The sequence below is a fragment of the Rhinolophus hipposideros genome (assembly GCF_964194185.1).
Source record: "Rhinolophus hipposideros genome assembly, chromosome: 17".
NCBI lineage: Eukaryota > Metazoa > Chordata > Mammalia > Chiroptera > Rhinolophidae > Rhinolophus > Rhinolophus hipposideros.
The window spans coordinates 31,012,186-31,062,890 of NC_138063.1; the positions used below are offsets into that span (position 1 = coordinate 31,012,186).

General features: G+C 44.0%; 1 protein-coding gene across 2 annotated transcripts; it reads left to right on the forward strand.

Moving 5' to 3' along the window:
* Positions 1–27,895: 27,895 nt before the first annotated feature.
* On the forward strand, positions 27,896–50,077 carry INO80C (INO80 complex subunit C). 2 transcript variants are annotated; one of them, XM_081078396.1, is made up of 5 exons: positions 27,896–28,276; positions 38,479–38,589; positions 39,520–39,631; positions 40,539–40,606; positions 45,822–50,077. In XM_081078396.1, exons 1-5 carry the CDS (start codon positions 28,121–28,123, stop codon positions 45,951–45,953), a joined length of 579 nt encoding a protein of 192 aa, XP_080934522.1. In that variant the 5' UTR covers positions 27,896–28,120; the 3' UTR covers positions 45,954–50,077. The 2 variants fall into 2 exon arrangements, 1 of the variants encoding a protein (XP_080934522.1); XR_013995262.1 differs by having other exon boundaries at positions 28,030–28,276; positions 39,520–40,115; positions 45,822–46,308.
* Positions 50,078–50,705: the final 628 nt, after the last annotated feature.

Sequence of the window (50,705 nt, forward strand, 5' to 3'; positions counted from 1 at the left end):
TTTAGCTCATGTTTGCATGTTGTATCTTTCTCTGTTTAAGCACACTTAATGTGATTATTGATATGCTATGATTGGGTTAAATTCTATCACCTTGCTGGCTGATCTCTTTTTACCTGTTCTTTGATTCCTTTTTCTTCCCCCCACCCTTCCTTCTCCTGGGTAATTTGAACACTTTTTATGATTCTATTTTATCTCCTCTGTGGAATTATTATGTATACCTCTTTAAAAGTTTTAGTGGTTGCTCTAGTGTTTATATACCTCGAATATATATATGAACTGCTTCTTATTAACCACAAGTCTTTGGGCAAACTCCTTTTTCTCTCTGATCCTGTTTGTGCGTTTATAAATGCTAAGAGCATTGGCTTCCTTGCAGGATGGTTGTGGGTTTTAAATGAGATAAAGCGTGTATATAAATTGCCTGGCCCACAGTTAGCTTCCAATAACTGGGAGCTTTTAAAAAATATTGCAGTAATCATTTCTCTATCTCAATATATATATATATATATATATATATATATATATATATATATATATATATATACATCACAATCTACCTTGAAATAATAATCTAGCACTTCATGTTTAGTATAATGACTTTACAACCACATGTTTTCATTTTTTTCCTCCCATCCTTTGTGCTATTTTTGTTACATCTTATACTTTTACATATACTCTAAACATGTAATACATTACAAATATTTTGCTTTAGGGAGTAAGTTGTGTCTTAGGATAATTAAAAATAAGGAAAACAATTTTATTTTACTTTAATTTAGTCCATTTCTAGTTCTTATTTGTGTAGATTCAGGATTCAGTCTGATGTGGGGGTATTTTTTTGTGTTTTTTTTTTTGTGTGTTTTTTTCTTTTGCTTAAAGAACTTCCTTTAGTATTTCCTGTGAAATAGATTGGTTGGCAATGAATTTCTGCAATGTGTGTTGTCTAAGAAAGTATTCATTTCTCCTTTTTTCTTCTAAAAAAAGGTATTTCTGCTGACTATAAGATTCTGTGTTGAAAGCTTTTTCTTTCAGTACTTTAAAGATGTCATTCTATTGTCTTATTTTTTTATGAGAAATCTGCTTTAACTCTTATTTTTGTTCCTTTGTGTGTAATGTTGCTTTTTCTCTCTGGCTAACTTTAAGATTTCTTCTTTGGTTTTGCTTTCAGTAATTTGCATATGATATGCATAAGTGTGTGTGTGTATTGTTTGTTTTGGTATTTATCCAGTTTGGTGTTCTCTGAGCTTCTTGGATCTATGATCTAGTGTTTGTCATTAACTTTGGAAAATTCTCAGCCATTATTTCTTCATATATTTCTTCTGGCCCATTCGTTCTCTCTTTTCATTCAGAAAGTCCAATTATGCTTATGTTAGAGTATTTCACATTGTCCCACAGCTCCTCAAATGTTCTGGCTCCCCGTCCCACATGCACACACACTCTTTTTTTTTTCTTTGCATTTCAGTTTGGGGAATTTATATTAACCTATCTTCAAGTGTACTGATTATTTCCTCAGTGCTGTTGAGTCTACCAATGAGCCAGTTGGTACTGTGCTTTTCCTTTCTAGCACTTCCATCTGATTCTTATAGTTTATATCTCTTTGTTGAAATTACTCATCCAACCTTGCACGTTGTCAATCTTTTCCATTAATCATATATTAATCAGAGTTATTTTAAATGTCCTATCTGTTCCCACTTCTGTGTCAATATCTGACTCTGGTTCTGTTTATTACTCTATCTCTTTAGAGTGTGTTTTTTCACACATTCTTGTATGCTTTACAATTTTTATTGGAAGCTAGATATTTCTTGTAGTACAAAAAGACTGAGGTCATTATTTATATGCCTGGTAATTGACCTGTCTTTCCCTTTTCTAGGCCTTTAGTACAGGTGTTTGAAATACTGTACATAGGCATTGGACTGGGTTTGAGATGAACTGTGGCCATGGTTACTTTGGTGTAACCACAAGCTGCAAATTTCAGTAGGGACACCTTATGTGTGGGATGAACGTTGGTTTATCAGAGCAGTATCTGTTCAGTCCTAAACTTTAGGGCTTCCCTTTGTGATCTCCCTCTAAGAGGGTCTGTTTGAAACTGTTTCTCTCCTGTTCTTCTCCCAGTATTCTGCTACTGATGACTTAAAACTTATTAACTTGGCAGTGGGGGGCATAGAGACAGTATATTCTATGTTGGTCTGATTGAACCTCAGATTTAGGTGTGCACCGTGTCCCTGGTATTGGGGGTGAGGGGAGAGGCTTTCTCAGTTCTCCCCTTCCCAGCTGCAACTGTGGGTTCTGCACAGTGCTGCCCCTTCCACAGCAGAGTTTTCTTTCTCCCCTGCTCCTCGCTGCAATGAATTTTCACCAATGCCCTAAGGAAGCAGTGCTTGTTATTCTCTTCCTGCCCCCACACAGAGATTTCGGCTTTTATTCTACCTGAGAGATTGAGGGCGGGAGAGATCTATGCCAAGTCTTGCCTCTCTTACAAAGGCTGCTATAAAGACCATCATTAGTTCAATGGACAGTTATGATGTGTACTAAAGATCAGATAAAAGCATCGTGTCAATATTAAATATCTTGAAGTTAATAGCTACAATAGAATTATGTAAGAAAATAACCCTATTCTTAGGAAATCTACCCCAAAGTATTAATAGGTAAAAGGGCAGGAGGCAGGCAGCCTACTCCTAAACGATTCAGAATAGATATAGATAGCTAGATAGAAAATAAGAAAACAAATGTGGCAACATGTTAAGAATGGGTGCATTAAAGTATAAAAGAGTTTTCTGCATCATATAATTGCGGTATTTCTAAAAATGTGAAGTTATGTCAGAATAAAAAGTATGTTAGAAGAATCACTTTTTTTCCACCCAGGATATAGAAAGCTGAAAGGAACATCCCTCCTATCCCTAAAACAAGAAGAGGCAGACTAATTTCAAATTCACAACTTTTTTGAAACCCATTGGAGAGGCAAAGTTGCACAATCATCAAATGACCCAGCATCACAGGAGAGACAAGCAGCTGCTGGCAGAGAGGAGACTTGGCCGCTCCCTTGCCTGGGATGGATGTGACCCCTGTAAGAAGAGTTCAGCTGGAATAGTTGGTATATTGGTGAAAGGCCGAGTGTGAGTTGGTGGGACAGTGTTGAAGCTTGCTATCATTTGGGTGATTGGTTCAGTCCAGTCCCAGTTAAATTACAAAGAATGAGTTAGAACTCTGGGGCTGGAAACCGCAGGCACAGTCACTTCACTGAAGGGACAACAGGAGGACTCTGTTGTCAGAACCTGGAGATGAAAGGAGGGGTTACGGCTGGGAGGAGAGAGAGCTCGTGACAGGAACTGACACTTTCTGTCTGGAGATGCAGCCAGCTCAGACAATCCCAGAGCAAAGGAGGAAGAGAGAGGAATTCATTCACTCTCTTCTTCCCTCCCCCTTATCTCCTGCTGGTCCCTCCCCATTGGCTGAACCCCTAGAGCCAGGGAGCTGGTTGACACAAGCCGTCTCCTGGGGCACACAGCATGGGGACAGGGTGGGGTAGGCTGGGAAGTGGAACCAGCAGAAGCAATCTATTGTGCCTACCACATTGGCAGGTGAGGGTAGTCGAAAAGCACGGGAAATAGGTGATGTTTTGAGTCCTGAGCCTGGTTCTTCTTTTTTTTTCCCTGAGTCTGCTTCTTATTAACCACATGTCTTTGGACAAACTCCTTTTTCTCTCTGATCCTGTGTGCATTTATAAATGTGAAGAGCACTGCCTTCCTTGCGGGATAGTTGTGGGTTTTAAATGAGATAAAGCATGTATGTAAAGTGCCTGACCCACAGTTAGCTTCCAATAACTGGGACCTTTTTTAAAAAATGACAGTAATCATTACTCCAAGTATAACTGTCAGTGCATGAAAATATCCATCTCTCCCTGTGGAGACACCAGAAAGATGGGTACTCTACAATATGCGTGAATGGTGAGATTAAAATGGGAGAGGCACTTGGAGCATTTATCAGGAGTATTAACATGGTCGTACTTATCAACCTAGTAAGTTCCACTTCTAGGAATTTATCCTGAAGAAATAATCATTTGAAAAGTAGATAATGAGGTGGTTTATAACCTTGGTTCTGCAGGCAGAAAGATCTAGACTGAAATTTCAGCTTGGTCACTAAATAGTCATGACTTTGGGTAAGTTATACAACTTCTCTTAGCCTCCCTTTATCCTTCTGTGAAATGGGCATGAAAACAGTACCTGCTGGATCGTTCTTATGAGAATATATGTAAAAGTTTAACACTGAGCCACATAAGTACATAATAATAAGTATTAGCATTTTTATTTACAGTAGTGGAAAATAGAAAAACAGTGAATTTGTTAAAAGAAATAGTATGCAGTCATTAAGAATGATGTTTTAGGAGAATATCTTCATGACTTTGTTGTAGATAAAGATTTTTTTAAAACAGGACACAAAAAGCTAAAACCAGAAAGGAAAAGATGGGTATATTGACCTTCATTAAATTAAGAACTCTCATTCATCAAAAGACACCATTAAGAGAGTGAAAAGGCAAACTACAGAGTGGGAGACTTGTATCCAGGATGTAACATTAAGAACTCTTACAAATAAATAAGAAAAAGGTAGATAGCACAATAAAAAAAAAAACAGTCAAAAGACATGAACAGGTACTTCACAAAAAGGATATCTAGGTTGAAAAGGTGCTCAACATCTTTATGACCGGGAAAATACAAATTAAAACCACAATGAAAAACCACTACACATCCAGGAGAATGATTCCAATGAAAAGAACTGACTATACCAAGTATTGGTGAGAATAGAAATAACTGGAATTCTCATGTGATGCTGGTGAGAGAGTAAATTTGTATACCACTTTACAAAATGGTGTGGTTATATCTACCAGGCTAAGCATACATTTATCATATAATGTAGCAATTCTACTCCTGGATGTATATCCAAGAGAAATGAGTGCTTACGTCTGAAAACAGACAGGTACAAAAATGTTCATAGTAGCTTTACTCACAATAGCTCCAAATTAGAACACACATGTGACTGTCCATAATAAAATATAAAAATAAATGTTGATATGCTCATACAGTGGTATACTGTAACACTTAAAAACATGGATAAGTTTCATAGAGCTAATATTTAGTGAAAGAAGTCACCTATGAAGAAGTACTTGAGATACGGCTCCACTTATATTAAGCTCAAGAATAGGCAAAATTGGGGCGACCGGATGGCTCAGTTGGTTAGAGCGCAAGCTCTTTAACAACAAGGTTACCAGTTCAACTGCTGCATGGGATGGTGGGCTGTACCCCCTACAACTAAAGACTGCAAACGGCGACTGGACTTGGAGCTGAGCTGCGCCCTCCACAACTAGATTGAAAGACAACGACTTGACTTGGAGCTGATGGGCCCTGGAGAAGCACACTGTTCCCCAACATTCCCCACTTGAAAAAAAAATAGGCAAAATTGGAGGGGGCAAAAGGGAGTCTTCTGAAGTGCTGGAAATATTTTATACTGTACACATCTGTATGATGGTTGCGTGGATATATACATATGCCAAAGTTCATCAATCTGTGCACTCAAGATGTGTGTACTTATTGAACCCAAGAAATACCACAATAAAGAAGTAAATATAAAGAAACAAATGATGTTTCCAAGGAATTCTAATGCCACGGGAAAAAGATCTGGTGTGATGCCAAATGGAAATTAAGAGTGTACAGAGAATCATCACAATATTACCTTAAATATTTAAATGAAAGACTGGAAGCAAATACACTGAAAGGTTAACAATGGGTCTCTCTGAGGGTGGGATTAAATGTTTTCTTTATGCTTTTGTGTGTCTTCAAAATTTTCTTCAATGACATATGTCATATAATTAGACAAACAAATCTTATAATTAGAAAAACAAATCTTAAAAAATTGAAATGCCTTTTTAAAATTTGCAAGTCAGAAATTAAAAAGAAAGTGAAGAAATAGCCTGGCAAAACAGCATTTATCCTAAATGCTTAATATTGCTGTCATTGCCTCATTTTGAGCCTTTAAACATAATTTTTAAAAAGGTCATATATTCAATAACTTTAAACTGGTTCATTTTCTCGTATTCTTTTATGTCATGGGCAAAAATCACAGGAATAAATGGATATATAGTTCAGTAGGTAAATGTATTAGAGACTGAAAGGATTTCATTTTGCATTTTTTATTACAGATATGTTCCTGTTTCATTTTGGTCATTAATTTGTGAAGAAAGAGGCCTTCTTTCTTGGCTTTTAAACACTTCAATGGAACTCCCATCTATTAATGATAACTGATGTCTCCCCTCACCTTTGAGAGTCTGGGTTCTGGTCATTCATTAACTTGACGTTAAATGGGCAATTGTGGTTGCAAAAAACACTGGAGTCTGGGGAATACAGGATGCTGTCAGGCCCCACTGGACCCTGCCTCGGACAATGTACTCAGTCTTGTCTGATTGTCTTGCTTCTTACTAAAACCCTGCTCCCAGTAAATCAGGGCATATGACAGAGCCTGTCAGACCTGTGGTAGCTATAAAACCCAACCCTACTCTATCTAGTCTGCCCTGTATTGTTCTCCTGCTAACTATCCCTCCATGGCCATAGGTTAGAGGGAAAGGACCCCCCATCATTTAAACTACAGCAAGAAGACATTAAGGAGAGTGGTAGATTCAGGCAGTACAGTCTCACTTCTATCTTCTAGCAGTTTTTGTTACATTCAACAGTTATTGAGTCTCTCTATTTTCCAGGCACTGTACCAGGTGCTGGGGATAAACATTCATCCTTCTTTACTTCTTAAATTTATATCTAATAAAATTGACTCTGTGTGTGTGTGTGTGTGTGTGTGTGTGTGTGTGTGTGTAGTTCTATGAGTTTTAACACGCATACGGATTCGTGTGACCACAAAAACAATCAGGATATAAACAGATCCAACAGCCCTGAAAACTTGCTGCTCCTTTGTATTCAGATCTTTCCCCCACCCCTGACTTCTTGCAGCCACTTCTTTCTTCTCCTCCTGTGGTTAAGTATAATTCTAACATTGTCCCCATGACTTTCATCGCCTGGTGTTACGCCTTATATAATCTCCTCCATCTTGGGTGTGAACATGACGTGTGACTTTCTTCTAGCCAACAAAACAAGGCCAAGGTTAGAGGCTGTGGTTTTCTTGGCTAGATTGTGTTATATGGCAAAGGTCACTCTCATGGTTACACTATATTACGTACAACTCTATCTTAGCAGACTGGAGCAAGAGCCCCTCTCCTGCTGGCCTTGAAGAAGCAAATAATCGTGTGTAACTGCCTAAGAAGAGGCAATGTGGCAGGAAACTGGGCAACCTGGAGAACCTGAGGCTGGCTTCCAGCCAATAGCCTGTAAGAAGCCAGGGTACTCAGTCACAGAGTTGCAAATGATTCTGCCAACAACCTGAATGAGCTGAGAAGTGGGTTTTTCCCTAGTTGAAGCTTCAGATGAGAACACAGCTTGGCTGATACTTTGATTGTAGCCTTGTGAGACCCTGAGTAAAGAACCCAGTCGAGCTGAGCTCTGACTCCTGACGCATAAAAATTGGGAGATAATAAATGTGTGTTGTTTTGAGCCACTAAGTTTGTGGGAATTTGTTACGAGGCAATAGAAAACTAATATATCTTCTTATAGTGTTGTCTTCTCCAGATCCCATATGAATGGAATCATACAGTATATTAACTTTTGAGATTGGCTTTTTTTACTTAGTATAATACCTTTGTAAGGAAATTACTATATATCAAAAGCCATTAATTACTCTGGTTTCAGTTAAAATGGCATCAGCACACTCTACCCTGCTACTCCCATTGAATGAAATTAAAAATGACAGACAAAACATATGGAGGCACTATTAAGGACTTTGGAGAAAAAAATGATAACAGCAAGATTAGAAAGGAAAACCAAAACTCCAAATAAGATTGATTTAGGGGTGAGTTTCCTGTATTTTTGCCCTCCAATGTCCCCTGCTCTATAATCAAAAGGAGCCTGAAACCCAGACATTTGCACCAGGGAGGGAGAGAAAGAACTCCAAGAGAATCTGTCTCTTTCTGGCCTGAGAATGAGAAGGGGAACCATAAACATCAGAGAGAATGGGGGAAATCCCACCTATTTTTAGTTATTTCCATTACCTCCACCTCACCTTCTAGGCAACCCTATGATGGTGGTAGTGCCAACAATGGCCGCAGCAGCTGAACAGGTACCTAAAACTCTGAGGGAAGGGAACCCTTTTCTTTGATCAAAGAGACTATGGTCCCAAGAGCCTAGGAAGAACTTGCATTGCTTTATTATCTCTGTCTATCCTCCCATTGCTTGGCTTTGGAGATAGACATAGCAATATGCCAAAGTAGGGAAATTACAACTTCAGCTTTTTAGTCAGAAGACCAGAAGAGGTCCCTGGGGCCCAGAAAATGTTACAGTGATCACGGTGGAAAAGAAATTCAAAAGGCAATACCATAAAGCTGTGTATGTACACCTTGATTCATTCCTGAGCTACAAATTCATAGATCTGACCCTAGACAACACACCAAAAGCTTTGAGAATTGAACTATCACCCAGATCCCAAACTACCCACTGAGAGGTAGATACACGAAACATATCTAAATAGCATGGCAAAAAAACTGGAAAACTGAACTGACATTAAAAGCACAGCCCACTGAAGACAGGTCAGAACATGTGGCCTAACCAAGTCCATTGCCTGTCGAAACAAAAAGAACCAACGTTCTCCATAGGTATCAAACAGGACGCAGAGTCTCAAAACAATATTCAAAGTATCCCCGATGAAAATTTCAACAATTCACAAGGATAATCCACAGAAACCAACCCCAAGGTGACACATAAGATTTGTGTCTTTCTCAGCAAGGGCCTGGAGGGGATGCTGAGTGCTGGGGGTCTTTGTGACTGGAGTTTTCACAAGCTCATGCCTGATGCATGTGGGCTGGACAGTTTTCTTGGGGTAGGTTTCTGGTTTGCTCCTGCCTTCCCCCTGAGCCATTCCCCTGATTAGTGTGCACAGTTCAGCTCTTGTCAATCCCTCTGCATAAGGATAAATTCGACTTGTCCACCCCTCACTAAGTCAGGTACACTCCATGGAGAAAATTGTACTACTAACATATTTTGAATTAACTATATCGACAATCTTATATCCAAAATTATTCAAAATACATCAAGATAGTTTAAAAGAGATATGGCTGCTTAAAAACATTTAAAGACATTAGAGAATCTGGAGCTGGTGTTTTGCTTAAATTGTCAGTGCCAAGTGGGGAAGGACAAGATGTAGAATACAGGTTTCCTATTAAAAATACAGGGTAGAAGTGACTTTGCTGAAAAGCCTTAGTAGCCCTGCGTTACCATAGTAACACAGGAAAACTGATCTGAATTGGGAGAAAGTCACTACAGGTTGGACTTTACGGGAGGAAGAAAGGAGATCTTGTGTGTGAAGGGAAAGGGGGAGAGAAGGAGGGAGGGAAGTGTAAGACTGCTAAGGAAAGGAGAAGGAAGGGGCTCCTCATGAAAGGAAAGGGAGAGGAGGGGTTGGAGATCATATGTAGGTAGGGAGAGCTCTCTCCAGGTTTTTTGTTCTTTCCATTCCTCTTCCCTTTCCCCTTCCTTCCCCTCCTCTTTTTTCTCCCCTCCCCCCACCCCTCCCCCTTCTTCTTCTAATTCTAATTCTAATAATTCTAAAACTAAAAGTAGAAAAGACTGGTGTTGGACTGGCAGGTGAAGTTGTTCCCTGTGTCTTGGATTCAGTAACTCACTTACTCAGCCAGCAGTGCCGGCTGTGGTGGCCAGGGCTACTGCCAGGTGCTGGGACAGTAGCAGCTGGTGAGCCTCTCAGATTCTCCCCCAAGTTACTTGCAGCCTGAAACTGGGCTCGTGTCAGCTAATTGCTGGCCCATGGTTCTGGAAGGCTCCCATTCAGAAGCTGCCTGGAGGGAGCAGGTCAGGCTCACTCTTGTTTGTTTTGACCTTTAGAAAAGATAAACCAAACAAGAAGTCTAGACGTGTGTAAAAAGCATGTCCAATCCTCTAAATGCAAAAATAGCATAAGGCCAGTTACTACCCATGTAATTGCCAGGCTGCAGGGACGTTGAAGCTTTGGAATAGAAGGATAGGAAAGGAGACAACGCAGTCTCTTAAGAGACTATTTACAGGCCAGGTCCAAAGTGGTGCAAGCTTTAGAAAAAACGAAAACAAAATCACTTGAGTTCAAACCTCAGATTTGCTACTTGCTAGCTATGTGTGACCTTGGGCAAGTTACTTAACTTCTTAGTTCTTCAGATTTATCATCTGTAAAAAGAAGACACCAGGCATCCCTGCACAGCTTGATGTGTCCATGGGGGAGTAGGTGGCACCCAGAACTGGACTGCATATGGTTTTGTTACCTCTGAAGGGCTTAGATCATTATACCATTAAGGACTATTTATGTTTATTTGTTTTCTTAACAAAAGTTTAATCTAGTTAAGAAAATACAAACTTACAGCGTTGTAAAATTATAAATTCCCAGAAGTGAAAGAGGTCAAATAGTAACTCAGTGAATTTGTCCAGGAAAATGAAATGAGCCCTGGGACATGTGTCTCGGCACCTTGGCCCTCTAACTAAGCTCTCTTCTCATTGAACATAAGCCAGGAGATGGTCAGACATGTTCTGATGTTTGTGCCCCGACCCCCCTCAGACCTAGAGCCCTTGGAGGACCCCGATCGGGCTTTGTTCATTCCGCAACTCCTAGTCCCCCGCATACTCCCAGGCGTGAGGTAGGTGTTCAACAAACACTCGATAAGTGGTTAAGAAATGATCAAGTGTGTGAGTGCTCACCTCTATAGGCTTCTTCTCTCTTCCTAAGGAACCCCTTCTCGCCACCCCCTCAGCTGAAGCTAGCCTGTGTTGGCTAAATTAATGCACAATTAATTTGTTCCATAAGAGAAGGGAATTTCATGGTAGAAAGTCCAGAGAAACAGGACAAGAAGATGTATACATATATCCTATTGACAGTTAAAAACAAACATTTATTTTAGATACATGATAGATAGATAGATAGATAGATAGATAGATAGATAGATAGATAGATAGACAGATAGATAGACAGACAGAGAGACATGTATGTATTATAAGGATATGGCTCCTGAGATTATGGAAGCTGAAAAGTTCCAAGATCTGCAGCCAGTGAGTTGGAGATCCAGAGAGCCGATGGCATAAGTTCCAGGCTGAAAGCCAGCAGGATGGAGACCCAAGAAGAGCCAATGTTTCAGTCTGAGTCCAAAGGCAGAAGAAGACCAATATCCCAGGGTCTTTTTGTTTTTCTCCTTAGCCACAGGAGGGTCAGCCTTTTTGTTTCTTTCAGGCCTTCAACTGATTGGATGATCCCTTGGGGGAAGGGGGGATCAATCTGCTTTCCTCAGTCTCCAGATTCAATTGTTAATTTCATCCAGAAACATGCAGAATGATGTTTGATCAAATATCTGGGCATCACATGGCCCTGTCAAGTTGACACATAAAATCAATCACCACACTGGGGGTTAATGTTGGCTAAAAACCGAAAGAAAGGCCCAGATGCAGCCAGCATGCTGAAGGTGTAGACTAGTGAAAAAGCAGATGTAGAAAAAGGAAGAACCCAGTGTGACCACTGAAGCCATATGTCTGTTGTCTTTGCCCTGGAGCGCTGAGTTCCTATTTTTAAAAGTTCTTGATAGGGGAAGTTTTGTACAGGACCACAGTTAGAGTTAGAATGTAAGTGCTGATTTAAAGCACTGTCTGCTTGGCCAGATAGACATGGGGCCTCAGAAGCAAAGAATGTCACTGAGGCCAGCAACCAGAGGTACCTTTCTTAAGGGCTCTTTGCACCGTTCATACAATGAAAGGAGGCGAAAGGAAGTCACTTGGGAAATCTGGACAGAAATTGGGACATGACCCAGAAATTGGGACGTGACCCAGAAATTGGGACGTGACCCAGGAGGTCCAGTCAGGTTGGTGTCACATTCAGGGCTGGATTCAGTGGACTGTGACGCAGGGTCCATGTACGGGCGCCCAGGGCTTGATTTAATGCTCTGCTGTTATTGTCTTGAGTGCTTAGTAGTTTTGAACAAAGGGCCCCACATTCTCATTTTGTACTGGGCCCACAAATTGTGTAACCTGTCCTGGCCATGTGGTCTGTGGCCCTAAATGGGGAAACTCATGCTAGATGTAGAGAAACAGACAGATTTAGAATGGACGCGCAAGTTCCCTCAGTCCAGACATGGTGCCACCAAAGACCACCTAGCCACTTCACATCAGGCTGGCTTAGAATCTGGCAACTGAAGAACTGCAAGTTTCTTTTTTTGCAATTAAATTATGTTAATAAATTTTAAAATAGAAATGTCAGTCTTTACTTGCCCTGAACGTTAGTATCTTGTGTGTGACTCTCATCTATGCTAGAGTTGGGGGAGGAAGATGGGGTGGCATGGAGCCAGGAAGTGGTCAGTGGACAGAGGTGATGGAGGAAAATGGCTCCGGGAAGTCCTAGAGGAGAAATGTGTGGGTTGTCCTAACTTGCCAAAAATTCCATCATGATTTTCCACATCCTTCCTTGTTATACTTGCTTTATGCCCCGAGTAAGCTTTCAAGATGAAGGAAATAACAGCATTCAAGCATTAGTGGAGAATTTAATAGTACCTGGTAGTGAATGTACTATTACTTGGTCAGTTGTGTGTTTTTTAATAAATTTTATTGGGGAATATTGGGGAACAGTGTGTTTCTCCAGGGCCCATCAGCTGCAAGTCGTAGTCCTTCAATCTAGTTGTGGAGGGCGCAGCTCAGCTCCAAGTCCGGTCACCATTTTCAATCTTTAGTTTCAGGGGGAGTAGTCCACCACCCCATGTAGGAATAGAACGGGCAACTTTGTTGTTGAGAGCTCCCGCTCTAACCAACTGAACCATCCGGCCGCCCCACTTGGTCACTTTTAATATACTATATCTTTTTTCCTCTTTGGCTTCATACTTTGTAACAGCATTTTTTTCTGCTAGTTTGCACATGTATCATGGATTCATTTTAGCATGGTATTTATATGAAACTGGATTCGAAGAGCCAACTAACCAACCTGCAAATCTACTTTTGGCACACAACTTGTTGCTAAACTGTATATGTTTAAAATTAGGAGAATTCTGTTTTGTAAAGTCCCAAAGAGAATTACAAAACAAGAGTGGCCTAAAATATATCCTTAGGAGAATTACAGAATTAACCAGTCTCCATAAGGGCCTCAGTAATTGGCAATGAGGACGACTAGGGAAGTTTTGGGTACAGAGTCCCTTTATGCAGAATTTTCAGAGTTTCTTTTTCATTTCAGGCCATTCAATTGTATTTGACTCCATGCCACTTGTGTGAGGTTGCTGGAACCTGCTATTGGTGTCTATTTTGGCAGTCAGGAAAACCGAGGCCGCAGATAGAGATTTCCTGACTGGTCTGAAGGCCAAGGGCATGAGTGAGCTGAAGGAGCTGTCTGATGCCTGTTCACCTGAGGATCTGAGGAAGCTAAGGATACCTCCTTGCTCCAGCAGCCCTCCTCTTTACCACTCCGATCTCTGGGTTGTTTTTTTTTTCTTTTCGTTTTTGACCTGTGTGTCTGGGTTAATGTTTTGCAAGACTAATCTCTACACATTTTTTTCCTTCCTGTATTTCCCCTTTTTTTCAGTTTCTTATCTTAGCTGTGTCGGCTCTGTTCTCATTTCCCCTCAGGAAGGATGCAGCAAACAGGTGAGTCGAGTAACGTCTAAGTCAGGCTGACTCTACCAAAAAAAAAGTCTATGCTCAGACCCAGATAGTCTGCAATAAACACGAAGTGAGAAGGATTTTCCCTGGGGTAGACAGAGCCTCCTGGAGCTGGAGAAATTTGGTCTGTTGAGTAGGCTGAGCTGCTGGGGTACAAATAGGAAATGGCTTTATTTTACCTTCTTTCTTTGTCTTTAAACATATTTTGTTGAATTGCCATTTCTGACCTCTTGACATCTCAGGCTTACTTTTACTTTGAGGGTTGTAAATGTCCAGTGCCATTTGATTTAAACTGTCAACCCCACCTCCCACCCCCAATCTGATCCTAAGCCCCTCCCCTCCTCTCTGCTCAGGGTGGCATCAGCAGCATCCCAGGGAGGAAGACACCGTATGGGCTGCCTCTTCACCCTCCCTCCTCCTCCACTTCTCAGTCTGCAAGGAAAGGCCACCTCCCTTCCCAGACTCTGGCAACTCTTCTCTTTCAATAAACTCTCCCGTTTAAATGTCTGTCCTCCTTTTCCATCTGGACATGAGGCTGAAGGCATAGGGGCAGGTTAGCCCTCTCTCAGTCTTGTGGGGGTGCCCTGGAGGACGACAGTGTACTGAACGGGAGGCAGGAAAGATGGAGATACACACACACACACACACACACACACACACACACACACACACACACACACAAACACAGCTCTGTGTGGTCCTGAAACCACAGAGACCTGTGCCGAGCTGTTTGGCATCCTCTGGAGATGAGGCTATGTCTGAACTATATCCTTAGGAGAGTTACAGATGTAACCAATCTCCATAAGGGCTTGAGCCTGTCCCCAAGACGAAAGCCAGACGGAGGGCTTGTAGAGACACGTGCCTTGTTTACCACGGTGCTGTAAACAATTTGAACGTCACTCCAGTTTGTCATTGACCCAGTGCTCCTTAGAGCCTGGCCCCAGGGGGCTCTTCTCATGTCCACTCAGCGCCTGGATCCTGGTGGCCTGGAGTCTGTGACCCCACTGGGGAACCCCGACTGCAGGTTTCCTCGGCCCAGATACCCGCTCTGAGGCATCCTTGGAATAGATGCTGTACAGGTACGCAGGACCTGAAGAGGCCATTTGGGGGTGGAGGACAAGAGCTGGTTCTCGCTCATCACATACACCAAACCTGGTGCTATGCAACCCAGGGAGGGGGAGGTCATTCTGACAAGGAGAACTCACATTCTTCACCAGCCAGGAGGATTTGGGGCCAGCAGTTAACCTATAGACTAAAAAAGAAAAAATCAAGTGACTTTTCTTTGCATACTTGAGTTGGCAAGAAAAAAATTAAAAGTTAAAATTAACTATTTATCAAGTTATTTTATTCCTCATGTCATCTCTCATTCTTTCAAATATCTATTTTTCTGGTCATCTTCACCATTATACCCAGTGATCAGTTTTTTGGTTTTTTTAAGATTTTATTGGGGCAGGGGAACAGGACCTTATTGGGGAACAGTGTGTACTTCCAGGACTTTTCCAAGTCAAGTTGTTGTCCTTCCAATCTTAGTTGTGGAGGGCGCAGCTCGGCTCCAGGTCCAGTTGTAGTTGTTAGTTGCAGGGGGTGCAGCCCACCATCCCTTGCGGGACTTGAGGAGTCGAACCGGCAACCTTGTGGTTGAGAGGACGTGCTCCAACCAACTGAGCCACCCGTCCACCCCCCACAGTCATCAGTTTTAATTAATGGGTTTGTTTATCCATTCATTCTTTCCTCCATTCACTGAAACCAGGCACCCACCATCTGTCTGTGACAGGGACTTATGACAACAACAAACAAGCCACCAAAAAATAATATGAATTGCCAGAAAGCATCTCTGCCCTGGATGAGTCCATAGTCAGAAGGAGGAAAAGACACAGCTTGGCCACAAGGAGACACATCCTAAATCATGGCAATTCTGACTCTTGAACTAGAGGTTATTTATTTAATACTACATTAATGTTGTGGGGATGGACTGATCCCCTGTACCCCCAACTTCCCATCAAAGGGAGATGGGGGATGGAAAGGATTGAATCAGCACTGGTGCCACCCTGCCTGGGCAACAGAGAGAGCCACTGCTCACAGTTGGTTGTGTGTGTATGTGTGTAAGAGTATATGTATGTTATGCATAATTGTGTGCATGTGTATATGTGTATGAATGTGTGTGTTATCTGTATATTTGTGTGTGTGTGTGTTTGTGTGTGTCTGTGTGAGATACGACACCAAGCCTTGGGATGAGGAGGGGTCGTGGAGAGCTAGATACTTCTCAATCCCACAGCACAAAAACACAGCGTGAGGTGGGGCTGGGTGGGGGGCATCATGGCCAATGGTGAAGACTGGGGCCATGCCAATAGAAGCAGCGTTTTCTCTTTTTCTGTGAAATTAGACTCAGTGGCCTCTGAGAATATGATTACCTCACTGTGTGTGGTGACTGTCGCTGATGGGCCAACGCCCAGCTCACAGCTCTCCTGGAGGGCCAAGGCCTAGCTAAGCCTGAGCACTCTGCATTCCGCACAGCACAGCCGGGAACCTGGGTGGGAAATCCTGGCTCAGAGGGTTTGCTTGTTCAAGGGGCTTGACAGAGGAGCTCCTGTGCTTGGGGCTGTGAACCCAGGGCAGGAAGGGAGGGGTTAGAAAGCCTTGCAGAGCTCGAAAGGCTGCCACCCAACTGGCACAGGAAAGCTGAGCCTGCTGGAGCCTCAACTTTGCTCCTCCTTCATTGAGATGCTGTCTGAAATTGCCCGACTCATAGTAAACATCATTCACACAATAACACCAGCCAACAGACAGCCATGTTGAACCTGGCTCAGATTTATGCAGAATGCATTCCTAGGTTGGAAGGGGCGGTTTTCCAACAACTGGGCCTGAAAGGGGCTTGGGTGGGCAGAGGAGGCAGGTTGGCAGGGTGGCCTGGGAGGGGCAGAGAGCTGGTTGTGTGTGTGTATGTCCTCACAGGGACTTCCATGGGATCACCTGTGAAAGTGGGAGCCTCAGGGCCACTCCAAAGCCTCTGTATGTGACAGACAATAAGATTCTACTTCCTGTTTGCTCCCTGAACTATTAAAACTCACCTAGTGAGAACGAGGAACGCACATTTTCACAGAGACCATTTGCCTCCCATGAGAAAGAACAGATGAGACATTCTGGTCTCTGAAAGGCATATCATAACATGGGTGGCAGTGTGCCACCATCATGGGGCAGTTCCGGTCGTAACTTGGTGACTGGTCAGGTGAGGTGACTTGTGGGAAGATCCATGTGAGTTATTAGTGTTGTCCCCTCCATATCTCCTTCCAAGTAGGGGCTGTCTGCCTCCCCTCACAGCCTGCAGGGACATCATGGAACTGGGAAGCCAAAACATAGGAGTTCCGGGGGCAGGTGAGGAGAGAGACCCAGTGGTTATGTGGGGCTATAAAGTCCCACCATAGGACTGAGCTGAGGACAGATGGATACGTTGGGCACAGGGCCTGGCATGCAGGATGTACTCAGTACATAGAACGCCTGGGCACTTTTGCAGGCTTGGTTGAAGCTTGGCCTCACCTACACTTCACCAAATGGCTGAGCAGAGTGGAATGGAGTTGTTTGTACTGGTGGCATAAGACCACATGACCTCCCCCTACCCTGCATGGAGAAAGAGGGAAAAGTTTAAGAATGCCCATGATTCCAAATTGCAGGTGTGATTTAAAACACGTTTGAAAACCTCTTCGGCAGTATTTACTCCTTTCCTAGTAATATTACAATCATAAGACTCTCATCAACCCCGATAGGGGATTTGCAGGTATAGGACACTGAGTTACGGTCATTACTGGACCGTTGCCTTAAAGAAGTGATGTATTTGAGATGCAACTGCCTTGAATGAAATCAAAGGATTTCTCACCTGTGCTCCCTTTCGAGTTGGTTGCTCTCCTTTGTTATGAGATTACATCAAGGTGGCTCTACCCAAAGATGGTGTGACATTGTCCACATACCACTACCTCTGAATAAAGACTTCAAATATTTTTCAAAGTCTAGCAGGAAATCAATGGCACTCTCAAGTTAGGAAAATTCACGGAGGGTTTAATGAAGAACCAGTTTAGAGAGGTGTGGTTGGGCGTCAGGAAACCACAGGGAGAGTGCAGCTCTTGGGGCTGTAATAGGGAATCTGGAAAGAGAAATCCTGGTAGAGAAGGCTTCTGTGTGAGCAACTGGGTCCTTCAGTTGAGAGATACAGCTTACTCTAGGTGACTCACTGTGGATTTATTGTGAAGACTAAATAAGAATATGTTTTAATTGCTAAAGGTCATTCTAGCATCTGGTTTTGTTACATTCATGTTGAGTGGTGAGAAGTGCAATGTGATGTACTGAGAAGGCAGCCAGAAGGCAACTTTGCAGAAGGAAGCACAAAGAAGAGAGGTGAGGATGGGGAAAGGAAGGACAGTTGTGGCGGTTTCACAGTCTGCCCATAACTGGCCCCACGAGGAGGGCTCAGCGATACGGAAGCCTGCTGGTCTGCCTAGGACAGGGGGGCTGCGGGCTAAGGAGGAGGATGACACTGGGTGTGTTGCTGGCATGTGAGCATTTGTTAGTGTGCAGCTGTATATCTGGGCAGGCGGGAAGAAATAGATGTCGATTGTTTTCAGAATGAATACCTGATCAGATCTTTGTTTGAAGGAGACAAACCTTTACTGGAGGAATCACAAAGCATTATACCCCAGGTCTGGGAACAAACAATTGTCCTGTTACTGCTTCTTTGGTGGCTGGTTTGGTCCACCACTCACTCGGTTTGGCCAGTCCTTCTGCATACCTTGCATGGTTTTGAGAAGGTGCGTCACTTCTGAACATGTGACAGTTGTGCCCTTTGGGGCTGGGGTGGATCTAAGGTGTAGATCCTAGGAGCTTTAACTATAGAAAACAAGGAGGAATACAAGAATGTTTTGATGCTCTTTAGTTGTGGTTTTTAAAAAAATCCAAGAAGGATGAACAAATGATAATTGCCTTGCTCTTGTTATTATCAGTAAACATAGCCCTAGTGGTCCAATATCTGAACACCTCCTTTGGGTATTGGGATCCCCTTCCCTCTACAGAAGCGAAAACGCCAGATCCACATTCTCAAAGTCTCTCCTGCAGCTCAGGCCTGAGCACAGACCACAGGCCCAGCCCAGACTTTGAAGCAGGGGAGCACTGCAGGCAAGAGGCTGGCAGAGGCAGTGGCAGCCACCTGCCTTGCCGAGGCATAAAGGAGGTAGGTGTGTGTTGCCAAGCAGTGAGGTTGCTGGCCTGCCGTGGCCCAAGTACTACCTTGGCTCTGTTTGGACGCAGACCATTCTGCCAGCTCACCCTTGCTGCCTGGGACAAAATAGCACCACACTGAGGCCAAGAACTCTTCCTGCAAATGTCTTTCCATTCCCCGCCCCGCGCTCGAGTGGATCTCTGTTCGTGAAGCGGAGTTTCTATGACCCACACGTACACATCTGGTGTTTGGCATCCACCCAGAGCTGGTCCTGCGCCTGGCACAGAGAGATGCCAGAACGTACGTGACGAACGAAGCACTTCTCATGAAAATCACAAAATGATCGCAGACTGTTATAGATAAAAGTGGTCTCAGAGACAGTGCTGCTTCCCTAATGAGGACTTCATGGTCCAGAACAGGCTTCACCTGAAGTTTCACTTTAATATGATCTCTGTCATATCCCACTGCCTTTCCTCTTACTAGGCATTTATTTGGCAAACATAGTTATTTATTATAAAGTTCAATGAGAGTTGTTGATTTGGAATATTTGCAACTTTCATTTGCTGCTAGTGGGAAAGTAAATTGGTACGATCACTTCCCAAAACTTTGGCAGTATCTAATAAGCCATAGCCTGTGACTCAGCAATTCCATTCTTGGTATCACCCAACGAATGTGGACATAGGTGCACCAAAAGATATGTAAAACGTTCAATGCAGCTTAATTCAACAGAGCCAAAACACTCTGGAAACAACCTAGCAGAAGAATGGATACAGTATGGTATATTGTCACAATGGAAAACTATACAGCAATGAAAATGAAGCACTCCTATTTGACATAAAGATGACTCTCACCAAAGAAGAGAGAGACAAAAGAAATACAGTGTGTCTGACTGCATTTATAAAAACTTCAGAACCAATTTCTAGTGTTAGAAAACCAGGACTGTGGTGACCTTTGGGGGGTAGAAGGGATTGGCAACGGGCATGAAACAGGAGCTTTTAAGGCACTTTAACTATAGAAACCAATGAGGAATACAAGAGTGTTTTGATGCTCTTTAGCTGTGGTTTAAAAAAAAAATCCAGGAAAGATGAACAAATGGCAATTGACCTGGATTACCAATGCTCTTACTTTGTAAAAATTCATCTTACAGTAAACTTATGATTTGTGTACTTTTTGTACGTGTGTTATACTTTAAAACTGTTGATTTAAAAAAATCTCTGAAAATTCATGTAAACAAGATGGTTAATTTATTTTAAAGATAAGGATATCAAGGCAAAGTTACTAAGACTTAAAATAAAAAAGTCCTGGATCCGCCAAACTAAACCTCCCGAAGTCCAAACACTGAAACACATACTTTGGCCCCTGGATACCCAACCTGCCTCCACCAGGGCCTCACTCACGGCATCTGTGATGATTTTAGACACATTTCTAATACCTTTGGGGAATTGTCACTTTTGTCCAGAGCATATTAAAAACAGAAACTCTGCTAAGTACATGGAAGTGCTGGGAGAGATGTTCAAAGGCAACTCTTAAATGACAAAAAGGAAAATCAGAAGGCAAGAACTCAAACTACATATTGGCGCAGGGTCATAGATTGTAGGAAAAAAACTGCCTCAGACACCAGCTATAACTCATGAGAACCTCCTTGTTCCGGAGCAGAGTACAAATGTTCAGATGTTCAATTCACACTGATGATTCCCAGTGCTAACAAAAAGCTCAGCTCCTTAGTGTAGGAAGGTGAGAAACCAAATAGGTCATTTCAGAAAAAGATCCACAACAGGGTCAGAGAGTTGCAAAAGTGAACATGGGCTAAGGCAAGAGGCCAGAAGCCACTTCACACACAGGTCCAGGAACTGGGCTTCAAGGAGCCCGGGTAGGAGCTGGGCCAGGCTGGGGTGGGACACGGCCCTCCAGGAGCCCTGGTGGAAGTGGGATGGAGGGCAGGGCAGCTGGACTTAGACAGAACCCATTCAACATTCAAAGCCCCAGTGAAAATTAAAAAGGAAAGATACAGAGATCAGTCACAGGGAATCATAAGGAGTTTGAGACTTTATAGAATGAATCGTTTTCTAAAAGAAATTGTGAGAACAATTACACGTTCCATTTCTTCCTCGTCCAAACAACAGCAGGCGGAAAACTTATCACCAAGCTCTGCTTCCTTGGACAAGGCAGGGAGGGGTATTCTGTGGCCCCAGGACTCTGAGCCTCTCCAGTGTCCTACTGAGGCAGAAGGTGGCTGACACTTTGCTCAGAATGGGTCTCCCTCCTTCTGCTGGCCATACCCTCTTCTGGTCCTGCCCCTGTCCCCAGGGTTGGGGCACACTCTGGGAGTTGGACTGGTTGGTTCATTCACCTCAGAGCAAGAGCAGCAATGGCTTGTGAAGACATGGAGTGAAGGTCACCATGGAGGAAGCCTCCGCTTTTCAGAGTCTTCTGAGGATTTCTTTGTGAATTTAGGAAAAATCTCTGAGCCTCCATATCATCTGTTTTATTCCACAACCAACTAACCTCAAAGCTTTGGGACTGACTTTCTCCAGTACTGTCTCAAAGTGCAAGTACAGCTGAGGGAAGGAAAATGTCACGGGTGAATAAAAAACGCAAATCAACAACATAGCAGCTGAGGTAGGAACCATGATGGGGTTGGGGAGGGGGTGGGGGAATCAAAGCAGGCTGACAATTTAAGAACGCAGGTGTCGTCACAGCCTAGGTGAGGATTAGCAAATTTGAAGTTTGGGGAGAGCAAAATACGGAGGGAATTTCAGAGAAGGGAGAATTATAGTAATTACAATTGTTTTTTTTCTCTACGGTATGCACAATGAGTAAGTGGTAAAATAATAATTCATGTTAAGTAGTGGGTGGGGGCTCTGGCAAGAGGGGAGTGATGGAGAGTGCTAGGAGGGGGGTTCATGAGGTGGATAACAAGGATGAGGAAAATACCATCCTGGGAGCAAGATCCTGGGTCTCAGAAATAAAGGTAAGTACCCCATTATTTGGAGAGACCTTTGTCAGCATGTTGGGGGCCATATTTGTAATGTCAAATTAGTGTTTACATAACAGGCATGGATTTAAGAAGTAATTCCAGGAGGCAAGAGCGTCCTTAAAACTAGTTTCTCTCGTTCAGACTTTGCAAAGCAATATTAACTGTTGAGGTCAAAATTCAGAGAGAAGATTGCATGAGCCTGGGTGCACCAGGTGTGGCTGTGCAAGAGGCACAATGCCAGACTCGAGGGGGTGCTATCACATTGTACTCCATGTAAACACCACATCCTGGAGCTGTGCCAAACCTGTCTAGGTATATACGGGCAGGCATGTCAGATCCTCAACACTGCCAGGAAGTTTCTCACAGGCTCCTTCTCAGCCCTCTCCTGGTACTGTTCAACGCTGGCTTTTCCAAACTTACCTATGACCCTTCCCAAGCCTCTGCCTACCTCCCTCCACCTAGCAGGGAACGCTACCTCCACCTTCACTGAAAACCCAGGCTCAGAGATAGAAATCACATGAACTTCATACCACCTCATTCAAAAATGGGTCTTCACCTGGACCCTCCTTTCCCCATCCCACGGGAAGCAGAAGCTCCCTGCCCCTCATTCATGCTCCTCAACTGATGCCTTCTCAGGATTCGGGCCCCAGTTAACAGGTGGGTCCCTGGTCATGCCCTTCTGTCCCGAGCAACGAATCTGTGCAGACAGGGACACATGCCCACCTGGGTCACAAGTCCCTCTTTCTAGAACATGCTCTGTACTGGAGACCCCAGAATCTCCTGCCCAAATGGTTCTGTGGGCCTTGTCTCTGGGTTAATGTGCATACCCCTAGGCCCAAGGGGTGGTAAACAGGAGGCTGTTTGTGAAGGTCAGGGAGGAGATGGATGAAGCTGGATGTGTGGGTTAGGGTTTCCACATGTGTGCAAACTTGTCACCTCATGAGGTCAATGAAAGGGAGGTGGCCAGGGGCTGGAACAGCTCTCCCATGCTACCACATCAGTAGTAGAACTCCAAGGATTCTGAGAATTCTTAATCCAGCTCTGGCGTTCTGAATTATAAAGGTACGTTTACCAAGATAAAAGGGTAGAACGTATTTTATTTTACCGTTTATTAGCTTGATTTGTACAGTTAAATATCAAGACACATGGTATGTACGCCTCTATTTGTATTCTTGTCCTGGATCCTGCAAATGTTAGTGTCAGGCCTATTTTTAACCACTCACTCTTTCCGAAATATTACCTCTCCGGTAAAAAAACAAACAATTACGTGAACAAAGGCCTCTGCAGCCGCCACTGGCCCAAGCTCCTTCCTAGACAAGGATTGTTTAAATAACGAGGCACTTAGCAGCTCATCATGGAGGGCCTGAAATGCTCTGAAAACAGTGACAAAGAAGAAATTGTCTTGCCTAAATGAGCCTATAAGCCACAGGTACTTACTACACAATGTAGGAAGGACTGATGAAGGAAGTAGAGGCTGCTGTGAGCACCTCCTTGTAGGGACACCTCACTCGGCTAACAGAGTGGGAACAGAGACAAGAGGAGGTTCTGAGATGATATCCAAAGAACACGGGAGGTTAGCCCTTCCATCCCCCCAGGGCAACTGCTGCTCTCACACTCCAGAGAGGACTGGGACACCTCTGAGGGGCTCCGTCAGCTTCTTGTTGCAGTGGGTTTGTTTCAGGCCAGTGTTCCCCCTACTTCAAAATAGGCACACTCTGCTGCCTCTTGCAGTGGCTGTGAGTGAGGGATTTTGAGGGTTTTGACTGTGGCTTCTAGGTTTCTTCATATCCTCCATGAGTCCCATATCAACTGGAACAGCCATTGTTTATACAGTGAGCAATGACTATCATACTTTAGACAGGTTATTAACAGAAGAGGGGCAGCGTGTCTTGCATCTAGTAATAGCGTGATCCCAGATATCCGCTGTGTTCCCTGAGATTTGGGAGAGATAATAAAATAGGTATTTTACATCTCAAATGATATGCCGTAGCTTAACAAGCACATTATTCATTCTTAATTATTAAATCTTAACTGGGATCAAGACTAATCGAGGCTGCTTAATTGGCAGGCCCCAGGGAGGGCATCAGCATTCCAGTGGGGGCCCCAGCAGCTTTCGCCAAAGGAAGTGTGGCACTGGTGAGGGATGCAGGAGCTGCAGGTACCAGCGAGGAGGCTGCAAAGGAAGTACATGAGGGGGCTCAGAGGTTCGGGCCCCATCTCAGCACATAGGCTAGCAGAATACGGGTCATCAGTGTTCATTGATCTTCACCAATAGATATGGGAACATGTGAGTCACACATGCAGCCCCTATATGTGCGAACACTGTGCAGGGCCTGGTGCTGCCAAGGCAGACGTGGAGGAGGTTTCTCCCAAGCCCAAAGCTTTTGCTCCCGTGAATGAATGTCCTGCATTTCTCCTACTCTCGTTGTTGCTTCATCTGTTGGTGCTCGGCCACTCAATCCTTGATGACTCTGGCAACTTCTCACCGGGAGTTTATGTTCAGCTGAGAAAACAGATCTAATGTCTCTTCCCCTGCTAGACCGGGGGCTCCGACAGCAGGGACTGTTCTGTTTTGTTTGTCCTCGTCTCTATCCTCAGGGTTTGGCATGTAACAGGCAGTCAATGGTACTGGATGACCAAGACTGATGGGGACATGGAATAAAAGGTTTTAACCACACCAGAGGGACAGGTAAGTCTAAAAAAAAAAAAAATAGCATGTCAGCCAAGATAGGAAGGGTGAGTGGAAGTAAATGAGACCAGACGGTGGCGTGGGGACAGAAGCAGCTTCCACACAGGAGAAGCAATGTGTGTCAAGCCCTGAGGGACGAGGGAGCACAGCTAGTTGCTGGAACTATGGAAGTGAAAACTAAAAGTGCAGAGAGCTGGGCGAGAGGCAAGTTTGGAGAGATGGACACATCTCTGAAGGCCTTTGAAACCATGTTATGGACATTGGCCTTCATTCTAGGGTCCATGGGAAGCCACTGAAGGGTTTCAGGTAGAAGGCATGATCTAAATATGCACATTTGCATTGTTAAAGAGGTCACCTAGAACTGCTTGTGGTGACTGGTTTGGAGGGACCAAAGGTGGAAGCAGGGAGACAAATGAGGTGATGTGGGAGTCCAGGGAAACGGCAGCGGCTGGAAAACGGTCACAGCAGGGAGGTGGATGAAGGGGAAGAGTCAGGGTGGCTCCTAGGATTTTGCGTTGACCAACTGGTAGCTAACGGTGACATTTACTGAGATAGGAAACAATGAAGGAGGATCATGTTTCAGAGGAGTAGGGAGGATGATGAATTTTGTTTTTGCCATGCTGTGTGAGATACCTATAAGCTACCAAGCTTATATCTGGGTGGGAGAATTTTATGTCTGGGTATCCATCTCTGGAGAAAGACCCAGATAAGAAATGCAATTCTGAAAGTGGTCTGCATTTAGATGGTACCAGAAGTCCCAGAGTAGGTGACATGGTTGGCAAGAGTATGGACTGAGAAGGGTAGAGGGCCTTTGACCAAGCATCAAGGAGCTCTCAGTGTGTAAGTATTAAGCAGGAAAAGCCTGGTTCCAAACCTAGCTTATCATGAGAATCACCTGGGAAACTTAAAAAAATGTGTATCTGCTGGAATGTGACAACATAAACTATATTTTTAAAAAACCTGTACTAGGAATAGAAACCATTTGGTAGAAGATGACTGCCAAAGAGAGGACAAACGGTTAGGAAAGAAGAAAATAAAAGGATGGTGGTGTTCCAGATCCCAAGGGAAGGATTTCAGGAAGAAAGGGATCAGACATGATCAAGACTGAATTTAGCAATAGGAAGCCAGACAATAGTGCATCCACTTTTCTGACTCCTCAAAAGTAGGGAATTGGTGTTTGAATTCAATATTTACTAAGGGATTACAGGAAGGTACCCAGCAGAACACACTGTATACTCAGTGCCCTCAGAGAGGCATGCGCAGAGTAGGGGGATAAGGGAGAAAAGGGAAGGAGAGTGCATCAGATGGCAGAAAGCTTTTCATTGGAAGTAGCATCTAAACTGAGACAAAGGAACTAAGTGGTCCTAGGAGAAGAAATCATGGAAAAGGTCTAATGAGTTTTAAGAGAACAATGCACACTCTTGGAAACAGTTAGTTTCTGGCTGGAGCAGAGGAAATTAAGTGTTGGGAAGGAAGCAAGGGAAGGGGGAAGAGCCCAGTTATTAAGGGCCTTATATGCGAAGGTAAAAGCGCCCTGAAGAATATAAGAAAGTGATATAAGATTTGTGACAGCCCATTCTGGCTGCCAGTGAGAAGGACGGCCTGGGGTCAGGAAGGATTAGAAAAAGATGGAAGCCCAAACTTCCATCAGGAGGCTGTTGCAGAAATCCAGATGAGAGGAGATGGATTCCCCAGGGCAGACGTGGTGAAGGAGTAGAGTGAGCTGAGAGGGTGGGTGACTGGAATGGGGAGAAGGGTGGGTTACTAGAGTGGGTGGATCCAGGAAGCCAGTGTCAACACCTAGTTTCTGGCTGGTAGGGAGGTATTCACTGAGGTAATGAAAAAGGAAGCCAACATTTAGGTGAGGATAGGGAGAGCGGTTGGAGCATGGGAGGGAACATTTTATTTATTTATGTACTTATTTATTGGGGAAGGGGAACAGGACTTTATTGGGGAACACTGTGTACACTTCCAGGACTTTTTCCAAGTCAAATTATTGTCCTTTCAATCTTAGTTGTGGAGGGCGCAGTTCAGCTCCAGGTCCAGTTGCCGTTGCTAGTTGCAAGAGGAGCAGCCCACCATCCCTTGAGGGAGTCGGAACCGGCAATCTTGTGGTTGAGAGGACCCGCTCCAAACGAGCCATCTGGGCACTGGCCCATGTGGGAATCGAAACGGCAGCCTTTGGTGATAGGAGCATGGAGCTCCAATAGCCTGAGCCACCAGGGCCGGCCTGTGGGAGAGAACATTTTAACACTTGTAGGTTATTCCTTTCACAAAGGAGACAATATATCAGTAACATCATTACCAGTTTCCCTGTTTTCTCTCTCTCTCACCTCTAAGACATTCTGCAGCCTATTTCCTTCAAATATATGGATTCATCTATGGCACTTTCCTGTATTAGAACACAGTAGCTTCAACTAATTACTGCAGAGGGTTAGTCATTAATGATTCATTAAAAAATATTTACAACGTACCAATGACTTGCAAGGTACTGTGACCTGGGAAAGGTCAACAAAATATAACTGGCTTCTCTTCATAGAACTTACATTCTAGGAGAAGCCAAAAGACATTAACCAATTATAGCCCACAGTTTAAGTCATAAAGGTTCTGAAGTATAGCGCACTGTGGCAAACGAGGGGGGGTGTTCCACCAAAGTTCATAAACAGGTTTTGGCAGATCTGTGACCTTCTTGAAATCTATATGTAAAATTTTGTCTGTGCCTGTATTCATTTGGAGAGGAAGGATACTGTGTTTCCCCGAAAATAAGACCTAGCCAGACAGTCAGCTCTAATGCATCTTTGGAGCAAAAATTAAGACCCGATCTTATATAAAACCCGGTATTATATTATATATATTATATTATTATATTATACCCGGTCTCATATTACAGTAAAATAAGACCAGGTCTTATAATTTTTGATCCAAAAGACGCATTAGAACTGATTGTCCGGCTAGGTGTCATTGTCCGGGTAACAGGGTAGCATAGCTGACATGCTCAAAGAGGTCTGAGAACCACAAAAGGTTAAGAACCATCCAACCCTTCAAGTCCATTTGGGCAGGACTGATACACAAACTTCTTTCCCGGCAAAAGACAGTGACCAAGGCGAAAGCTAGCAGCACGGTGGTCTAATGCACTGAGACTGATCGTATTTTTATTCTTAGACATCAAAAGTTATCCACCTTCTCATTTAACGTGGGGGAAAATTTTTTTTTAAGCCCAGTTATTTTTTTAAAAAATCGCGAGATGTTCTATTCCCCAATCACTAGGGATTTCCAAGCACGTGGGAGAGCCAAAGTAGCAGGACGCGGGCCCGAGGACACCTTCCCGCCCTGACGGAATCGGCTGAACCGAGCTCCGCCTTTTAGGTTTGCCCGAGAGAAGTCAGCGAATCCAGTTAGGAGTCCAGGCCGGGTTTTCAAGCGTTAAGGCGGAAGTAACGGCGAGCCGGAAGCCGGGGCCGTCACAGGGAAAGAAGTGGGGAGGGGGAGGAGGAAGACTCAGGGTAGGAATGGCGGCTCAAATTCCACTTGTGGCCACCACTGCCACTCCGGGGATAGCCCGGAACAGCAAGAAGAGGCCAGCCAGTCCTTCCCATAACGGCAGCAGCGCCGGGGGATATAGCGCCAGTAAGAAGAAAAAATCGGCCGCGTCTAGCTTTGCGCAGGTACGCTGCAGCGCGACGCACCTGCGCGTGCCCGGTGGCCGTGCGGGGCGGGACGTGGGCTGACACGCGCGCGGCCGTGAGAGGCGGAGCGAAGGAGCGCGCTACGGAGTGGGCGCATGCGCAAGGCCAGGCTAGTGGGGGCGCATGCGCTGGGCTTGTGGTCTCACCTCTTCGGTAGATTGGTCCCTGGTGCGGATAAGACCTTTTGAGGCTCCAGCAAGGGATTTTCAGCAAAAAATTTTCAGCAGAGGAGTGGCTCGGTTAGATGACTGTTGTCTTGGTGCTTGTATTTTATTTAAAGTAATATGAGAGCAAAGGTGGAGTGTGTTCCTGTGTCTTTTCTAGCCACGTGGTGTGGCATTGTTCACCCAGAAAGATGTTTTAGGGATGGGAACGGCCTGCCGTTTCTCCCACTGGTCACTAATAGTGCTTCCCCCCGCTTTAAAAAGACTTCATTGAGGCATGACTTGCATACAGTAAAACGCACAAAAGGATGCAGATCAGTGACTTTATACCTGTGTACACTTACATGGCTACCCCTCACGTGAAGATAGCCTTCATAAGAGCCTCCTAAAACCCCCTGGTGACCCTTTCTAGGCAGTACTGTCTTCCCTCCCTGTCAGAGGTAACCACTGTTGTGACATTTCTTGCCAAATACTGATTTTGCATTTTTGAACAAAATATAAATGGACTCACACAGAACATAATATTCCTTGGGGTCTGTCGGGGTTTCTCCGTAAAAGTGTTCTTGAGAGTCGTTCATTCATTCGTGATATTACCTGTAGCAATATATCTGGTACATTGTGTAATTGCAGCACGTCTGATGGACGTTAGCGTTGTCTATAGTGTTTGGCTTATATGTATAAGCTACTCTACAAGTCTGTGTAGATACAGGCTTTTATTTCTCTTGGGTGAATGGACAGTAGTAGAATCACTGGACCATAAGATAGACACACATTTAACTCAGAAATTGTTGAACATTATTTCCCAACATAGTTGCACTGTTGTGCATTCTTACCAGCAAAGTATGAGAGTTCTAGTTGTTCTAAATCCTCAACAATACTTGTCATCGTCCCCCTTTAATTTCAGCCAATCTGATGGCTCTGTAGCTGTATCTCATTTTGGTTTTAATTTTCGTTTCTCTGATTACTTATTACTAATGATAGCAGTCACCTTTTCATATGCTTGTTGACCATTCCTGTATCTTGTGAAGTGCCTGATTTTTTTCTAATTGGGTCTTTTAAAAAAATTATTAATATTTAGGAGTTCTTTATATACTCTTGATTGGAGTCCTTTGCCCTTGTGACTACTTTCTTCCAGTGTGTGCCTGATGCATTTTGATATCCAGCTGTGCCACGACTGAGGAACGTAGCCGGTACATAGTGGGAGGAATGATTGTTTTGACTCTGAAGGTAGCATTGGTCCACTTCCCCCATAGCAAGCTTCAAAGAGTAGCCAGATGCCTTCAGGATGCTGGAAATTCCCAGTAACCCAACTTGGTGGAAACCACAAGTCTGCGGGCCTTAGCCCTCTCGCTGAGAGGATGGGCTGCCTGAGTACTCCCTGTGGGGCTTCTCCATGTCATCAGCCTCAGCAAACGCTCAGGCTGGAAAGAGTAGGGCATTCTCTGGGATAGTGAATTCTGTTGTCTTTAATGTCCTCTTCCCAGCTGGCGTTTAACTAATGAGTTATAGTTACCCTACTTCCACTCTCAGTATCCCATGAGGAAGGAAAAAACTTGGCTTCTGTTTCCAGAAAGGAGTCTTAGATATTTTTTTTCCTGCTCTACCATAGCCTTCCATCCTGGTTCCCTGTTTCACAGCATATACAGGCATTAGCACCGTGCTGCCCAGAGGGCTGCCTGGAGTCTGTCTGCGGTGACCTTTACCTACTCGTATGTCCCATGCTCAACCTTTCTGTTCTGTTTCAGTTCAATTCAACCAGCAAGAATTTATTGTATTTCTGTTATGTCCCCAGCATAATGCTTAAGACATTTCAAAGGATTATAGCTTGTCCCTGCCTTCCCAAAAATCTCCAAGGAGAAGAGAATGTTCATATATTGTATTAGTTTTCTTTTGCTTTTGTAACAAATTACCACGAATTAACGGCTTAAATGACCAATTTATTAGTTCATGGTTCTGTAGGTCAGAAGTGTTGGTTCTTCGTGACTGGTTTGGTTCTCTGCTCAGGCTATCACAAAGCTGAAATCTGTGTTGGCTGGGCTGGTTTCTTGGCTGGAGGCTCTGGGAGAAAATCTTTTTCTCAGGCTTATTCAGATTGTTGGCAGAATTCAGTTTTTTGCAGCCATAGGACTGAGGTCCCGCTCTCCTTGCTGGCTGTTTGCCACTGTCCTGGATTCCTTGCCACATGGCCTCCTTCATCTCCAAAGCCAGAAGAATTTCTCTTGCATCGAATCCTTCCCATGCTTCAAATATTTCTGACTTCTCCTGTTCCTGACCCCTGAACCCAGATTTAAAGTGTTTAAATCTGTGATTAGGGCATGACCACCTTGGAAATCTCCTTTGTTTAAGATCAGCTGACTTGAGACCTTAATCATATCTTCAAAAACCCTTCACAGTGGTACCCACATTAGTGTTTGCTTGAATTACTGGAAGAAGTGTGTGGACACCAGTGGTCAGGATTCTTCAGGGCCGTCTTAGAATTCTACCTACCACATATATGAAATAAGTAGGGAAATACAGTGATTTCTAACCATGTACCAAAGTTGACTATAGTATTCTCTTGTGTTGGTGCCCTAATATGGCGGGACGTAGGAAGATAAGGGCTCATGTAGGCAATGATAGAGGAGAGGTAGGGAGGAAGAGGGACTTGAGGTGGACTTTGCCGGGTGTCGGGTTTGGATGGAGAGGGCCTTCCAGGGTGGCAGCTGTACACAGGTATCAGATGGCTCAAGGTTTCGTCAGTGGGAAATGAGTGTTTTTTATATAAATGATTGAATTTTTTGAGTTAACAGGGACTTTACAGATCTTTCATCTAAATTTCCATACTTCAGTAGTTAGCTATTTTGTCATATAAAAAAAGTGTCTATAAAACTTTCATGGGATTTAAAAATGTACAAGGGATATTTACATAGATATTAGAGTGCTGTTTGAAATTGGTGAAATAATTTGATGGATTCTGAAGGTGGGTTTTGATTTCCAGAATGTACGTTCTATTTTCTAAAGTAAAATTGAGTGAATAGATGAAATTTAAAGGGCGTTATGCTCGGAAGTTCTCAGGAGTTGAAGGAAATATTTTGGATCCAAAAGTATTCTGATCAAAGCATTTATAGCGGTCTCCTTTACGTCAGTCCTAGGAAATAGTATTAAATAGAACTAAATAGAACTAATAGAACTAAAACAATTCTGTTTTGTTATTTCATCAGATGACTCTTTAATTCAGTAGAAATTACTAAGTGTTTATGCTTGCTAAATTGTACAAATTGTCATAGAATTACAATTCTGTGTTTGGATTTATATTTTCAGTGTAACTAATGTAGTTATTGATCAGTAAAGTCATAATCTGGAAAGTGTCCATCTCCTATTCATTCTGGTTGTGATACTTTGAAAATGATTAGTGTTAACTTGGGCTGGAGAACAGATACACTGTGCTAAGGTAAAGGATATCATGATAAATAATAATAGTTAATATTTAATGGTCTTTTACTATATACTAGGCACTGTTCCAAGCACTTTCTAAGTACTATCTCATTTAATCCTCAAAACAACCCTCTGTGAATTGTTACTCTACAAATAAAAGGACAGGAGCATAGAGAGTTTAAGGAACTTTCCCAAGGTCACACAGCTGAGTGTGGCAGAGTCAGAATTGGAACCCACGTAGGCTGTCTGGAGTCCACATTCTTTTTTCTTGACTGCCTCTTGATATCACTTTTGTCGGTCTACCTTAGAAGATGTAATTACATCTCTGATGTAACCAAATCCATGGTGCAGAGAAATGCTTTCTGGGGGAATTTTATTAGATATCAATATAAGGCATTTTAGACTTTCAAAATGCCTATTCACGTTGATAAAATCTACAGGCTAGGGTCAGCTCTTTGAATCTAGAATACTGTTAGATGTAAGTGGACATTTGATTTTTCAGTGTTAAGACAAAAGACATTTATTTCTCTGCTTTGTAACCAGACAGAATGTCCAAATTATCCTTAATTCTGAGTCAGTTGCGCAGGCTACTCTCTGGAGAGATGAAGCCATTTATTTGGGCTGCGCAGTTGGGTAGCAGTAAGGCTTCACTCACTTGTCTCAGTCCGGGGAAGGCCTGGCTTCTTTGATAGCATGCCAGTTTCCTCTTCCCTGGGGCTGACATTAGCTGTTTTAGTGCTAGGTGTTAATGTTTTTCCTCTTCTTAGGGTGGCATGTCTCGGTGTGGGATAGTTTGTCTCATAAAGTCTCTTAGTGTTACAGTGGTTTAGTGATATGGAAACTACATCATATTAAGTTTTATTTTATTGCATCCCTGGCTCACAGATTTAATCGTCCTTTTGACTGAAGGTCTCTCTCCTTCCCATACTGTCACTGATAGACACAGGAATCTCAGCTCTGCCGAAGCCCAGGAGAAGGGAAGAATGAGGGCGCAGTAACATGGAGGGTGGAGTTAAAGAGGAAAGAAAAGCAGAAAACCCAGTTCTGGGCCCTGAGTGGGGTATTCTTTTGGAGCCTGGTCAGAGGGAAGAGGGCCCTCACTGTTTCAGAGGCAGGGCGCAGCTCTGGACTGATTCAGGTCACTTCACCTTAGGACGGCTTCCTTTCTCTGCCCCGTCTTTAGCGTGAGTCCTCAGTGGGGCTCTGGCCTGCTGACAAGGGAAAAGAGGATGGAGTGGCCACACGAGCACAGCAGGAGAGGTTGGTTTTGAAAATGAGTGCATGAGTACGTCATCGTCATTCCCTGACTCTTCTCCAGCATGCCACCTGGAATGGTAATGCCGACTTCTGGCCCTCTCTTCCCGCCACTTGCCCGTCCTCTCGGCAGATGCACCTGCCCCATGGTGCGTCCTCTCTCTTGGCTGAGCTCCCGGACCTTCCAATCCAGAAGGACTTGGTGAGGTGCCTGCTTTTCTTAGTGGCTTCTGGGGCAGCACTGCCTGCCCAGGTTTCAATGAGGCATTTCTACCTGTCAGTGTTCTCCTGGGTCTCCCAAGGCTTGAGAACAGCCTACGTCAGAAGAATGCCCTGTACTCCTTCCCAGGATTTCACTGTGCCTTTGACCTTCTCCACTGGGAATCAGAGAAGAGACATGAACAGAAAGGGGAAAATGTAGTGTGTCAGTAGTTCAGGCAAAGAGATGAAGCTAATGCCCCTGCTTGGGGATGGCAGCACAGTGAGCTGGGTGTGTTCTGTGGTGGTTCTGTAATAACCATGGAGGCCTTGGGGCCTGGTTCTTCGTTCCCTTTGGCATCTTCTCTTTGCTTCTGTAGCAGTTCTGTTTGTTTCTTTTCTCCCAGAGGGAAACCACATTATATAAGTAGTTTTTCTTTATGAAAAACTCAATACAGTCGAAACTTAAAATGTGTATGGCCCCAGGAAATCTCTTTCACATTCCGCCTGTTTTCCCCGAGTTGTCCATAGCTGTCATGGTTCTTCTGTTCTGATGGGATGCTCACTGCGTAGTTCTTAGGGTTGTTATTCTCTCTCTCACTTAATTTAGGTCACCCTGTAGGCCCAGCCTCATGAAGCCCACACCCATCGGCCTTTCCTCCCTGAGGAGTCTTGTGGCACACCCTTAATAAATCGTTAGATTCCTCGGGAGAATGGCCCCTTCTAACACTGGCAGGTGACCTGCTCACCTCATGTGCCTCCTGGCCAGTGGGCCAAATTCCCTCCTTCTCCCCAGTGTGGCCACCTCTTAAAAGATCAGGTGACTGTCACTCTTCTCGACCTGCATGCCAGCTACGGCTTCCTCCTCAAGTTCCATAGAGCTCCTGGCTCTTGTGTTCGGGTTAACCTGTACAAACCAGTAACCAAACTGTTTTTCAAAGTGACTGCACCCTGTTACATTATCTGAAGCAATGTATGAGCGTTTTCATTTCTCCACATCCTTGCCAATACATGTTATTATGTTTTTGATTATAGCCATTTTATTGGGTGTGAAATACCTAACATCGCTGTGGTTTTGATTTACATTTCCCTAATGACTAATGATGTTGAGCATCTTTTCATGTGCTCACTGGCCATTTGTGTATCTTCTTTGAAGAAATGTTTTATTGAAATCTTTGCCCTTTTAAAAATGGAATTATTTGTCCTTTTGTCGTTGAGTCATAAGAGTTCTTTATATATTTGGATTAGTATTATTTATTTTGTTGCGCAAACTGTCCAGATTTGGCTAGTGGGAACTTTTCAGACTGGCTCCTGTTGCTTTAATATACCTCCATCATTTTTTGAGTGCTGTTAATGCACTGAGTTGTTTCCCCCCAAGATTCATCTGTTGTAGCCCTAACCCTAAGTACACCTCAGAATGTCACTGTATTTAGAGATAGGACCACTGAAGAGGTAATTAAGGCTAAATGAGGTCATAAGGGTGGGGCCCTAATCCAATTTGACAGGTTTCCTTATAAGAAGAGGGAGAGAGACCAGGGAGGCGCGTGGACAGAGGAAAGGCCATGGGAAGACACAGGGAGAAGATGACTGTCTACCAGTCAAGGAGAGAGGCCTCGGGAGAAATCAAGCCTGCTGGCACCTCCATCTTGGACTTCTGCTTTCCAGAACTGTGAGAAGAGACATTTCTGTTGTTTACATCACTCAGTCTGTGCTAATTTGTTATGGCGGCTCTAGCAAACTGATACAGTAGCTTTTCCTACTTTCTGGTACCACAAGGCTCATCTTATACTTTCCTGTCCCAGCCCTGGAATCAGCCATTTTTTTCAAGGATCACTAGATCTTGGAAAATAGTATTTAGAAACCAAGATCTGAACAATGACGTGCCTGTTGTTCATTGCTTCCAGCCTTGTCAATGGAGAGAGCTAGGAGATACAGGTCTGTGTGTGTAACAACACACCCCCAACACACTCGGCTCTGTATCATTTCTGTGTTTACCTATCTGTGTGTGTGAAAAACCGAGTTCATACTGACAACCTCTGAAAGCGAGGTTCTTTCTAGCTTTCCCTCATTCCGTATTTGCTTCATCTTAGAATACATATAGTGTCAGAATTACTAACCTGTACCCTTGTGAGAAACAAACCTACCAATTGTTTATGGTGCTTTTGCCTTTAACCTTAGGTTATATTGTCAAAATACTGTGTTTAAAGTGGCTTCTCCCTTCCTCCCCTTCAGTGTGCTTGTTCTTCATTCCAAATGCAGTTAGGTTGATTTGGTTTCGTTTGTATTCCATTTTCTCTGTCTGCTTGCTGCATCGTTGTTGGCTTTATTATTATTATTATTTCAGTATGTGAAACTTTAACATGGTTCAAAAGGGCAAAACTCTACAAAAAGTTCTACGTAGAGAAGTTTTACTCCTCTCTCTTCCCTTCCCGTCTCCTTGTCCTTTCCACCCTCTTCCCTTGTGCCCCATAGGTCACCAAGCCCGGTTGTTTCTGAATTATCCTTCCTGTGTTTCTTTGCGTTGGGTCCCTCCATCCCACCCGGAAACGATTCCTTACAGTGAACTCCTGAGCACATACATCTTAAATATTGACGCTGGTATTTAGTTAAGCCATGCTGTCTTCTCCCTTAACTCCAGTCACTCAGTCAGTTAACCTGTCAGTGAGGATTTGGTACTTACTCTGTGCCAGGCAGGGGACAGAAGACTGAGCCATAGAGTGAAGCAGATGTTTTGTCCCCTCTATGCATTCTCACTCTCTGACTCTACCCCTCCTCTAATCCACTCACCTGTCTCCTTTGTCTCTCCTTCTTCTCATCTGTTGTTCTCTGCCTATTTCAAAAGCTGCTGATTTTTCATGACTAAGACAATACAAACTATCAATCTTATATCCAACTTATCATAGATATTACTCAACACAAAATAGTCAATACAAAATAACATTGACAACGGGTTACACAGGTAACGTTGGTTAATGATTAAATGTGATGGGAAAAATCAAGTCTTCCTCATCATTGGGCCCCCAGGACACATGTACCTGGCAGAAATGCTGTGATCATGAGGGAAAAATCACAAGGGCAATAAAAGTTATGTACAAAATGCTAAGCTTAATTTTTGTTGTAAAATTAAATCTGACATGGACCAATCCTGATGAAAGTAATTTTGGTGAAACATAAATAAAAATGGAAAAATTGGATACATTTTGTACTGTATAGAAAATGACTCAATGGATTTTGCACCAGAAAATACAAAATACAGGATAGAGGGGGAACAAGAGGCGAGGCCAGAGAGAGGCTAAGGATTTGTTCCTAATCTCAAGGGCAGCAGGAGCCAATGACCGGTTGTACGTATGGGGGTGCAATCAAGCTTGCACTTAAAAGATCGTCACTGACTGTGCTGTAGAGAATGGAGTGGACAAGACGTGCACTACAGAATCACTCTTCTGAAGCTTATGCTGAGGAAAGTGCCAGATAAGGGCAAAGGACTGTGGGAAGGAGGAGTGGGTAGAGAGAGGGGGGAGGGAGAGAGGGAGGGAGGGAGGGAAGGAAGAGAAGAAAGACATCACTTGTGGCTATAGACAGTAGGAAAAGGAAGAAAAATTGGAGGCCTCTTAGTTCTTCGTGAGCTGACATTTGAGCTGGGTCTTGGAGGGGAGAAAAGTTAGGAAAGGCCCGGAATGGACTCCTTGGCTGGAGTCCAGGCCCATGTGCAGAGACCCTGGAGTGGAGTCTGGGCAGATGTGCGAGAAGACACTGTTCAGAGAACCATTGAGCAGAGTGAGTGGTCCCTGTCTCCCCGAGTCGTCGTCCTCCCACAGGGATGGTGGAGTGGCACACACACACACACACACACACACACACACACACACACACACACACACACAGAGCCAGATCTCTTACGCTGCTGCTGGGAGTGTAAGAGTGCAACCATTTAGGAAAATGATTTGGCAGTTTCTTATAAAGTTAAACATACGCTTACCCTATAACCCAGCCATTCCATTGCTAGGTATGTACCTAAGAGAAGTAAAAACACACGTCCGCACAAAGGCGTGTACGGATATTTCACAGCAGCCCTATTTATAATAGCTGAAGACTGAAAATGACCTAATTTCATCCACAGGAAAATGGGTAAAAAATCGTGGTACATCCGTACAGTAGAACACCATTCTGCTGAGTAGTATACAGATTCAGTGAAAGAAACTGCTTATCTGCATCAGCATGGATAAATCTCAGAAACTTTCTTCTGAGCTAAAGAAGCTAATGTGGTAGACAACAGAACAGTGCTTGCCCCTGAGGATGGAAGGTATTGACTCGGAAGAGGCATGAGGGAACTTTCTGGGATGATGTCAATGTCCTACATCTCCACAGGAACATGGGTTACACAAGTGGAAACATTTGGCAAAACTCATGAAACCTACACTTCAGATCTGTGCATTTCGCTCTATGTAAATTATATATCAATTAAGAAACAGTGTATTGCAGTCTGGGAAGATTGGAAATGGCGTTACAAATCAGAAGTGGTTTCTTACTATTTCTTGTTTTTCCTTTGTGATTGTTAGCTTCAAAGGTTTTTTTTGTTTTAAGGCATATTAGCCTGCTTGTCAGAGCTCTCCGGCCACAGCCAGCTGACCCTCTGGTTTCCTCGCCCTCTGTTCTCCTTCCTCAGAATGCCCACGTCCTGTTGTGCCCGTTAAGCAAACGAGCTCTAGCCTGGTTCCTGTAGCTGATGAGACCCTTAAAGGGGCTGAACTTTTCTGTCTTAATGTTTCAATGTATAGTTCGACAAGATCAGCAGGAACAGGGGCTGTGTGGTGTCATGGAGAGCCCGTTTTTTTCTGTAAATTGTGGATAAATAGTACTACCTTGTAGTAGTTGTCAGAGTTAAATGAGCCAGCTCAGGTGGACATATCTCTATGCTCGGCACATAGTGGGGCCAGAAAGCATGACAGCTGGGGTCCTGGCTGTCTCTCCTGTGGCTTCTGCACAGCAGGTGCTGCTGCCACTCTGGTGTGACCTCTGTGCAGCCACCTGCTGAGGCTCTGGACACACTGCCTTCCCTAAAGTGTCCTGTGGTATCATATGTCTTGTTGAGAGCTGAGTTAGGGAACGCATCTAAAAGAAACTGACTTCCTACTCTTCCTATTATATTTTAAGGGTATCAGCATGGAAGCCATGAGTGAAAATAAAATGGTGCCCTCTGATTTTAGCACAGGACCTATGGAAAAAACTGCTAAACCGTTGCCATTTAAGGATCTCAACTTTGTGGTAAGCATCTAAGGTATTTTATAAATAAAAAACCAAACCGCCACCCCTTGGCTTCTAATCGTGCTGGCCTGCAGCCCACGTGGCACGGCTATCCCCTTCTCCATCAATCCAGTTACCCCCTTCTCTGTCATGGACTGTTGTGGGAGGGGTGGAGGCAAGAGAAGAAGGGCACTTCCTTTAAGTAAATCTAAGCTATTGTGCAGTGAAGTAGAAATAGCACAATAGCTAAGATTTCTTCCTTTTGTTCCCGTGGGATATAATAAATTAGTGATTCAGATTACGCCATTAAAAGTTTATTTTTCATTAATTAGTTTTGAAAATACAATATTGCCAGTGCCTGCAACAGACTTTGGTATTCTTTTCTATTTTATTTTGTCACCTTCACAGGACAAAAGAAAGCAAAAATTTCCAGAAGTCTTGCCTGCTATGATTGTGCCTTACTTGGGTTTTCCAGGATCGCCAGTAATTTGCAAGGCAGAGACTTGCCCTCGGAAGGGCGTTTAGGGATGTGGTCATGAATTTAAATCTAACTTTGTCGTAAATTCATTTGAAAGTAATGAGAAATTCATGAGTGAATTTTATAAAGTTAGACCCAATAAAGGATGGGATTTTTTATGTGAATGCAGAAAATAATAATAATAACCTTTTATTTCTACTCCACTCAATCACTCACTCACTCACTCATGGGTTTTGACAATCCAAAAGCATTGTTTTTTATAAGTAAGGTTAAAGTGTACAGTGTAATAAGTAAGATTAAAGTTTACAGTATAATACTTTTTTTTAAAAAAAGCCTTATGATTGCTGACAGAATGAGGGTCATGACAGAATGCAGTTATGAATAAGCATAAATGTCAGATTCTGAAATGTCAGATTCTGAAATGGTAGTTTTCATTGATTTTTGTTTCTTCTAATCCATGCTTTCAATTCGAGCACTCAGGCCATGGTGGTGCAGTAGCTGGCAAGAAGAACAGAACCTGGAAGAACCTGAAACAAATCCTCGCTTCTGAAAGGGCATTGCCGTGGCAACTGAATGATCCGAACTGTGAGCTGTCTCGAGCCTTCTGGGAGTTTATAATGTTCAGACTCGTAACTTCTTATAACAGACCTATATTATTGTGTTTGCATGAATGTAGGAAACAATTTTTAGCTTAGGAATTACATAGTGCCATCAATACAGGGAAATGATGTGTACATTTTCTCATAACTTTATTAGTGTTGAACCTGTTTTGTCATGGATGTGTGGTTTTGAGAGTCACTGTTAACATTTCCATCTGGAGAAATAGGTCCTGATGTGATAATATTGGTGTTTCTGTTTGACAAACTTATTCAGACGTCTGCTCTTAAACTTTGTTTCCAAGAACAAGGTTGCCCAAGATTTAGGAGGTTTTTTACTGACCAACTTATAGGCCAGTTCTGTTTTTCTCTCTGAGCCGGTGTTTTTCAGAATAAACGCTTTACGCTGCAGTATTTCCAAATCTGTGTAAAGCACTGTTACATGTTCTGTGCAACTTCATTGGAAAGTACAGGTAAACGTCTTCACCTCCTGTCTCACTGCACGTCTTTCATGGGGTGACTCAGACGGCTGACAAGTGAGCTAGTCAGTTGTGTGGGTGTGGACCTTCCAGTGTCTGATGCTCAGATGCAGGCAGTGGGTTGTTTGGCATCTCATCACTGTCAGCCCATGTAGCCCGAGACGGTGAGAGTGGCTTGTGGGTAGATGAGCTGTCGATCGGTGGTTCTGTGTGGTGGGTCCCTGGGGCCAGGGCAGAGCTTGCTCTGGAGCCTGTACTTGGGCTGTGGCGTACTGCATCATTTCCCCAGAAAATTCTGTGAGTGCTTAATCACAAAGTAAAATTTAGATGAAAAGGGAAGGGAGCTGAATGTTTTAAAGCTTTAGTTAAAGCTTCCATTTTAGTTAGCTTCCTTTTCTTTCTTTTTCTCCCCTCCAGACTTCAATATTGATGCTCCTCCATCCTTCAAACCAGCTAAGAAGTATTCTGACGTTTCAGGTCTTCTGGTGAGTGTAATTACGTGTCAATGTCTATGACATTGAGTTGAAAGGAAGATGTCACAGTACTGTCTGCTTAGACTGTGTTGAATATTGACCACCGTGTGTCCTGCCTGGAGCCTGTATACTTTGAATAGGTAGTAGGTTTGTGCTGAAGCATTCATGCATTTATTGTAGAGTGGCTGCCCCTTGGGTCACCCAGGTGGGCAGCCTGGAGACTGGATTGCTCCAGAAAGCAGGAGACCCAAGTTTCACTTCCTCTTCCTCTGCTTGTTAACTATATGAAAGATACATACACACACACGTATATGTATACTTACATATGTATATACATACACATACATGTTATATGTTTCATGTATATGTTAACTACATTAAAAAATTATTTCTTTTTTACTGCTCAAGGTTTAAAAACTACCTGCAATTTAGAGATGATTGTATTTTTTTTTATAGGTTAAACAATCAGATAGTAGGGTAGGATTTTTTTTTTTTTTTAAAGATTTTATTGGGGAAAGGGAACAGGACTGTATTGGGGAACAGTGTGTACTTCCAGGACTTTTTTTTCCAAGTCAATTTGTTGTCCTTTCAATCTTAGTTGTGGAGGGTGCCGTTCAGCTTCAAGTTGTCCTTTCAGTCTTAGTTGTGGAGGGCGCAGCTCAGCTCCAGGTCCAGTTGCCGTTGCTAGTTGCAGGGGGCGCAGCCCACCATCCTTGCAGGAGTCGAGGAGTTGAACCGGCAATCTTTTGGTTGAGAGCCAACTGGCCCTTGTGGGAATCGAACCAGCGGCCTTCGGAGTTAGGAGCATGGAGCTCTAACTGCTTGAGCCACCGGGCCGGCCCGAGATGATTGTATTTTTTAAAAAATATTTAAACTTCTCTAAAGAGGCACTATGGTAAAGGTAGAGATTTTCAAACATATTTTAAGCACCAGAACCCCTTTTCCAAATGAAATCTTTTACAGAATCCCCTGGAACCTACTTATCCACTGTGGCCCCTTGTGGAGCTGGTCCTCTGTTCTTTTCCATACTCCCCACCCCAGTGACCCCCAAAGTGCTTCTGGGGAACACAGTTTGAAAACCAGCAGTATAGTTGGGTGAGTAGGACTTGGGCAAGTCGCGAAACCTGGAAAACCTGAGAGAGCCTCAGTCCTTTCTTTTCTGAATGTAGATGAAAGGTGGAACTTTCAGTTCGCCTTCTTCCTCCTTCTTTATCACTAGTTTGGAAGATGGGCTTTTTTCCATTCTTATAGAAATAATGAGTCATTTCACTTTCAAAAATTCATCCACATCATTTAAATGCTTTACATTTTTATGAAAATATGTGACTCCAACTTCTGTAACAAACTGACTAAATTAATGATACACATTTTACATTGGGAAGGGTTTCAGTTTTTATTTTTGAAAATAGTGTTAGTTATACTCTGAATTAGTCATAGATTTTAGCTTTTCCTCCAGAAAGCACACACTCCTCGGTGTTCTACAAACTTTTTAACATAGATCCTTAAAACACAATGATCCTAAAAAATGATAGGGAGAAGAAGTGCTATAAAATGGCATGTGTGTGTGGTGGGTTCTGGCATCCATTCATGGCATCCATCTCCTCTTAAAGGTCCCTTGAGGGGACTTCACCTTGAGAGAAATGTTGTAGCCTTATGCTGTCTCCTGTCTACTATCTGAAAATAGTTGCCTCATATACTTGACCCTTTTTAATAGTTGCAGAAGAGCTAGCTTGGCACCAGTTACTCTGTTATGACCCAAAGTGGAAATTCCTCCCTGTACCATTTTGCGCTGAGCTTGTAGAAGCTCAGTTTATGGCTTCTACTTGGAAGGTGCGCTCTTGGGTGGTAGCTTTATCCTTACCAGGCAGCTCATCGGCTACTGCAGCGGTTTTCCCACATTAGGAGGCCTGAGACACATCATGAGAAGCATTGTTCAGGCCCCTTTATGCCATTGGCAAAGGACTTGTCATGTTATACATAACCTAAAACCTCCTGTCCCACTGTATGTAGAATTAAGAAATTCTAAATATACAAAGAACTCTACCAAATAATTGAAAGAAAATCCCATAGAAGAATCGGCTAAAAGGATATGAATAGACAATTACGTGGAGGAAATACAGATGACCAATAAGTAGATGTTGAACCTCACTATTAATCAGGAAAAAGACTCATCAGGTAGGGAAGAAATGAACATGTTTGATTGTGTACAGTGTCACCAACACAGAGAAATGGATATCCTCGTACGTTGCTGTTTTGAGGTGGGAATCTAGAATACATTGGTATGGATTCTTCCTACTATTTGGCACTACCTACTGGGACAAAAAAGCAAAAGCCTATGACCCAGCAATGTGCCTTCTAGGCAGCTTCCTAGAGAAATAGTGTCTACAAGGAGCTTCATGCAGAACTGCTTCTGAGAAAATGTGTTAGCAAAATATTGGAAACAACATAAAGGTCAATCGATGGGAGGGGGTGTTTTCATACTCTGCTGAGAGCTTGATGTATATGTTAACAGCACGGATAAACTTCTAAGATGTATTATTTACCGAAAGGTACAAAGCAATATAGGCAGCATGATACCACCTAAGTAAAAATCAACACACACTCACGAAAAAATACAGGGTCATTTCCCTGCTGTGTTCACATACGTGTGTGAGGGTGTATATAAACAAGGTCTGGAAGGGTGCCTACATAACAATGGTTTCCTCAGGGAAGGCAAAGGACTTTGGATGGTAGACAGTGGTAGAAGGGGACTTGAGTCTTACTCATAATATTATCTTTTTCTAGAGGAAAATATATTCATCTGTTAATTTGTATAAATTAAAGTTACACAATTAAAAAATGAAGCCTAGCTCATATTTACGCTGACCCACCTGTTCCCAGCAGGCCAAGTGACTGTTTCCCCTGTGCTGGGCATGGCAGGGAGGCATGCGGGGGTCACCTGTGTGTAATCATTGTTACAAAGCTATGGAAAGTATTGCGGCTCTGGGAGAGATGGGGGAGCAGTGAACACTGCCTGTCACTCCACAGCGCAGTGAGGGAGGCCTCAAAGCTGCTGCCTGCCATCCTGGGAGGCGGCCTTTGTTTCATTCAGGCTCCAGGGCTGGAATCCGGAGTAGGTTCTGACTGCAGGAGTGCAGTTCTTTACTTGTTCAACTCTGTGGTGTCACGTGGTGTCCTCCCCTCTGTTCAGAATACTAGGTCAGGTCCAGTCTGTGCAAGTTCTTGTTGGTGACCTTTTGGTTGGTGCCACAGTATCTCTGTATTCTGCATTATTTATTCAGTTGCCTTGGCAGTGAGGTCTGAACTTGGGCAGGCTGGCTCAGCACAGCTTGGTGGTAGGAGTAAGGCCTCCCAGGAACGAAGCCTGCTGGGCTGGTTCCTATATGGAGACTGGCTGATCAAAGCCCGCTGCCGTGCCTGCGCCCCTGCTGGGAAACACAGGACAGCTCCCCCGCCAGCTAGTTCATCTAACTGCCTCGCGGCCAGGAGCCTCCAAAGGGACTTGTTGCTGTTTCTCTATTGAAGCCTTCCTTTATATTACTGTCATTGAAGGAAATGTGGTACAGGAAGGCAACATCTAGATCAAGCCAAAGGATCAAAGTTTTATTTTATTATAGAGCTTTAATCAATCTTAGTTTTTTAGAAATAACCCCCCTTCCTGACACGCATTTGGATGTTAAATACCTAAGGAGGTCCCCAGTGATGGAGCTGAAGACTTTAAGAGTATGAGAAACCTATGACTCAGTTCCCCTCAGCTCGTTGCTTCTTTAGTCCCCTCCCTGATTAAATCACAGTGTAGCTGCGCCTCGGTCCACAGAGATGACCAACCTCAGAGCAGACAATCCACAATGGAGTAATTGGACGTTATCTGTCTAGACTTTAATGGCATCTTATATAATTTTTTAAAAAAGCTCCAAATGACTCACTCTCATGTTTTCTGCTTCAAAATGTGCGGAAGACATGTGCCTTGAGGTATATAGTGAGTGGATTATTGTCTCCACTCTGCATGTGGGAAAACCAGACCAGAAGAGAATTTTGATACGGAAACAAGGTCTCTTTTCTGTGATGGTCCTGATTGTCCATTTGTTCATTCATTCATTCATTCATTCATTCATCATTTGCTGTGCAAACACTGAGAAGGCCCACCGTGAGCTCTGCATTGCACTGGGAGCTGGGATTCAATGATAAGCACACCACAGGCTTCCTGCCTCAGGAAATGCAAATAAAAGCAATGGAGATAGCATTCCACAGGAGACACATACGGTGAGGTGACAGGTGACCGTGAGGGGTTCCTGACCTCCTGTGGGGAGGCAGATAAGGCTTCCCTGATGACGGGACTCGGGGCTGAGTCCTAAAGGATAAACACGTGAGTACTGAGCGCAGCGGGCCAGGCTGGGGGCCCCTCCAAAGGAACGGGCAGGTGGGGCAGGACAGGAGGGAAGGGCTTAGAGCCAGGGTAGTTGGAACCAGCGAGTGAGGACATGTGGGAGGAGGAGGCTCGGGAAAGAGGAGGGCCGGGCCTGCTGGTTAAGCACTGAGGAGCCAGGCTGAGGACTTCGGCCTTTGTCCCGGGAACAGAGAAGAGCCAGTGAGAGGTTTCATGAAGACAAAATGAGCAGAAGTACAAGTAGCAAAGACGACCCTGACTGCAGTTGTAGGATGGCCATCCCTTCCAGTGCAAGAGTGGGTATGGGTGGCCAGTCCAGCACTGCAGTGGAACCCAGGAAGCCGTGTAAATGGCAAGGGGAGGGGCGGGAAGAGTGGAGAAGAGTGCACTGGGAGCAGGGAGGGTGGCAGGGAGAAGCGGGTGTGCCAGCGTGCTTGGAGGTGCCTCTCCCTGCTTTGGGGAGCAGAGCTGGAACTTTTGTTTGAAGCGGATGGGAGTTTGAAGGCAGGGATCGGAGGGATGATCATGAATTCAGTTTTGGACCTGTTGCTTGTAGCCCTTGAGGCAGCAACCAGAAGAATCCTAGTGTCTGATATTCTTATTCCTCTTCCTCCCATCCATAAGCTGAAGTATTTCTCAAGTCTGGGAAGATTAACAAGTTTTTGCCAAAGTGAGCAATTTAGTGTTCTTGGTGACAGAGTAAGACATGATGAAAATATATTTCACTTTCAGTAAAATTGAAAAAAAAAATTAAACTTGAACTTAAAATATTCCTCACCACCACCACCACCACCACCACCACCAATTCTGTGCCCTTCTCTGTGCCTGTTTCCCACCCAGGCCAACTACACTGACCCCCAGAGCAAGCTTCGCTTCAGCACCATTGAAGAATTTTCCTACATTCGGAGGCTGCCATCTGACGTTGTCACAGGTTACCTGGCCCTGAGAAAGGCCACAAGCATCGTTCCCTAAGCCTTGAGAAGTGAAGGTGAAGTGCAAAACTGTTTCAGAAGCAGACTTTGGACTCATGGTTTTGTTTCATGGAGACAAACTCATTTTGCTGTCAATCTGGATATGTCAGTGTTGTGTCTTGGAAAGGAGGTTTGGCTTTAATTTAAGCGATTTTTTTTTCCCTCTATGATTTTCCTCCAAGTGTGATATTTCCTGTTGAATTGAATTATACTTCATTTGTTGCCTCACGTAAAGTTGTTTGACAAGAAAATACAAAATTGTGCTTTTAATTTAACCCAAGTACATCCCCGAATTTTGGCTTCAAAGTTGTGAACTCTCTTATAACACATTTAAAGTCTCTGTAATGAATCCTGGCAACACGGCTGGATTATTTCTGGTCCTAGTGACTCCTTCTTTCGAGCGTAGTTTTTCTCTTAGATCAGAATGCTTGGAAGAAGCCCAAGATTTGGACTGGAGCAAAAAGGGCTGCGTAACTCATCTTGTCACACTGGGCCGGTCCTCTCGCCCTGTGTCTCCGCCTGAGAATCAGTCTCTTCCCAGCCTCCAGAACCAAGAGGGATATGTATCTGTTATTTAAGTCACCCAGTCTGTGGCATTTCGTTGCAGCAGGCCAAGCTGACTAAAACCCATTTCTGGAGGTGTGGGTATAAACATTAACACCCCTTCCAAGAAGGGCTTTTGTCCTGATCCAGGATGCGGTCCTTTGAGCAAAGCCTGTTCCGGAATGACAGTGTTTGCTCCACCATCCTATGGAAAGAACTCCGGGGCCAGAAGGAGAGTGTGGAGGTGTGCCCCAAGCCTCTCTGAGCCCTGCTCCCCCAGTTCTCTAGGGAAGACAGTGGAAATAGACCTTGGGGTGTCTGGGCCAGAACTGCCTCTACTTTGGGGGTTAGGCACCCAGGTGCCTTTTCTTTCTGAGAGAAAGCCCCTCCTGTACCCCCATTCCAGGCTTAGAGAAAAGAAAAACAAAGCTGTGAGTCAGCTGAGAGAGCAGCCAGCTGGGCAGGTGGCAGCTGCCCGGAACCCGGCTTCCTTTTCTCCAGACGTAAAGCAGCCCCTGTGTTATTCAGCACCTTCTCAATATCTAGTGGAAAATGCTGGAGGGGTGCTGTGTGACTTCCCACCCCCACAAAAAGGGACTGAGGTGATGGCAGGAGAGGTGGGGAACCTTCCCTAAGCCCGTGAGTGCTAAGGCGTTTGAGCCTCTGGTGCAGGGTCCTCAAACTTGAATCTGAATTACCTGCGGCCTTGTGGTAACAGACTGGGCGTCTGATCCAGGTCGGGGGTGTGGCCCCGGAATTTGCACTTCTACCAACGGCGCTGATGTTACTGGTCCAAGGACCTCACATTAAAACCCACAGCTGAAACTGAAGTTCTCTGAGACCAGAGGCTGCTTGGGTGCCTCTCGCTCCTGCACTTCTTGCCAGCAGTCAGCATAGGAAAATGCCCCAGTTTCCCTTTTGGTGAAAGGGAGTACGTGAGCCAAGGGCCCTTCCTGCTTTGCTTCTACCTTCTATGATACAATGAAAACTTGGGGCAGGTGCACTTTTTTCCCATGAAGGTCCCCCAAATTGGATAGAGCCCCACTGACACTATTCTAACACTTGACTGCTGACTGCTAGGTGCTACTTCAGACCTGCCTGTTCAGTCTCCTGGGCCAGGATCCAAGATGAAAAAGAATCCCCGCCCTGTATATGTTCACCGTGGGGGCCCACCAACTGTTGCCCCTGCAGGCCTCTCAGAGTTTCTGGGAGTGTGTGTGCCGGGAACCCTCTTTCAGAGTCACCTGGGAGTCACTGAAATGCAGATTCCTGGGCCACACATTGTAGACCTGACCTACGCAGGGAATGGGGCCCAGGCATCTGCATTTGATAAATACCGTGAATGTGACTCACAGAAGTGTGAGAACTGCCACTTGCAGGCAGAGGGGAAGCACATGTGCCGGACACCTGGCTCCCTTCTTTCCTGTTCCCCTACTGGGCTGTCCTTGCCAGTCTCTTTTTGACGGAGAACTGAGTTCCGAAGGTCAGGTCATTCCACTCACCCCAAGCAACAGGGGGCCCGAGCTGAGCCAAACTAAACTTCAAGTTGTGACCAGGTCCAACAATCAGTCCTCCTACAGATTTTGGAACAGGCGGGCAATCTTGTGCTCCAGTTGCCTTTGCTGTCCATGCCTGACCCAGCGGTTCTCAGCCCTTGCTGCATGTTAGCTTCACCTCTGTCTGGGGAGGGGGGAAGGAAGCGGCGGATTCTGATTCAACTGGCCTGAGCTGGGGCCTGGGCAGAGTCTTTTTTAAACTCCTCAGGTGAGTCTTATGTGCAGCCAGTGTTGAGAACCCTTGCTGTAACTACAAAGAGAGTATTTCACATAGGGTATGTTTTCTTCACAGATCAGCTGGCTGTTTCCATCTCAGGACCATGGGCAATTTGGAGGGGGCGGGTGTGTGTGTGTTTAGGATTCCTTTTTACACAGCCTCCCAGCACAGTAGTTGTAAACATGAATGCCACTAATGACTTCTTCCTCTTCCATCTTTAGCCCCTACCTTCAGTCAGCCCCAAATCCCCTCTTCTTTTATCACATTCCTCCTCCATCCGCCCTGTTCCTACTCAACGTCAGGACCACATCACTTCTTGCCTGGACATTTTAGTGTCCTCCTAACTGCTCTTTCTGATAGGCTGATCTTCACCCCTCTACTTTCCCTTATGTCATCAGAGGGCCTTTCCACAACTTTGGATGAGAACTTGACTTTGCCTACCATGGCATATCTACTGGTGATTCTGTCTCAGATACCTTGTTAATTCTGGCATTGGCCTGTAGGACCCAAAGGATAAAGTCAGCCTCTTGAAAGAGAAAACAATTAGCTGAGAAACCAGATTGTTTCCTTAAAACGAAACTGAAGTCCAATCTGCTCTAAGTGGAGTTGAACTCTTTCCCAATATCTGATACTTGTCTTCACTTTCAGAGGAGAGCGATCTATTATTGGTGTAGGGACAGAGTCCCAGGGACCAGTTTCCAGGCTCTCACCCTCATATAAAGGTGCTGGCTCGGTTATTAGATGGCCGTCAGCTGTAACCAGTTAGCCATTAGCCACTAATATAACTGCCGTGGCTACCCTGGCAAGGGAGTTGGTTGGTTGGTTGACAGAGAAGCAGATGGCAGGGTGTGGGTCGTGTGGCTCCTGCCTCTTGTATCTCCAACCCAGCCGCCAGCGAGACTACAGTGGTATGACTCCCTATCTATGGCTCCATGGGTGTTTCTTTTTGGCCTCACCATATTCTGCGTTCTGGTGCGAGGAGTGGGATCTGAGACCCCGCATGACAATTGGGCATAGTTTAGAACTGCCTGTCATGTTGGACAAATGCTTTCCAGAGCATGGAGCAGTCTGTGTGACTGACGGGGACCCATTTTGCCCCCATCTCCCAAGTTAAAGCATGCATGCATCTGGATTTTGAATATATTTTGTAATTGGGCCTAAAGAGTTTTCAATGAGGAATCTCTCATTTTTGAATCCCTGGCCATTGGAGACATCAGACTCTTGATTCTGTTTCTAATGACTTATAACTGTGAGTTGGGAGTGCTTAGCTTAGTAAAAATAAAGGGTAAAGAAAGAAACCAATGGAGTCTGAAGTAAATAAACCTGACGAAATTGGACAGATACTTTGGGAAGAGATTAAAAATGAAGTCCTCTTACAAATGCATGAGATGATTAGTGTTATTTAAAATAACGTTCTATCTGATAGAAATGTGTGGGCCCTATTTGGATCCTGATTCAAACAAAAAAAATCTTTGAGACAATTGGAAATTTGATATTTGATGATATTTAGGAACTTTATGGATACTTTTAGTTGTAAAAATGGTCTGATAATGTTAAAAGATTCATATCTTTTAGAAACACATACTGAAATATTTATGGATGGAATGATAATATCTGGGATTTGCTTCAGGATAATATGGGAGAGAGGAAGTGGATGGGGAGTAGTGTTGAAACAGATTGGCTGTGAGTCAGTAATTGTTGAAACTGAGTGATGGGTACACAGAGGTTCATTATACTATCCTACTTTCATATGTTTGAATTTCTCCATAATAAAAAGAGTTTTAAAAAACATGTGATGTTTTTATTTCTAAACATTGTGATGTATTTTTTACCTGAAAGTGGTGGTCTGCATTAGCTTGAAGTGGCTTGTGGAAGCTAAAAGTTTGAGAAATGCTGCCTGAATAGTATGAGGTCTTGAATAGAGGGAATACCCATGCCTAAAGCATTTCACAAAGAATGGGTTGAAAGAAAAGAACCACAAGGCAGGTGAAGTTCCTGCCTTGATGTTCTTAACAGAGGTCTTCATGTGAGTTCTGTTGGCTGTAAGAATATTTCCTGTGTAGAGGTAGACATGGGAGTGGAGAGGCCAAAAGTTTCTCCTGGGGTATAAATAAATTGTGCTAGAGTTGGTTTGGGATGCATTAGAATGACTGATTATGGTTTGAGAAAATACCTGTTGATCAACTTCCTGATAGAATCTGCAATATTTTTATATCTGGCAAGGGAATTGGTTGGTTAGTTGGCAGAGAAGCAGATGGCAGGGTGTGGAAGGCAGAGAAGGAAATTAGATCATCAAAGAACTAAGCACATGGACAAACTGGTTTGGTTCAAAGACTTGCTTTCAATGAATTTCATCTGGTTTATGCTTTTGTGCCTATATTAAGGAGTTGCACTGAGAGAGGTGAGGAGACACAGCCCTACAAAAATCCTTATTTTA

What these genes read in the sequence shown, in the direction of transcription:
- INO80C (XM_081078396.1), top strand. Translation starts at nt 28,121, where the DNA reads ATGGCGGCTCAAATTCCACTTGTGGCCACCACTGCCACTCCGGGGATA. An exon ending in CCGCGTCTAGCTTTGCGCAG is followed by an intron (nt 28,277 to 38,478) that starts GTACGCTGCAGC and finishes TTATATTTTAAG; the next exon opens with GGTATCAGCATGGAAGCCAT. An exon ending in TTAAGGATCTCAACTTTGTG is followed by an intron (nt 38,590 to 39,519) that starts GTAAGCATCTAA and finishes TTTCAATTCGAG; the next exon opens with CACTCAGGCCATGGTGGTGC.